General features: G+C 48.1%; 1 long non-coding RNA gene across 1 annotated transcript; it reads right to left on the bottom strand.

Annotated features, from left to right (window-relative positions):
- Window positions 1-23,568: 23,568 nt before the first annotated feature.
- On the bottom strand, window positions 23,569-41,609 carry LOC146783766 (uncharacterized). The gene is made up of 3 exons (XR_014970948.1): window positions 41,542-41,609; window positions 36,770-36,819; window positions 23,569-24,108 (listed from the first exon to the last, which is right to left on the bottom strand). It is a non-coding gene; the product is annotated as an uncharacterized LOC146783766 (long non-coding RNA).
- Window positions 41,610-72,089: the final 30,480 nt, after the last annotated feature.

Below are 72,089 nucleotides of genomic sequence, written 5' to 3'. Positions count from 1 at the left end.
CTGGCCCTCTGGAAAAGAAAAATACTCCCATATGAAAGAGGTCTTTTGTTTCCTCGTTCTCTGCCTCAAGGTAGTGCTGCTAGCCTCACTCTCAGAAGGGCTCTGCTGTTCTGCCATCGTATCACAAAGACAACCCAGCTCCTTCTCCTAAGGGATCACAAGCAGAAATGAGGGGAATGGGTGTGGTGTAGGAGAGTTCTAGAACGGAAAGTTGTAAAAACCAATCAAAAGTCTTGTTTCTTGATCACATGACCTACCGTACGCTTACGGTACGCTTACGGTGCGCTTACGGCAAAAGTACGCATGCGCGTAAAAAAGACACGCGCACGCGCGCATGCGCACAACAGGCACGCCCCTTCACTTCCGCGTAACGTGCGCGTGCAGCGTACGCGTTACGCGCTGTGCGCGCGTAACGTGCATCTACGCAAATTGCGTAAATAAACGCAAACAGCGTAGAAATCTAACGTAATTAAAGCAAGACGTGCGCTTACCATACGCGCACGTTAAAAAAAAAAAAAGGAAAAACAAAAAAAAAAGTTATACTAATAAATCTTACCTGTTTATTTTATAAAAATGGTAAAAAAAACATATTGTAGAATTTTTAAAATTTAACCATAGTCTTTAAAAAAGGATAGAAAATTAAAATAAAAATATGTAAAAAAAAAAGAAAAAAAAAAAAATTTGCATTTAAAAAACCTTGCAAATTCACTGAAAAAACCATGGGTTTCACTCACGTTATAGTTAGGAATTAGCATTTAAAAAACCTTGCAAATTCACTGAAAAAACCATGGGTTTCACACACGTTATAGTTAGGAATTAGCATTTAAAAAACCTTAGAAATTCAATGAAAAAACCAAAGGTTTCACACATGTTATAGTTAGCTGGACATTTCACTCGTAAAAAAACCATTGAAATTCCCCCGTTATAGTTAGTTCAGCTAACTATAACTCGCGCGCCCGCAATGCACTACTGATGACGTCACATATTACATCACTCATGACATGGTCACTGACATCACTCATGACATCACTGATGACATCTCAAATGACATCACTGATGACATCATCCTTGTGATAGAGTGGCAGACCTCCTCTTCCCCTAATATAACCATTGAAACACACATTCAAAAATAGAAACTAAAATGTTCAAAATAATGAACATATCAATATCAGTTACAACAACCTATTCAGTAATTCTAAGAACCACATACACATACAGTCATTCACCAACAGTCCTCTACAGTCACTCATACATGTACTCACTCATCATATGTATTCATACACCTATACATCCTGTTACACAACGCCACTCATCCATAGAGTTACTCACACACATAGTCACTCATGCTAATAAAGAATCAAACATCCATTTACTTGCATATACAGTTATACACACACCACCACACTTACTTCTACAGAAACTTACATATACTTACTCTTTTAAACAATAACTTATAGAAACACATACTTATTCATACAGGAACTCTTCCAATCTCTCACTCTCACATATACTCACTTATATACACCAATAGTCACATATACTAGTTTAAAACATATGTAGTTACTCATAAAGACACTATAGAGACAGTCATTCACTCACTAACACACCCATGCACACACTCATCCACCCATACAGTCCTGCACACATGCTGTATTCAACACATACAAAGAGTGAGTCACTCATTCATGCACCTATGCACTAGGTAATACCCCCCACCGAACCATGCAGACACTCAGACACTCATACTGATAAAAAACCAACTAATAACCTATATAGACACTCATGTAGCTACTCACCAACCCATGCAGCCACTTATACACAAAGTAAGAAACTGATACAGATATTTAAATATTTAAACATTACTCAGTAAGCCATGTATTCACTATGATACACTTAATCAGTCAGTTACACAAAAACATTTTTTAAAAAAAAGCATCCATTTAGACACTTATATACCCATTTATTCTTCCATTGACCTTGAGATATACATAAATATAAAAAATATTTAATTTTCAGAAAAACACACAATCACTGGATGATGTCATCAGTGATGTCATCAGTGATGTCATTTGAGATGTCATCAGTGATGTCATGAGTGATGTCAGTGACCATGTCATGAGTGATGTAATATGTGACGTCATCAGTAGTGCATTGCGGGCGCGCGAGTTATAGTTAGCTGAACTAACTATAACGGGGGAATTTCAATGGTTTTTTACGAGTGAAATGTCCAGCTAACTATAACATGTGTGAAACCTTTGGTTTTTTCATTGAATTTCTAAGGTTTTTTAAATGCTAATTCCTAACTATAACGTGTGTGAAACCCATGGTTTTTTCAGTGAATATATATATATATATATATATTCACTGAAAAAAACATAGGTAGGTGATGTCACTGACCATGTCATGAATGATGTAATATGTGACATCATCAGCAGTGTCCAGCTAACTGTCAAGAATTCCTGTCATACAAGGGAAACACGCCCTTATGTAAACAGGAGAGCTGTTACATAACTCAAGGGAAACACGCCCTTATGTAAACAGGAGAGCTGTTACATAACTCAAGGGAAACACGCCCTTATGTAAACAGGAGAGCTGTTACATAACTCAAGGGAAACACGCCCTTATGTAAACAGGAGAGCTGTTACATAACTCAAGGAAAACACGCCCTATAAAGGGAGGAACCGGGAGGTACAAGGCTGTCGGATATTGTGTTTACACCGACGTACCTGCTTCGTGAAGAGCAGTGTTCCGGAGTGGTGCTCCAGTAAGGCAAGAACGGAGGTAGGTCGAGTCGTTACTCCCTGGGCCGTGTCTTGCCCCATCGTCACCTGTGAAGGACCCGGAAGCTCTACCGGTCAACCATTGAGCTTCGCTTTTTGACTCGGCTGAGTCCAAGCGCAGTGGCGCTTTTGCTGGTTGGAGTCGTAACTCCCAGCCCGACCAGAGACACAGGGACTGCCAGCTGTAACGCACACCAGGAGGTGTTTGCCGTGTTACAGACTCGGAAGTCCACAGGATCGATCGAGCGGCTGCTCTCGGTTCAGTCTTCTTGCTTGTGATTGGGGTATCGGTGACGCATCACCAGGAGGTGACTCCGCGTCCCGGTGCAGTCTGAGGAAGAGGTTGAGCGGCTGCTCCCTTCAGGTAGAGACCCCGGCTGGGTGTTTCCCTGCCTCCTCGATTCTCCCCAACACTCTTCGTGCCCCTCACAGCCTACCGATTGGCATTGTCGGCCATTTCATTTCTGCCCTCTGTTGGCATACGCCGGGATCGGCGTATATGCAGAGGACGGTTAGGACCATCCGTGCTGTGGGCTGGTAACGTACTTAGCCTGGAGGATTCCAGTGACTATAACTTTTGTTTGTTCTTTGTATTTTATTTGCCTTCATTAAAAGAACTAACCCTTCACAAGTGGTTGCGTCCTCATTGTCGTGTCTGTTAAAAGATCCTGAGACGTTCAGGGCGTTACAAAATATCCGACCATAATAACACTAACTGTCTCCCGGTCGATAACAGACATGGCAACACTTGATGATGTGCTGGCTGCTTTAGCGGCCATGCAAGTTGAAGTGGCTGCCTCTAGGCAAGAAACAGCCGATGTAAAAGCCAGACTGGATGCTATCCAATTGGACCCGCTCACGCCCAGCACCTCCCTCACGAACCAGACTCCTGCGGTAGTAGTGGAAATGCCGGTAGCCATCCCCTTGGCAACACCAGAGAGGTACAGTGGTGATCCTAACACAGTGCAGGTATTCCTCACACAAGTGGCGCTACATTTATCGTGCAAACCAAAGGCGTTCCCCACGAGTCAGGCTCGTGTGGCTTTCCTTATATCCTATTTGGCTGGAAACGCGGCACAATGGGCCGTACCTCTGGTGAGCAGGGACGACCCCCTCTTATGTGATTGGGGTGCTTTTCGCGAGGAATTCCTGAAGGTATTCGACAGAAGGGCTGACTCGTACACGGCGGACCGTGAAATGCTTGAGTTGAGACAGGGATCCAACGACCTGGTGCAGTATCTCAACGCGTTCCGAAGGCTGGTTGCGGAAACCAAGTGGCCTGTTGCTAAACAGACGGCGCTCTTCCATCAAGGGCTGTGCGATGAGCTCAAGGACGCCGTGGCTCATATTGACCCTCAACCCAAGACATGTGAGGGCCTTATCAACCTGGTATTACGGCTGGAACATAGGCTAAGTGAAAGAAAGGGGGATCATGGGAGAAAAGGAAAATCCCTTCCATCCTATGTGACGGTGGGAAGTCCTGAAACTTCCACCGCATCCAAGGGAGAACCCATGGACATCAGCGCAATACGAGCGAGCCTCACAGCCACGGAGAAAGAGTCACGCCGTAAACAAGGATTGTGCCTATATTGTGGCAAAAAAGGCCACTACGTACGTGAATGCCCTGCCAAACCGAAGACGTCACGTTATCGGGCCAACCGGTCGGTAACAGCCGTGGTGGACATACCGGCGGAAAACTAGAGGACTCCAAGACCAGAGAAGGGGCATCTCGGAGTCACTCATCCATCCCTTCACTTTCCAACTCGGTCACTAAGGGACAACGACACCTGTTTATCACGGTGCACGTGGGAGTGCATGACCAGTGGATACCCGTTGTGGCCATGGTGGATTCAGGGGCCACTGGCATGTTTATGGACCACAACGAGGCATGCAGGCTAGGGCTAGTGCTTCTTCCCAAAGCAGTACCCGAAGACGTCTATGCGGTAGACGGAAGGCGATTGGTGACGGGGCCCATCGGACAGCACACGGGGGTCCTTCCGATGAGATATGGGAGGAACCATTTGGAACAAATCGATTTTAACATCATCCGAGCGCCCCAATATGGCGTCATATTGGGATTGCCGTGGCTACAGAAACACAACCCCTTTGTGGATTGGCCAACACATCGCATCGAAATGACGTCACCGTATTGCATCCTGCATTGTGGAATAAGAACGGAATCCCTTGACGCAGATGAGAGCGGGAGTCAGACGGTGGCTACAGCGGCAGAAAAAGATGTGGCTCTCCCCCAGGCTTATCACAGTTTTGAGGATGTATTTGATGAGGTGAAGGCGGAAGTGCTACCACCACATAGACAGTTTGACTGCCAGATCGACCTGGTGCCAGGGGCCAGCGTTCCCAGCGGCAGGCTGTATGCCCTGACGGAGCCTGAAAACGTGCATCTCCGGGGGTACCTGGATAAACTCCTCAAGCTAGGATTCATCCGCCCGTCCAAGTCTCCGGCCGCCTCGCCACTCTTCTTCATCCCGAAGGCTAATGGGGAGCTGAGAGCCTGTGTGGACTTTAGGGCATTGAATGCGATAACCATAAAAAATCGGTACCCCTTGCCTCTCATCAGTGTACTTCTGGAACAGGTCAAGAAAGCTCGTATCTACACCAAGTTGGATTTGAAAGGGGCATACCATCTGGTGCGCATGAGGGACGGAGACGAGTGGAAGACCGCCTTTAAGACCAGGTTCGGCCTTTTTGAGTACCTCGTCATGCCGTTCGGTCTGTGCAACGCCCCGGCAGCCTTTCAGTACTTTTTGAATGAGGTATTCAGAGAGGAGTTGGATATCTACGTGGTCGTATATATCGACGACATCCTCATCTATTCGTCCAGTGTGGAGGAGCACGTACACCACGTCAAAGCTGTGCTCCGAAAGCTGAGGGAAAACATGCTGTTTTGTAAACTCAGCAAGTGTGACTTCCACGTCACATCCGTGGAATTCCTCGGAGTGATGCTGAGTCCAGAGGGACAGGAGATGGCAGAACGAAAGATCAAGGCGGTGAAAGAATGGCCGGTGCCCCAAAGCGTGAAGGACGTCCAAAGTTTCATTGGCTTCGCCAACTTTTACAGGCGGTTTATAGATGGATTTTCAGGAGTGGTGGCCCCAATCACACAGCTACTGAGGAAGTCCAAGGAGTTTGTCTGGTCCCCTGAAGCGAACAAAGCCTTTGAGGCACTGAAAAGCGCCTTTGGTAAGGCGCCGGTGTTGGCTCACCCCGATCCGGATCTCCCCTACGTGGTGGAAGCGGACGCGTCGGATGTGGCGCTGGGGGCTATCTTGTCCCAACGCAACCACGACACAGGGGTGCTTCATCCCGTTGCGTACATGTCCCGCAAACTCAACGACGCCGAACGCAACTACCATATTGCGGAGAAGGAGCTTCTCGCAATCAAGGACGCCTTCACCGAATGGAGGCATTGGTTGATGGGGGCAAGACATGTGGTATCGGTGTACACGGACCATCGGAACCTACAGTTCATGACGGCCACTAGACACCTTTCTCCCAGGCAGCTGCGGTGGATGATCTTCTTTGCGGGGTTCAACTTCCGCATCACATATCGGCCGGGGACGGAAAACCGGAAGGCGGACGCCCTGTCCCGTCAATCTGCAGTTAAGGAACCATTGCCTGCAACCGAGCGTTCCATCATTTCCCCGAGGATGGTATTGGGGGTTATCCAACCGGATACTTTCCTGAGGGGAATAAAGAGAGGGATCAGGTCATTCGCATGGCGGAGGTGGCTCCTCAGTCACAGAGAATGGCAGCTGAAGGACGGGATACCCCTGAAGGGCAGGTGCCTATTGATACCCACGCCTAGGCTAAGGAAACAAGCATTCATCTGGTGCCATGACTCTCCATGCGCAGGTCATTTGGGCTTTGAAAAAACGGTGGCTAGCATGGGACGGCATTTCTGGTGGCCAACCATGAGAGTGGATGTCAGGAGGTGGGGACAGGAGTGTCCTACGTGTGCTACCATGAAGGCCGACCATGGCCGAACCCAAGGGCTCTTACATCCACTTCCGACCCCGGATAGACCATGGGATAGCATATCACTGGACTTCGTGGTGGGCCTACCGGTAGACCAGGGGATGACGGCAATACTGGTGGTGGTGGATTACTTGACGAAAATGGGGCACTTCATCCCCTGCAAGAGAGTCCCTACGGCCGGGGAATTGGCGTCACTACTCCTAAAGAATGTGGTACGACTGCATGGATTACCTGGGGTGATCGTGTCGGACCGGGGGTCGCAGTTTACTGCGCAATTCTGGAAGACTTGGTGCACTGCGCTGCATGTTAAGACCGCCCTGTCCACCAGCTACCACCCTCAAACGGACGGCCAAACCGAGCGCCTGAACCAAACGCTCAAACAGTATCTGCGATGTTTTGTGGACCAGGGCAGGGAAGAATGGGTCGACTTGCTATGGGTTGCAGAGATCGCCTATAACAACGCCACTCACAGCTCCACACAGTCATCTCCGTTCTATAGCAACTATGGCCAACATCCCAGGTTCTTGCCATTTCTACATCCGTTCAGAGAGGACAGGATTCCCGCCACAGCGGACAGGGTGGCACACATAAAAGACACGTTGATGCGCTCAAGGGCTGTCCTAATAGAGGCCAAGAGCAGATACAAGGCTGCGGCAGATAGGAAGAGAAGGCCCGGGCCACTGTACCGCACTGGAGACTACGTCTGGATATCCACAAGAAACATGAGGTTTCGAAAGAACAGTGTGTTCCATCCCAAGTACATGGGCCCCTATCGAATTACCAAGTGTATGGGTCCCGTGAACGTGAAGGTGTGCTTGCCCCAGTCATTGCGGATACACCCTGTCTTTCATGTATCATTGCTCAAACCAGCACCCTCCAAGCCGTCTGGGACACCTAGGCCGGTATGCGTGGAGTCGGAGGTGGAGTATGAAGTGTCGGGCATACGGGCGTCCAAATGGCGCAGGGGGAAGCTGTGGTACCTGGTTGCGTGGAAAGGCTATGGCCCGGAGGAGCATTCATGGGAACCGGCTGAAGGGGTTCATGCTCCGCGCTTGGTCTCCTTGTTCCATCGGCGTTTTCCTGCCAGCGCTGGACCCGTGGGGAGCCGCTGAGAGGGAGGATGTACTGTCAAGAATTCCTGTCATACAAGGGAAACACGCCCTTATGTAAACAGGAGAGCTGTTACATAACTCAAGGGAAACACGCCCTTATGTAAACAGGAGAGCTGTTACATAACTCAAGGGAAACACGCACTTATGTAAACAGGAGAGCTGTTACATAACTCAAGGGAAACACGCCCTTATGTAAACAGGAGAGCTGTTACATAACTCAAGGGAAACACGCCCTTATGTAAACAGGAGAGCTGTTACATAACTCAAGGGAAACACGCCCTTATGTAAACAGGAGAGCTGTTACATAACTCAAGGGAAACACGCCCTTATGTAAACAGGAGAGCTGTTACATAACTCAAGGGAAACACGCCCTTATGTAAACAGGAGAGCTGTTACATAACTCAAGGAAAACACGCCCTATAAAGGGAGGAACCGGGAGGTACAAGGCTGTCGGATATTGTGTTTACACCGACGTACCTGCTTCGTGAAGAGCAGTGTTCCGGAGTGGTGCTCCAGTAAGGCAAGAACGGAGGTAGGTCGAGTCGTTACTCCCTGGGCCGTGTCTTGCCCCATCGTCACCTGTGAAGGACCCGGAAGCTCTACCGGTCAACCATTGAGCTTCGCTTTTTGACTCGGCTGAGTCCAAGCGCAGTGGCGCTTTTGCTGGTTGGAGTCGTAACTCCCAGCCCGACCAGAGACACAGGGACTGCCAGCTGTAACGCACACCAGGAGGTGTTTGCCGCGTTACAGACTCGGAAGTCCACAGGATCGATCGAGCGGCTGCTCTCGGTTCAGTCTTCTTGCTTGTGATTGGGGTATCGGTGACGCATCACCAGGAGGTGACTCCGCGTCCCGGTGCAGTCTGAGGAAGAGGTTGAGCGGCTGCTCCCTTCAGGTAGAGACCCCGGCTGGGTGTTTCCCTGACTCCTCGATTCTCCCCAACACTCTTCGTGCCCCTCACAGCCTACCGATTGGCATTGTCGGCCATTTCATTTCTGCCCTCTGTTGGCATACGCCGGGATCGGCGTATATGCAGAGGACGGTTAGGACCATCCGTGCTGTGGGCTGGTAACGTACTTAGCCTGGAGGATTCCAGTGACTATAACTTTTGTTTGTTCTTTGTATTTTATTTGCCTTCATTAAAAGAACTAACCCTTCACAAGTGGTTGCGTCCTCATTGTCGTGTCTGTTAAACGATCCTGAGACGTTCAGGGCGTTACACTAACTATAAGACCCCTGAAATCTATGTTTTTTTCAGTGAATTTCTAAGGTTTTTTAAATTCTAATTCCTAACTATAACATGTCTGAAACCTATGTTTTTTTCAGTGAATTTCAAAGGTTTTGTAAATGCTAATTGCTAACTATAACATGTCTGAAACCTATGGTTTTTTCAGTGAATTTCAAAGATTTCTTCAATGACAATTTTTAAATGTAACAATAGTTATACTGATTTTCTACATTTTTTCAACTATTTATTTTTACATATTTTATTTTTTAAATTACATTATATATTTTTAATATAAATGGATTTTTTTAAAATATTGAAACTAATGGTTTTAAAAAAAATATTTTTTGAATTTTTTTTTTCTCAAATCTTTTCTGGGAGTCGCGCACCCAAAACGTACCTTTCTCGATCGCTCCGCGGAACCTAGCCACCATTTTAGGATTGTTGTGTAGGATCCATGTAGGATGTGCGATGGGTGCATATTTTTGTGCGCGATCGCTATGCGACCGGTACGCGACCCCAGGCGCATACGCGACACATACGTATTACTTTACGCAATGTTTGCGCGTGATGTCATATACGTGTTTGACACGTTTCGAGTCGCGCACACAGCGGGTGCACACCATTGGGCTGCGCTGAACGCCGCGCTGGGTGCTCGACTCCTAATTTGCCCGTAATTTTTTTTTAGCAGCTATCACTAATTTCTATTCTCCCCGGGGACCCCATCCCCCGGGGCCAATATACAACATTGGGGACCGTGGGGGGAGCCCCAATGCCCCCACGGTCCCAGCTGGCTCCCCGCGTCCTTCGGGAGCCGTCATTGCTTTTACATGGGGAGCTGCTAACATGCAGCTCCCTGTGTGGAAAAGCAATATGGTTTGCAATTTTAAAGAGAGAGCAGATTTCCCTGCTCTCTCTTTCAACATCCAAATCAAGTTTGCTATGACAGGGCGGGAGACTCAGCTCCCGCCCTGCAATAGCAAACAGCAGTGTCCCGGGGGTGGGCACCTGAGACACTGCAGGAGTCGGCCCTGAGGGGTGGTGGTCACCAGGGCCATTGACAGCTCCAGGAGGGGGGCCACGCAGCCCCCCTCCCTCAATATAAAAAGCCCCCCCACCCATTTATTTAGTAGCCCCGGGGGGTGGCGGTCCCCGGGGCTGGGGGGCCCCTCCGGGCCCCCCTTCATATTTAATATTTTTGCCCCCGGGATTTGGCCCTTCCGGGGGCTAATTATTAAAGAAGGTCAGGAGCCCTGGCTTCATTTTATTTATTTTTTTACGGCAGGATCCGTGCACCCTGCGCACATTTTGCAGTTTAAAAAAAAACAAAAAACATTTTTTTGGGGCCCTGGGGGTCCTTGTGGGACCACCTAAGCAGGTCTAGAGGGTCAGGGTATTTCTACCCTGCCCCCTTTATACGTTTTGCACACTTGACTGCTAATGGACACCGACATAGTGTACAAGTAAGACGCGAATTTAGTACAAATCCAAGACTTTTAAGTATAAACACGTCAAAATTATTAAAAAAACAGGGTTGACATTCGTGGCACCTAATTTCTTTTTTTTTTTTTTTTTTTAAACCTTTATTTACACATCAAATATTCACAGTCATGGGCGTACAACTGCCTGGGCCGGCCGCTAACATAGAAGGCACCTAATTTCTTCATGTTATTCCTTCGAATGTCCCACATCCAGCTCAAAAACGTACCTATTGCTATTCCAATATCTTCATGCAAATTTGTTTTCAATATGCGAAGTGCAGTTTTGCTTGATCTTGTACCAAGATCGGAACAAATCGGCTTTATCCATTTATCTCTGGGGCACTTGTATGCTGGGCATATGAACAATATGTGCATAATAGACTCATCCATCATTTGGCATGAGGAACGTTTAGTATCTATTGAATTTTGCCATTTTAACGTAAACGTTTTTATAGGGAGTGAGCCTACTCTAAACTGATGATACAGTTTCCTATCACATGGTCTAGAAATACAGTTCCAGTATGCTTCAAACCTTGAAAAATACCAGTAAGGGAAGTGTTTTGTATAAGTGGCATGGACTTGATGTTAACCATATTCCAGTATGCTTCCTTATCACCTTTTATTTGATGGAAACAAACTACCTACTGGATCCTCCCACAAATGGCTAACCCCATATCAACCAACGTACACCTGATCTTTTGCAACCATTTAATTTTACATGACGAATCAATTTCTCTCACATATTTTAGCGCGTTTGCATAGGGTAACAGCTCCGGCGTAGTCCAGAGCATTCTCCAGTACGCTATAGGCCTAAAACGACCTCCTCTAGTGCAGTGCAACCCAAATCTAAAAAAAGGGGTTTAAGAGGAGTGGATTGTGGGAGACCTGTTAGGGATCTCATGAACTTATTCTGGGCTATGGCTAAAGGTGTCACATTTTCAAAGTCCCAGAGCTCTGCACCGTATAATATTGAGGACCTGGTCTTAGCATTATAAAACGTTATTGCAGGGCCTACCGGCTTGATTTGTGAAAGTCGGTGCTCTTTTAATAGGACACCTGCCAGTTGGGCATGCCTAAGGACCAGTAAATCTATCTGGGGTTTCCAGTTTAACCTCTTTCCCAGGGTGACCCCCAGATATGTGAAAGTGTCAGTTTGTTCCAGTAGAGCATTATCCATAACTACCCTCCCTTTCACTATTTTATGTCTATGTAAGACCATGAATTGCAGAAGACCGTACATCTATCCAAGGCTCGTTGCAGTCCTATTTATGTTTCGGATAGAATTAGGGTATCATCTGCAAACATTAATAGAGGTACCTTCAAGCCAGCAAGTGTAGGTGCATCTGTCGAATATGTAGAAAAGTAAGTAACAACCCTACTAATAAACAATGAAAAAAGAGTGGGAGCCAGGACGCACCCTTGTTGAACCCCTTTGCTTACTGTGAGCCGATCTGTTACCTTTCCCTGTGATCCCCAGCGGACCTGAGCATAGTTTGACTCATGCAGTTTGACAATTAAGAATAGAAGTTCGAAATGCATCCCTGATTCCTTTAATGATTCCCAAAATTTGTTGTGGGGGACTAAATCAAACGCAGACTTTCAATCTATAAAAGCTGTGTATATAGTTCCCCCAGCTATAAACACAGTACTCCAGTAAATCAGCATAAACCTGAAAACTTGATCAATAGTACTAACATGGGGGCGGAAACCAGCTTGTAATGTTGATAGAATATCATATTCGCCTATCCACGTGTTAATTCTGCTCAGCACGAGCCTGGCCAAGATCTTTTGCATTGTGTCTATTAAGCTTATTGGGCTCTTCCCATTGGGATCGCATCCAGGGCAGTTTCGATCTCCCCAATCCCAAAGGTCAGTGTGGTGTCAGGAACTATTTCAATATGATTCTTAAGGCTGTCTGGCGTGGCAGCAAATTGTGCCTGGAAATAGGAAACCCACTGTTCTTGTGCTACATTGTTGACCGGGGCTTGCCTAATTCCACCACTGCCCCATTTTACTGTCTGCCAAAATTTCTGCATATTTTTCCCGTTACTTGCTTGCAGAAGTTCATTCCATCTTGTTAATCAAATTCCTTTTTAGCTACATGTTGGACTTTTTTGTACGCGGTCCGTGCAATTTTAACCTCCTCTATTGTTTTTTCCCTAATGGCTTGTGACAGAGGCTTATACGCAACTCTACAGTCCATGTTGTACCATTTATCTTACTTTTGATCTTCTCGACTGCTGGGTTTTTTAGTCTTGACAAAAAAACATTTAAGCTTTGCAAACAGCTCTTCATGTGCCTTTAAAATCACAGTTTCAAAGTCATCCTGGATATCTAGGGTTGAAATAGCTGTTGGTGTGTTTTCCACCACTATCTTCATCTGCTGTGAGGTGTTATAATTTTCCGTTAGTGTTGCCCATTTTACCCTTCCCATATCATTTGTCATAATTACATCTGCAGTCACTATCTTGGTCGTCTCCGACTGTATATCCAGCCCCTTTGTCTGTAGGGTTAATAATAAAGGGTTATGATCACTCTCGGTTCTCTGTTGGATCGACATATCAGTTAGTAGGGACCACAACTCCAAATTAATGAGAAAGTAGTCAATTCGACTGCTTCTTACCCCATTGTTATAGGTATGCTGGCCCTCGCTGTCCGATGGTGTCCTCCCATTTACCGCTCTAATACCCCGCTCCAGACACAAGCTTTTTAGCTGGAGTGCAGCCTCTGTCCATTTTTTTATCAGGGGTAATGTTAGCAATGGGATACCCCAAAAAGAATTCTCATCGCTACTAAGGTCGCTGTCTTCGTAGCCAAGGGGCTCAAAAGTACAATTAAAGTCGCCTGCGATTACATTATAATTCTTCCCCCTATGATTCTCAATGATGGTGTCTAACAGGGAGACAGTATTTGAAAGTTTCCCACCTGCATCCCTCTCGCATTTACATTAATCACTATTATGTCTAGGTGGTGTTTTGAGCGTAATATGATAGCCAAGATGTCAGGGCTATCCATTGGTATCCCTTCTACCCGGTATCCTGAGTGTTGCCTTACCCAGATAGTAAGGCCCCCAGAGGGTCTCCCTTTTTGTCCAGCAATGGCAGGTTTTACAAAATTCAGGTAACCTGGGCGAAAAATTGAATTCTGTGTCCATGTTTCCTGAAAGGCCCAAATATCATGCCCCTCTATAAATGATGACCAGTCTGCAGACGCGATCTTAGATTGTAGACCAGTAATATTCCATGATGCGATAGCTAATAACGAGCTTACTGGCTCACCGTTAGGGGAGTCGATGCCCACCTGATTTCTAATTCCCTGATGAGTAGGTGAGTAGCTTATTTCCATCCCCTTAACTTCAGCCTCCCCTGGCAACATCCGGGGGAAGACTGACACTAGGCCTTCATGCTCTTGCCGTAGGTTTGGCCAATTGTTGTCACAGTGTTTGGGTACAATACACGCTGTATTCCAAGAAGCTAGTTTAAAAGCCGCTTTTTGCGTCCCCTGTTGTATTATTAATAAATGTGGGCTATCGCCGACGGCAGGGGCCGGGGTGGGCTGGCTCTCACTACTCTCTGTTTGCTTTAGTTGCACTAACTGTGGTCTATCACCAATATCAGGGACTAATGTGGGCTGGCTTTCACTACTCTCTATATGATTTGGATGTACTGGCTGTAGTCAGTCGCAAGCTTCTAGGTCAGAGAGGGGGGCAAATCTGTTTTCGAGTCTTTAGTCGGTTGACCTAGTTAAGCCTCTTGGGGCAACCCATGTTTGACTCTCCTTCGTTGGGGGCAGCTCCCTGTTGTTTGCTGAGGTGGTGATCTATAGAAAAGGCCCAATGGTAACATAATAATATTATTGGGATTTCTATCTAAATTGTTTCCCAGATTATCCAAAAGGAATCTGACAATGAAGCCATTATTAAAATTTAAAACCAGACAATCTCCCCTCATTTCTTTCCTTGTGGGCCCTATCCAGGTGACTCTTCTAGCCATAATGATTTGGCTTTGTATGTCCCCGTCCAGAACCCCCGCCCCCTTCAGTTTTTGGTCCACCCATACATAGCTTTAGTCATTAATTGAACTGTGGATTCTGCCTGTCCCTCCCGCAGCAATGGCACGTTTCCCAGTACCACCACCAGGGAAGCAGCCGCAGGAGGCAAATGTAAGGTCTGAATTCCAGCCTTTGATGAACCACGTTCCGATCTTTCGTACTTTCTGTTGACTTCTAGGCCACTCTTCCCTAATGGTATTCTGCTCTGCCCGGTTGTTACACAATTAGAGTTGTCCGTTAATGGATTGATTTCAACAGCCGCTTTATTCGATTCTTTGGCACAGGACGGATTTGTATAGGTTTGGGCAAATTCGCTAGATGTATCAGCTGTTATGATGTTATTCTCATCCGTACTAATCGCCGAGTTAGTGTCTATGGAGAGTGCCAGACTTTGGGGTACAGACTTCATCCTTGTTGGTTTTGTAATTGGGGCTGATTTGCTTACCTCTTGAGTGGTCTGTGGTTTTCCATTTAGCGGTGGCATTGGCCTAGTTCTAACTAATAGTACCTCTGTTGCACGAAAATTAGACTTAGTCTGAGATTCGAAGCCATTTATTTTTTCTTCGATCCGGCTCAATCTCAGTGTGATGAGATTTAACATAGTAGAGACCAAGGTTTCCAGTCTCTGCCACATAGCCTCGTTCATGGCCGGACAAGGGGCGTGAGGGATTCAGCATTTCCACATTACTTAGGACTCTTGGATCTGTGTCAGTTATGTCCCCTCCCTCTTTTGTTCGGCCTTGCTGATTTAGCAGGTTTAGGTCTCTGTGGGGCCCCCCCCCTTTCTCTTTGTAACGCCCTGAACGTCTCAGGATCGTTTAACAGACAAGATAATGAGAACGCAACCACTTGTGAAGGTTTAGTTATTTTAATGAAGGCAAAAATAATACAAGGAATAAACAAAGGTTATAGTCACTGGAATCCTCCAGGCTAAGTACGTTACCAGCCCACAGCACGGATGGTCCTAACCGTCCTCTGCATATACGCCGATCCCGGCGTATGCCAACAGAGGGCAGAAATGAAATGGCCGACAATGCCAATCGGTAGGCTGTGAGGGGCACGAAGAGTGTTGGGGAGAATCGAGGAGTCAGGGAAACACCCAGCCGGGGTCTCTACCTGAAGGGAGCAGCCGTTCAACCTCTTCCTCAGACTGCACCGGGACGCGGAGTCACCTCCTGGTGATGCGTCACCGATACCCCAATCACAAGCAAAGAAGACTGAACCGAGAGCAGCCGCTCGATCGATCCTGTGGACTTCCGAGTCTGTAACGCGGCAAACACCTCCTGGTGTGCGTTACAGCTGGCAGTCCCTGTATCTCTGGTCGGGCTGGGAGTTACGACTCCAACCAGCAAAAGCGCCACTGCGCTTTGACTCAGCCGAGTCAAAAAGCGAAGCTCAATGGTTATCCGGTAGAGCTTCCGGGTCCTTCACAGGTGACGATGGGCCAAGACACGGCCCAGGGAGTAACGACTCGACCTACCTCCGTTCTTGCCTTACTGGAGCACCATTCCGGAACACTGCTCTTCACTAAGCAGGTACGTCGGTGTAAACACAATATCCGACAGCGTTGTACCTCCCGGTTCCTCCCTTTATAGGGCGTGTTTTCCTTGAGTTATGTAACAGCTCTCCTGTTTACATAAGGGCGTGTTTTCCTTGAGTTATGTAACAGCTCTCCTGTTTACATAAGGGCGTGTTTCCTTGAGTTATGTAACAGCTCTCCTGTTTACATAAGGGCGTGATTTCCTTGAGTTATGTAACAGCTCTCCTGTTTACATAAGGGCGTGTTTTCCTTGAGTTATGTAACAGCTCTCCTGTTTACATAACCTCACAACCGCTAAGCATCCTGGGAGATGTAGTCCGTTTTCGCTGGTTACCGTTTTCCTCCCCTCGCATGACAGGAATTCTTGACAGTACATCCTCCCTCTCAGCGGCTCCCCACGGGTCCAGCGCTGGCAGGAAAACGCCGATGGAACAAGGAGACCAAGCGCGGAGCATGAACCCCTTCAGCCGGTTCCCATGACTGCTCCTCCGGGCCATAGCCTTTCCACGCAACCAGGTACCACAGCTTCCCCCTGCGCCATTTGGACGCCCGTATGCCCGACACTTCATACTCCACCTCCGACTCCACGCATACCGGCCTAGGTGTCCCAGACGGCTTGGAGGGTGCTGGTTTGAGCAATGATACATGAAAGACAGGGTGTATCCGCAATGACTGGGGCAAGCACACCTTCACGTTCACGGGACCCATACACTTGGTAATTCGATAGGGGCCCATGTACTTGGGATGGAACACACTGTTCTTTCGAAACCTCATGTTTCTTGTGGATATCCAGACGTAGTCTCCAGTGCGGTACAGTGGCCCGGGCCTTCTCTTCCTGTCTGCCGCAGCCTTGTATCTTCTCTTGGCCTCTATTAGGACAGCCCTTGAGCGCATCAACGTGTCTTTTATGTGTGCCACCCTGTCCGCTGTGGCGGGAATCCTGTCCTCTCTGAACGGATGTAGAAATGGCAAGAACCTGGGATGTTGGCCATAGTTGCTATAGAACGGATATGACTGTGTGGAGCTGTGAGTGGCGTTGTTATAGGCTATCTCTGCAACCCATAGCAAGTCGACCCATTCTTCCCTGCCCTGGTCCACAAAACATCGCAGATACTGTTTGAGCGTTTGGTTCAGGCGCTCGGTTTGGCCGTCCGTTTGAGGGTGGTAGCTGGTGGACAGGGCGGTCTTAACATGCAGCGCAGTGCACCAAGTCTTCCAGAATTGCGCAGTAAACTGCGACCCCCGGTCCGACACGATCACCCCAGGTAATCCATGCAGTCGTACCACATTCTTTAGGAGTAGTGACGCCAATTCCCCGGCCGTAGGGACTCTCTTGCAGGGGATGAAGTGCCCCATTTTCGTCAAGTAATCCACCACCACCAGTATTGCCGTCATCCCCTGGTCTACCGGTAGGCCCACCACGAAGTCCAGTGATATGCTATCCCATGGTCTATCCGGGGTCGGAAGTGGATGTAAGAGCCCTTGGGTTCGGCCATGGTCGGCCTTCATGGTAGCACACGTAGGACACTCCTGTCCCCACCTCCTGACATCCACTCTCATGGTTGGCCACCAGAAATGCCGTCCCATGCTAGCCACCGTTTTTTCAAAGCCCAAATGACCTGCGCATGGAGAGTCATGGCACCAGATGAATGCTTGTTTCCTTAGCCTAGGCGTGGGTATCAATAGGCACCTGCCCTTCAATGGTATCCCGTCCTTCAGCTGCCATTCTCTGTGACTGAGGAGCCACCTCCGCCATGCGAATGACCTGATCCCTCTCTTTATTCCCCTCAGGAAAGTATCCGGTTGGATAACCCCCAATACCATCCTCGGGGAAATGATGGAATGCTCGGTCGAAGGCAATGGTTCCTTAACTGCAGATTGACGGGACAGGGCGTCCGCCTTCCGGTTTTCCGTCCCCGGCCGATATGTGATGCGGAAGTTGAACCCCGCAAAGAAGATCATCCACCGCAGCTGTCTGGGAGAAAGGTGTCTTGTGGCCGTCATGAACTGTAGGTTCCGATGGTCCGTGTACACCGATACCACATGTCTTGCCCCCATCAACCAATGCCTCCATTCGGTGAAGGCGTCCTTGATTGCGAGAAGCTCCTTCTCCGCAATATGGTAGTTGCGTTCGGCGTCGTTGAGTTTGCGGGACATGTACGCAACGGGATGAAGCACCCCTGTGTCGTGGTTGCGTTGGGACAAGATAGCCCCCAGCGCCACATCCGATGCGTCCGCTTCCACCACGTAGGGGAGATCCGGATCGGGGTGAGCCAACACCGGCGCCTTACCAAAGGCGCTTTTCAGGGCCTCAAAGGCTTTGTTCGCTTCAGGGGACCAGACAAACTCCTTGGACTTCCTCAGTAGCTGTGTGATTGGGGCCACCAATCCTGAAAATCCATCTATAAACCGCCTGTAAAAGTTGGCGAAGCCAATGAAACTTTGGACGTCCTTCACGCTTTGGGGCACCGGCCATTCTTTCACCGCCTTGATCTTTCGTTCTGCCATCTCCTGTCCCTCTGGACTCAGCATCACTCCGAGGAATTCCACGGATGTGACGTGGAAGTCACACTTGCTGAGTTTACAAAACAGCATGTTTTCCCTCAGCTTTTGGAGCACAGCTTTGACGGGGTGTACGTGCTCCTCCACACTGGACGAATAGATGAGGATGTTGTCGATATATACGACCACGTAGATATCCAACTCCTCTCTGAATACCTCATTCAAAAAGTACTGAAAGGCTGCCGGGGCGTTGCACAGACCGAACGGCATGACGAGGTACTCAAAAAGGCCGAACCTGGTCTTAAAGGCGGTCTTCCACTCGTCTCCGTCCCTCATGCGCACCAGATGGTATGCCCCTTTCAAATCCAACTTGGTGTAGATACGAGCTTTCTTGACCTGTTCCAGAAGTACACTGATGAGAGGCAAGGGGTACTGATTCTTTACGGTTATCGCATTCAATGCCCTAAAGTCCACACAGGCTCTCAGCTCCCCATTAGCCTTCGGGATGAAGAAGAGTGGCGAGGCGGCCGGAGACTTGGACGGGCGGATGAATCCTAGCTTGAGGAGTTTATCCAGGTACCCCCGGAGATGCACGTTTTCAGGCTCCGTCAGGGCATACAGCCTGCCGCTGGGAACGCTGGCCCCTGGCACCAGGTCGATCTGGCAGTCAAACTGTCTATGTGGTGGTAGCACTTCCGCCTTCACCTCATCAAATACATCCTCAAAACTGTGATAAGCCTGGGAGAGAGCCACATCTTTTTCTGCCGCTGTAGCCACCGTCTGACTCCCGCTCTCATCTGCGTCAAGGGATTCCGTTCTTATTCCACAATGCTGGATGCAATACGGTGACGTCAGTTCGATGCGATGTGTTGGCCAATCCACAGAGGGGTTGTGTTTCTGTAGCCACGGCAATCCCAATATGACGCCATATTGGGGCGCTCGGATGATGTTAAAATCGATTTGTTCCAAATGGTTCCTCCCACATCTCATCGGAAGGACCCCCGTGTGCTGCCCGATGGGCCCCGTCACCAATCGCCTTCCGTCTACCGCATAGACGTCTTCGGGTACAGCTTTGGGAAGAAGCACTAGCCCTAGCCTGCATGCCTCGTTGTGGTCCATAAACATGCCAGTGGCCCCTGAATCCACCATGGCCACAACGGGTATCCACTGGTCATGCACTCCCACGTGCACTGTGAGAAACAGGTGTCGTTGTCCCTTAGTGACCGAGTTGGAAAGTGAAGGGATGGATGAGTGACTCCGAGATGCCCCTTCTTTGGTCTGGGAGTCCTCTAGTTTTCCGCCGGTACGTCCACCACGGCTGTTACCGACCGGTTGGCCCGATAACGTGACGTCTTCAGTTTGGCAGGGCATTCACGTACGTAGTGGCCTTTTTTGCCACAATATAGGCACAATCCTTGTTTACGGCGTGACTCTTTCTCCGTGTCTGTGAGGCTCGCTCGTATTGCGCCGATGTCCATGGGTTCTCCCTTGGATGCGGTGGAAGTTTCAGGACTTCCCACTGTCACATAGGATGGAAGGGATTTTCCTTTTCTCCCATGATCCCCCTTTCTTTCACTTAGCCTATGTTCCAGCCGTAATACCAGGTTGATAAGGCCCTCACATGTCTTGGGTTGTGGGTCAATATGAGCCACGGCGTCCTTGAGCTCATCGCACAGCCCGTGATGGAAGAGCGCCGTCTGTTTAGCAACAGGCCACTTGGTTTCCGCAACCAGCCTTCGGAACGCGTTGAGATACTGCACCAGGTCGTTGGATCCCTGTCTCAACTCAAGCATTTCACGGTCCGCCGTGTACGAGTCAGCCCTTCTGTCGAAGACCTTCAGGAATTCCTCGCGAAAAGCACCCCAATCACATAAGATGGGGTCGTCCCTGCTCACCAGAGGTACGGCCCATTGTGCCGCGTTTCCAGCCAAATAGGAAATAAGGAAAGCCACACGAGCCTGACTCGTGGGGAACGCCCTTGGTTTGCACGATAAATGAAGCGCCACTTGTGTGAGGAATACCTGCACTGTGTTAGGATCCCCACTGTACCTCTCTGGTGTTGCCAAGGGAACGGCTACCGGCATTTCCACTACTACCGCAGGGGTCTGGTTCGTGAGGGAGGTGCTGGGCGTGAGCGGGTCCAATTGGATCGCATCCAGTCTGGCTTTTACATCGGCTGTTTCTTGCCTGGAAGCAGCCAAGTCAATTTGCACGGTCGCTAAAGCAGCCAGCACATCATCAAGTGTTGCCATGTCTGTTATCGACCGGGAGACAGTTAGTGTTATTATGGTCGGATATTTTGTAACGCCCTGAACGTCTCAGGATCGTTTAACAGACACGATAATGAGAACGCAACCACTTGTGAAGGTTTAGTTATTTTAATGAAGGCAAAAATAATACAAGGAATAAACAAAGGTTATAGTCACTGGAATCCTCCAGGCTAAGTACGTTACCAGCCCACAGCACGGATGGTCCTAACCGTCCTCTGCATATACGCCGATCCCGGCGTATGCCAACAGAGGGCAGAAATGAAATGGCCGACAATGCCAATCGGTAGGCTGTGAGGGGCACGAAGAGTGTTGGGGAGAATCGAGGAGTCAGGGAAACACCCAGCCGGGGTCTCTACCTGAAGGGAGCAGCCGCTCAACCTCTTCCTCAGACTGCACCGGGACGCGGAGTCACCTCCTGGTGATGCGTCACCGATACCCCAATCACAAGCAAAGAAGACTGAACCGAGAGCAGCCGCTCGATCGATCCTGTGGACTTCCGAGTCTGTAACGCGGCAAACACCTCCTGGTGTGCGTTACAGCTGGCAGTCCCTGTATCTCTGGTCGGGCTGGGAGTTACGACTCCAACCAGCAAAAGCGCCACTGCGCTTTGACTCAGCCGAGTCAAAAAGCGAAGCTCAATGGTTATCCGGTAGAGCTTCCGGGTCCTTCACAGGTGACGATGGGCCAAGACACGGCCCAGGGAGTAACGACTCGACCTACCTCCGTTCTTGCCTTACTGGAGCACCACTCCGGAACACTGCTCTTCACTAAGCAGGTACGTCGGTGTAAACACAATATCCGACAGCGTTGTACCTCCCGGTTCCTCCCTTTATAGGGCGTGTTTTCCTTGAGTTATGTAACAGCTCTCCTGTTTACATAAGGGCGTGTTTTCCTTGAGTTATGTAACAGCTCTCCTGTTTACATAAGGGCGTGTTTCCTTGAGTTATGTAACAGCTCTCCTGTTTACATAAGGGCGTGTTTTCCTTGAGTTATGTAACAGCTCTCCTGTTTACATAAGGGCGTGTTTTCCTTGAGTTATGTAACAGCTCTCCTGTTTACATAACCTCACAACCGCTAAGCATCCTGGGAGATGTAGTCCGTTTTCGCTGGTTACCGTTTTCCTCCCCTCGCATGACAGGAATTCTTGACACTCTTCACAACAGGGTCAGAGGTCAATCCTGATCACAAAGATTTTATTAGTCCTGTTGCCCTGGTGGATGCTCTTTGTATAGTACAGATTGGCTCAGGCTCACAAGGTATCAATCCTGTTAGTATTTCGGGATCTGTGTCTGGTACTATTTCAATCACTTTGTCTGGGCTTAATCGCCGGTCGGGGTTAGTGTGGGGTGCCATGCCCCCCAGAGAGGATCTTTTAAGGGAAAAAGGCTCCAGGGATAAGCGTTGCTCCGTCCTTTCTATCTCATATTCAAGTACAGAGGTTGCCCTAGTTAAAAATTGATCAAGTGTCCCCACGATACTTCCACCTGGGTGCGCACCCTTTCCCTTTCGCTTGTTCATCTTGTTACTGGGTTACTGAGGCAGGGATCTAACGTGCAAAGTATCAATGCCAATGTCCCATTCGTCTTCAGGCTAATAAGTAAGTAAGAAGAACCATCCACTATACCTTCTGTTGGTGCAGATCTCAGAGGGGGGACCCAGCCCAGTCTCCGATGGGCGCGGACGGGCCCGCCCTTGGCCCGGGCTTTGCCCAGGCTTTGTCAGGGCACGCCCACATGCGTCCCACGCTGCGGAAGCCCGCGGCCACTTTTGGCTTCTTGGTGACGTTTGTGGCCATGCGCCACGCATGGAATGGTGGGTGTTGCGGTCCCCTCGGACCGTTGCAGGAGTTCAAATGAGGGCAGGAGCGGCAAAATCACCTGTTGCAGCCCCCTCGGACTGGAGAAAGCAGCAGGTGAGCGAAGCGGCAACCAGGCAGAAAGCAAAGTCCAAATGCTGCAATAACCCATCACATCCACTCTTGTGCGCTGGAGCCAGCCTACAGGTAGAGCTCCAGTCCAGTGTTAAAGCCAGGTCACCTCCAGGCAAACAGAAAAGCTGGCTATCTAGGATTCATTACTCAATAGTTTATTGAGAGATGTGACGCTTTTCAGCATTAGCCTTGAACAGACATTCTTGTATCCAATGCAAATAGTGACAGAACTGGTGAACATTAAAAAAGACTACAAATTCTCTATATGTCAGAGCTTCAAAGTCTCTGACATCTAAGAACAATATATCATCACTGATTTTAGTTGTAAACTCACTTTTAAGTGATAACCACTTTAAAACAAATGTTCAATAATATTCATTACAATAATGAATAAGAGCAAATAGTGCAACCAAGGGATAGCTCTTAAATTCATGCTTTCATAGTTTGGTTCACACTAAGTCCGCATTCATGTCCACATTACCACAAACTTTCAATTCAATAGAATTGACTTCTACATAAGGTAGCAACAACATGTTGATTTATAAGTACACATGCTGCTGCTAACATTGTCACACCCTTGAAAGTATCTGTTTTTACTTTTACTCCACTCACAAGGTGCATTCCTAATATCAAATTATTATGGGTATGTCCTTAAAGTGTGAGAAGTGCAGACAGTGCCAGAAGTGCTATCAAGTGCAAATATACACCCATATGTCAACATTTACAATTCACTATGGTGTGAAATACAAATATATATCAAATATTTCACTTCTACTAATAGTAATGGTCATATACCATAAATTATAAAGTTTCAACTTCATTTTCAATTAATTAACAGCATTGTTTGTTAATCATGCACATAAGCTAAATACCTGTCTACTTCTTACAAAAGTGCATGTTTCTATGATATTCTCCAGTGGGTAATATTAATTATCGGAATTTGCATATTCAACCCAGTAAAAGTAAATGGAAACCATTTTCCTTGTAAAATCTTCATATTAAAAATTACGGTGGAGTGGGAGGGGAGGGAGGAAATCTCTCTTGGCAGTCTATGATCTTCTGCTTGACTTAAGTGAGCTGTTCGACGTTATTCAAAAAGACTGCTAATTCTTCATCGATATAATGTTCCAGAGGTTGCTTCGTGTTGAGGTCAAGGATGTATCTGCTTTCCAATCATCTCAGGTATTCCTCAGGATCACCTGCTCTCATATTTTGTTCCACCCTGTCAATTGCACATAATAGTATTAGGTCAAGATTTCAATCCTTGCTATAGGATATGTTGTGTCTGACTTTCTGATGGCCTGAAGATGTTCTAGTATTCGTTTCCGAACAGGGAAAATAGTGCTGCCCACATAATATTCATCACATGGTCATTAAAAAAATACGCTCTGTAGTTTGAGTTGCACGTAAGATATTTAGAAATTCTTCTCTGTATGCCATTTTGGTAAGAAATCAGAATCACAGTTTGTACTTCTGGCATTGCTACAACAGTACAGATATGATCAACATTGAGAGATAGCAAGGCAGGAATAAGAGCTGAAAGAGAAAGTCAAAAAAGAAGACCAGAACACCCTAAGCTTCAAGCCACACTGAATGAGGAGAGGGCGAGGTTAATATATGCAGTACAGAGACTGAGGGAGAACAATTACATGGAATATTTGGCAAAACCCACAATGAATGGCGCAAAGCTGGGTGATTACTCACTTGACTAGTGTCTCCCAAAAAGAGAATACCCACCCCATAAGCATTTGAAATGCAAGGGGAGCACAGGTACTCTCTTAAATCGGGATTAATGAAGCGTTTGCTCTGCATTATAATGCCCTGCATGCGGCTCCAAAATACAAGAGTATATAAAGGCAGTGGATTTGTTGACCCTATCCCCTGATGAGCCTGAGACACTGGGTGGAGTCATAACATTGCAGTCGAGGACATGGTGAGAGGAAAAGTACCAGGATCCAATAGCTTCCCCGTTGAGTTCTATGGGACATTCTTAGATTATTTAGAAGTGAAATTGGTAAAGGTTTATAAATGCCCGAGGACAGAACAGTTGTTCTGCCCATTTGCCAGTGAAGCTCTCATAGTATCATTACCAAAGCAAGGAAGGGACAAGGTGGATATGACCTCATTAAGGCCCTTTTTGATGCTCAACACCTACTATAAACTGGGGAGCAATTTTTTAGCCAATATGCTTCTTCTCAGAGTACTGGGTCTGAAGCACCCTGACCAGATCACTTTCATCCCGAAATGAAATACAGTGCCGAACATCAAGCGTTTGGGTCTGGTTATTAGATCACCCCATTAATAGTTGCCACTGACCACAAAAAAGTTGATAGATACCCTACACTGGAAGTACTCATATCAGATCATAGACAGCATGGGACCGGGGTAAATGGGTTCAAGAAATGGACCAAACGCTTGAATGCAAATCCTACTGTACATGTCGTTACAGGGCAGATAATATCTAAAGCTTACTCAAGTGGCAGGGGCACACGACAATGGTCTCCCCCTGAGATAAAAGTAATCACATGAAGAATGCAATTAAGGCTGCTCACCTAACTATGCTGCCTCCCTTGTACCTCTTTACTGAAATCACTGATGAGGTCAAGGCAGAGAGAGGGGAGGACCACTTACACAATTTAACCTTCTCCAATCGAGTAAATGGAGCTGAGTCTTGGGAGGTGCACCAGGGGGTTTACACAGAGGGGCTGCAGTGCCAGCGACTGCAAAAGCAGATGTGGTGCAAACAGATGCAGCACACATAGATGGAATGACACATTTTTATGTTGAACACGAACATCCGAAAGTATGCCATCATGGATCACTGTACAGTATGAGTCAATTTACACTGGAGACCCTTCACCAGTAGATTTTCAAGGGAAGACGAACTCAAAACAAAGGCCTACCAGCCTGCGATCAGACCTTGGGATGCATACATGAAGATGGAACCAGGGCCAGGGACTCTTCGATCCATAATCTATCTGCAACAATTGATCTGCCTAATAGAGGGGAAATCAGAGGTTTTCAAGGCAAAACTGCACCGTATCTAAAACATGTGTTTGCTGCTCTTCAGCTTCCAAGGAAGTCAAATGTGCTGCACACCAAGTTTCACAGGACAAAGTATCCTGTGCCAATGCTCTTGCTGATACTACTGTGAAAATTGCTACTTTGTTTTCAAATTCTGAAGTAACAGTGTATTTGTCTCAGAACACTAATTTGTCAGGGCTTGAGATATGTTGCGGTTTCTCAGGACCAAAGATAAACTGTGTCGTTCCCCAAATCAGGGAACCCTCAGCCTGTTTAGGGATAAGTCTGAGTCTAAAGCTATTGCTATCCTCAGAAAAAGAGGGGTACGTGGAGAGAGAGGCAGGTGAAGTTCTGGTATTGAGACCCTAAACCTTAAGGTATTTTCTGTAAGACCTGCCTGTTAGACCTTTGGGTTTCGGTGTAACTAATATATAACACATTAGGGGTGCATCTGTAATTTACAGAATAACACGTGTGATCCTGTTCCAGAATGATGCTTACCAAAGTCAGGTAGAGGAACAGCTGCAATAAGCCCCTAGATAGCTGGACACAGCCAGAGAACCAAAGGGAGGCAAGTCTTCAGTCTTTCCAGAGTCACTAAGAAGGTGGAGCAGATAGTTGAAGAAACGCTTCTTTGTAAGAAATGATGACCTGTAGGAACACAGAGGGAAAGGATGGAGACACCCAGAATCCTGCCTAATCAGGGCTAAGTACGGAGGGAACTGAGGAAGGGGAAAAACAACATAAGTGCAGGATACAAAACAAGCACAAACTGTAAGAGAAGCAGTGGAAGCCCAACAACTGCTATTGCCAAGAATCAACCACCATGTTTGCTGTCAAACCCCAGAAAGGGAACCTGCTCCTAGGACTCCTGATCCCATTGGCCTTGGGCTTCTCAGTCCCAGCTGCAAAGGGGCTTCCCTTTCTCCAGTTCCCCATCTTCTGTTAAGTGACAGCACAGTGAATAGAAAACTGATTTACACCTGCACAGGCACTTTATGACGAAGCGTGACAACAAAAACATGCCTGGTAGTGTGGATGATTTGAACATGTCACTTCCTGATCAGAATGTTTTTCTCCCTGCACATCCACCTGGCTACCCAACTAAAGGACTAGTTCATGAAAAATAGCATGGCAGTATATTTCTGAGACACAGCCTTTGTTACATATCTTTGGTCCACCACAGACATCCAGTCTCCTTTCCTGTATTTACCAAACTTTACTGTCAGGAACTATTGCTCCTTCTGGAGTATTGTTTACCAGAAGTAGGTAACTGAACAAACTGGGTTTCTTTATATATCTGTGGCAAACCAGCCTACGGGTGGCCACCCAAAGACCGGTTTAGGTAATGCTTTCCTGGCTACAGGTACCAGCCGTCAGGCATTTGACTGCACCCTCTCCTGTTCAATCACGAAGAAAGAAAGGAGCATTAAATGAAGAAGAGATTGAACTAAAAAAAAGACCCGAGGAAGAGTCCAACCGCTCCAGAAGCCCACATATGTAACAATGCCGAGCCTTCAGTAATGGCTGTATCCTCACCCACAATTATGCAACAACTTCCCACCATATGCCAGGTCAATGCAGGATCTACCCCCATCATCAGGGGTCTCAGGCTACTGACCCCAGGCCAACTGCAAAATTCTAATGTTTTGTGGGCATGAGAGCTCCTTGAAGCCTCTTGCTAGAAACGATATGCAAGGTCCCATATTCTGTCAAAGCGGTTTAGCGTGTTAGTGATCCAACTCAGCTGAAAGTTGTCCATTCCCAAGAAATCTCAGAGTCTATAAAGCCAGGATCTGTTATCTGAGACACAATAAGAACCCCTGAGTGCGGTGATGATGTGCCTGGCTGCGCTCAGTGCTAAATAACCTTCCCCTGTGTGAGCAGAGTGGGAAGGTCTGTCTGTTAGGTGGACCAAGAAGAATGTATGAAGGGAATTGTGGAATTCCTTTGTAAAAACTAGTTATTTATATCTTTCAACTTCTTGCCAATACATCTTTAGGTTGGGGCATCCCCACAGCAGGTGTGTTAATGTGCCTATGCCGCCACACTTCCGCCAACACCCATCTGGCCCTGTGGGATTCCATGCATGCAATCGAGCGGCAGTGAGATATTAGTATTGCACGATTCCTGTTACACACTCTGCACTGGTTCGAGCTCTATGATGGATAATGGTCCATTTCTCTTCTGAGAGGTGGGTTCCAATTCTAATGCCAATCTCTCTTGTGTGGATGTCGTCGCGAGGGGAGAGTACCCCGTAGACATCTGCAGATATCAGCTGGTAGATGCTTATCATTCTCCTTGTAAATGATCCATCTTTCAAAGGGAGTGAGGGGTCCACTAGCATGGGTTATAACAGTAGCCTGGTAGACCCTGTGTCTAATGTGCCAGTATCAGTTGGTTCAGGGACCTCAAAATGTATTTGTTTAAAGCATTGTGATTGAATGAATGAAAGTTATTCTTGTGTAGCGCAAACTATCGCTCCAAATGAAGCATCCTGACGCTCGATCATGGGCCTAAGACAGACTGAGATTGGAAGGAGAGGTTTTTAAATATAGAAAGGCAAAGAGAGTCAGGTGCCGTAAAGAGCCAAGTCTTCACACTTTTCTTGAATGTTGCTTCACTGTCTATAGAATTCAGAAGTTGGTTCCAGGCTCTGGTGCCAAGTACTGAAAAAGACTTTTCCTACTGGGTCTTTAGTCTGAAGGGCGGAGGCTTTAGGAGATTGGCAGAAGAAGACCTCAACACCCTCTGTGTTTTCTAATGCGTAAAACGGGCCATGAGATATGGTGGTCCACTATGATTGAATGCCTCAAACACCAGTCAGAGAATTTTAAAAAAGTACCCTCTTATGTATAGGCAACCAGTCAAGTTTTCTCAATTCAGTGGATGCAGAACTTCACTAATCTAATCCCCTTGGCATCTTATATGTCCCCAATTATTTTACAGTTCACTTTCTTCCATTAGGTAAAGGGTAGCCCTGACGCAGAGTGAATAAAATCAGGATTTCCTACAATGGTGTTAGCAGTGATGGTATAGAAATAAGTACCCTGACGCAGGTTTCTTTGTTAATCGGTGTTTCCTGCCCTCCCAAATAAAACTCTCTACCGGTTTCTGTATCATTTCCATAGTTTTGGGCGGTGGTGTAAGTGCAGGGTTTGGGATACACAGAGTAAATTAGGTAGGAAGGTTATCTTAATTGCTGCAACTCTGACCAACTAAGAAAGGCCGGGATGTTCCAAGATTGAAGATCCCTGCAGGTTAGGATGAGCAAATCACCGTAATTAGGAGTGGCTGTTTTGGCCAGAGAGGAACAGAGTTTGATTCCCAGATATTGGACATATTTGTTTGACCAAGCCAGTGGATACGTGCATTGCAAATGTCCTGCGTTTCCCTTGGGATCCAAATGTTCAAAATCAGCGATTTCTGAGGGCTGATTTTCAAGACTGAGCCCCTCCCAGAAGAGTCAAATTTGAATGGTAAGAACTTAAGTGACGATGACCAAGAGGGGTTGGTCAGACTGAGGATTACATCCTCCGCATAGAGCGCCAATTTATATGCATGCTTGTTAATAGGGGCCCCTGTAATTTCTGGGTTGGCCCTGATTTTTCCAGCCAAGGGTTCCATGTATAGCACAAATTAGAGGGAGAATAAGGGACATCCCTGCCTGGTGTCCCTAGACACAGTGAAAAGGTCTGACAGCACACCGTTGACCTTGACCCTGGCTCAGGCTGGGATTAGCTGCTCAGGTCCCAGCCTCTGAATTATGGGACCTAGCTCTAGTCTGCTAGGGGAGCTCAGCTGGAGTTTTCTTTCACATATTACATTCCACCACTGTTGCTACCCTTCTGAGCTGAGCTGCTATGACAGCAGCAATGTTAAAAAGTTAATAATATTTATTGTCATTCATTCATTGCCTCTTGCCTGATTTTGCACGACCATTTAAGGTGTGTTACACAAACACAGGAAACAACCTTTACAGCGCAGTCATTACATCGCACTACCTTTACAACTCCGTCATTACAACGCAACATCCTTTACATCACATGCCATTACAACGCAGCCATTACATCGCATGTCACTACAAGGCATGTCATTACAACGCATGTCTCTACAATGCATGCCATTACAACGCAATATAAGCTAAGTAATGGGGACAATGGGGAATAGTAATTTTTGCCCCTCCCCTATCCAACACTTACCCTACTCTTGCACTCACTGGAGTGGGAATAGTAATTTTTACCCCTACACTATCCAACACTTACCCTACTGTTGCACTCAATGGAGTGGGAATAGTAATTTGTACCCGTACACTATCCAACACTTATCCTACTATGGCACTCACTGGATTGGGAATAGTAATTTTTACCCCTACACTATCCAACACTTACCCTACTGTTGCCCTCGAAGTAATATGCGTTGCAATAGTATGTGTTGTAAGGGTATGCGTTGTAATGGAATGCGTTGTAAATGTAGATTCTAAAAATGCATTGTGATGGCAAGCGATGTAAAACCATGCGTTGTAATGAATGTTGCGATGTAAAAACTGCTTGTAAAGGCATGCGTTGTAAATGTTTGCGTTGTATCATCATACATCCGACAAACACATACACATATTCGTGTGCTACTGCTTTCCAAAATATATTTTTGAGAGCTCTGGAGGGCAACAAACATATTCAGCAGCTCTGAGAGTGCAGGAAAAGATTGCAAGGGAAAAGGAAAGATCACATAGGTAAATTCACAGTTTCGTAAACACTGAAGTGTTGCTATACTGTTCACATAGAACTGTTCTGCTTAGTTTGGCATGCAGCTGCCAGTACTATGCCATTAAATTACAAGAGCTCTGCTGAGACACGCCTTTGAAAACAAGAAATGCCAAGATTGTAATTCCCTCAATTGCTACTCGTCATGCTTCCCTTTCATGTTGTACAGCATTCTGACGCCCTACTTGGCCAGGTTCACTACACTTAAATCAAATCAAAGAAAAGACTGTGCCATCTAAAGTTGAATGGACACTGCCTGAGTACAGTAGCTACTGCTTCGAATAAAATAATGCTTAATGGGGTGGGCTCTCTGATGTATAGTTACGTTTCCTGAATACCCCTTTAGAAATTCATACTAAAACTGAAACTTTAAATGGGGAAAATGCGGTGTAAAATGCACAGATTTTCCCTTACATTTTCAAAATGTTCTTGAGCAAGCCTCAACCGAGTCTGGCACAAACTTATTTTGAAGCAGTTCAGCTTGCCTGCTTCACTTACCTGCACTAAGGCGATAGGTTCTGCCCATCAAATGCACCTGAATTGTTTGCTTTTTGACCATCTGTATGTGATGTTTTTGCTGTGAGTGAGCCCCATCACTGGAGACTCACCCATGATAAACTCACAGTAAATGGAATGCGTGTGTTTACCACCAGTGTCCGCCTTTTAAGATAAGGCCACTGCGATGCAACACGGTAAGGGTCACTCGGCTGGTTACACGTGAACATGTGTGTACACGCATGTGCACATGTGTAAGGGCTGCATTTAACAGTGTTTCACTCAACTCCTGATGAGGAAAGGGGTGGGGCTGAAGGATCTGCATCAATCAATCAGCTGTCACAATGTACCAGGGATGGCCCAGCCCAAGCCCACTGAACTTAGGAGTGAGAACAGACCTCCGGAGCCCACACAGGAGAGGACTGTGAGAACGAGCCCAATGAACCCCCTCACTTACCTGAAGTGAACCCCTGGTTCCACTCTGCCGTATTGACTCGCCACCGTTGTGCCTGTGGACTGAGAGAGACACACAGGGTAGAACCGGGCGGCACCTGTAGAGGGCCAAGAACAATAACGAAGGACCACTCTCTCTTGGAACAGGTAGGCGGGCCCCAACGACAGTGAACCAATCTAGGCCGGACGAAGGAGCGCACAAAAATGCTGAGGACCGCAGAACCTGGTATGAGAGAGATGGCGAAAAACCCAGTGAAGGAGAAGAATCCTGCCGCAGGTCACCAGAAGTTGAGGAGGAAGGAACCCGATCCACTGAAATCACCACCAGCCTCAACAAGTCGCAGAAGACGTGGATGGAAGAGTGGTGGAGTACTCTGGTTGGCCTGTCACAACTCAGGAGAGATGTGGCGTTGTGGGTAATGGCTTGAGGGAGGGAGCTGGCCCATTATGGGGGAGAGGCAGCCACAGGGTGTGTAGAGCTCGCCTAATTCCCTCCTACAATTTCAGGAGTCCAGCCGCATGATCAGTGACCAACAAGGCACTCAATGCGAGGTGTAAAAGCACAGCTGTTTGTCAAATGCATAAAGGGCACCCCTGTTTAATTTACTCATTCAGAATTGTGTGACGTGCACTACTATTTGCTTATTGATTAACACAGGGGTGGATCACTGATCACGGTGTGAAAATCAGAGCATCTCATTATGGGGAGACTATACTTGTTCCAGGTTCCGCGTCCTTATATCCTACATATGGTGTCAGAAGTGGGATCTGGTGATATGGAGGCTGTAGTTAACTGTATGGTGGAGAGCCAACAGAAGATGGAAAAGGCTATTGAACAGTTCTGGAATACCGCTGCGGAAGATAGAGAAAACCTTCATAAGGCCCTGACTAGCCAGGCACTGTCCCAGGACACAGCCATAAGGAAACTGGTGAATGTACTGGGTCAACAAAGACGTCACACCACCTTGCCATCGGTGGTCCAGCAGAAATATATTGGTGGAGAAGACTCAGACTTTTTTTTAAAGAATTTAATGCAGCTGCATAGCCCGCAGACAGATGGGCTCAATATTTGGGTACTCTACTCTCTGGAGAGCTTCAATTCGCCTATCAGGCAGCTAATCCCCAAGGAATCACTCCCTATGGTGAGATCAAGTGGAGTATTCTAGAGAGACTGGGGGTTGATGAGGAAACATATAGGGTGAGGTTGCACCAGATCAAGGAAGGGCCACAGGAGACTCCCAGTGCCTTGTACTATAGAGTTAAGGATATGACTGAACATTGGCTTAAACCCATCAGTTCCATGAAAGAGGTAATCTTTGAGAAGATATACTTAGAACAATACCTTGCCTCCTTACATCCCCTGGTCTAGAAATGGGTACACCAACATACGCAGCAGTCGAAATCACAATCGCCTATACCCGAGCACATGAGCTCCAGGGAGACCGTGAGGAAAGCCGTAGGAGGAGTACTGGCCCCAGTTCCGTAAAATCGCACAGGCCAGGGTTGACCTCGAAGCCCTAGGTAGTGCCATTGGTACCTGGTCCTACTCCCAGACCCCCACTCCCTGGACCGCAGTGTTTTCATTCTGGGGGATTCAAACATATTGCTCGACACTGGCCCCAGAAGGAGGAAGCTATGGAGGTTGGGTTGGTTAGGTGTCTCTACTGTACTACAACCAATACTCGACTCCCCTGTCACTGTCAGATGAAGGTGAATGGGGAACCTGTAACAGCCTTGGTGGACATCGGATGCCATCAGGGCATTATCCGGCCTCAGTTAATCTCAGGGGGAGTAACAAACCCAACAGGAACGGTAAACATCTAATGTGTCCACGGGGAGAAGAAGCTGTATCCCGTGACGGAGGTCCAACTTCAACACCAAGCTGACTCTGTCGTACCTCTACAGGTGGGACTCATTCCTAAATTGTCAGAACCATTAATTGTGGGTAACGACTAGCCATAGTCATATATAGCTTTATTCGGAGTCATGACAGACAACCATAAAAGCATTTACACAGATAAAAAACAGCATACGTCATTTTCATTTCATTACATCTAAAAAGAAAAAATACAGTGATCATGAACTCAAAATATTAAAAATCATCTAACTGGGTACAATCACAAACATTAAATAAACATTATAGACATGAGAACAGATTGCTAAAATACACCTGGCTACCAAGCCTTCCTTTAGACATTTATACTGATATAATCCTAAAATGGTTAAAGTGCATTAGTGCAATATTTTTCATGTTAACTTCCAGGTTCAGTTCTTCCCCAAGACACTTCTGTCCATGCCCCTTAAATATATAATCCCAATGCCATGTCCTAGGTGGTACCTAGTGTCATCCTCTTTCTGCCATAAAACACGGCCCATATGAAGGATGACATTCTGCAGCAAATTTCTAGCGATGGCAATGATTGAAGGTACAAATATGCAGGACGACATTGTGTAAAACGTCACTGTCTTATTATTGGTAAAATGTACCGCTTCCTATATTGGGAGTAAAATTTACACAAGAGAACCACCGTGCATTGTGTTCTGGGGCAACCTGTCATTGCAGGGACAGTTTATCAAATCTGTTTACCAATCATTCATGGTAGGGAAGGTGCATAGCCTGTGGAATATGTCCAGTCTGAAGTGTGTAAGAACAAACCTATGCCATGAGTTTAGCACAGTTATAAGATAAGGCTGCATATTAAAAGTGGTTAATATCAGTTGGTTGTGTAAAACAGAAGGTTTTGGAAGTTCGGTTATCAAGTTAAGGTTTTCCAAACGAGTCACTGCCTCCCTTTTCAATGCTGTTCTACTGATGGTAAGTAACGTGTCAGGATTCTCAAAGTATTCAGGTTGAGAAAAATCACCAAAGAACCGCTGGACATACGCTAGCCATGGAATGCACATACATGCCATTGATTTAAGACAGTCAGCTATTATTGCTTTCGGAGGTTCAAATTTTGGGCCACAACAAAATTGGTTCTAGCTTAATTAAATTTGTAAGAAAAGGGGCACCGACTTCGGATTAAGTACATATACTGACGTGCTTTTGGAGACTGCTAAAAGTTATCTAACAAAATCATTCTCAGTTACTTGCATCTATGCACATTTCTTATGTCCCCATATGCCCGGGTAACGACTATACCCAACCTGGAAACCCTAGTCCAAGACACCTGAAAGGAAAGTGACTAGTAGTGGAGAAACGCACCGTTCTCCCTGGCCGAGGATTATGAATGGCCTATCACGAAAGAATGGAAGAGTAAGAAGCAAAGAAGAGAAGAAAAGAAATCACCATCGGTTGCATTACCTGTAGGTACTGATGACTTTATATGGAACTCTGATGGAATTTTCCGGGCTGCCAAACTTGAGGACCCCTGGTCAGAGAAGCATGTAACACAGTTTCTGAGCAGGAAGATCCTGAGGAAGTAGGTCCACAATTCTTTCTTAAGGAGGGGTTATTGTACAGGAAGGGAGGGAAGAACCAACCCCAACAGCTATTAATATCCGCTCCCTTTAGGGAGAAAATGTTATTCCTGCCCATAGCCATTTACTGGGTGGACGTTTTAGCACAGAATATCCTGGATAGATTTTATTGGCCCGGCATGGTGAAGACGTATTGCAGGGGATGCCCTGCATGGCAAAGAATAGCTGTTACCGTCCCTCAAGGGTTCCCTCTTCTGGTGATCGGGGAAGCATTTTAGAGAGTAGGAATGGATATCGGTCCCCTTCTCCCTTCACATAGTGGATGCCGATATGTCCTTGTCATGGTAAACTACACAACTCGGTATCCCGAAGCAGTGGCTCTAAGACAGCCCAACACAACCCACTTTGCAAAGGCTATGAAAAACCTATGTTCAAGATTAGAATTCCCGAAAGGGCTCTTTTTGAAATCTTTTTGCAATCAGATATAAAGTCCAATAGAGCTCTGGATCTTCTCCCTTCGAGTTACTCTTTGGTCGTCAGCCCTGTTCTTAGCTGGACATGGTCTGAGAGGAATGGGAACAAGAAAAGGAGAAAATAAAGACCCTCTCGGAGTATGTTACTAGTCTTAAAACTCATTTAGGTCAGATTAAAAATATAGTGAGGAACAAATTGGAGCATGCCCAACAAGCCCAAAAATCCCAGTATGACAAAAGGGCAAAGGCTTGCACCCTGACCGTAGGGGATATTGTCCTTTTAATGAAACCCTCCTCGGAACACAAGCTTTTGGGTCAATGGCAAGGCCCTTATTAAGTGTTGGAACAAGTGACTCCTGTCATATATATTGAGTTGAACCTTGATAAAAAAAGTATCCCAGATCTATCACATGAACCGTCTGAAGAAATGGGAGGGACCCTTACTTGTCTTTTCGGAACCCCTCGTGAGGAGACTCTCTTGTATAACCAATGTATCGATACAGACCTCACTGAAAGCCTGAACTAAGCTCATAGAACCCACTTACGACCCCTTCTCCATTATTCCTGACAAGACCACTGTCATCAACCATCTTATAAATACGCCTCCGGGGAAGAAAGTGTGCCTGAGACCGTACCGCATCCTGGAAGCCTGTGGAGAGGTGTAGGAAGCTGGCTCTGTATATACTATACCAAAGTAAGGTATAGTGTGCACAGAGTTCAGTAGATCTCCAGAGGTATTGCAGAGGCTAAATTAGATAATAGCTAAAAGCTCTCTTTATTGTAGTGTGGTCGAGGGGTCAGGCTTATCAGGAGGGTGTGTTAAGCATTTATTGTATTCACTCAGGCAGGAACTGATGGGAGAAAAGAAGGTTATCGGTTTGCAGGTAAGTAAATGACCTGTTTGATTTTAAAAGGCACAGCTGTTTGACAATTGCGTAAAGGGCACTCCAGTTTAATTTACAAATTCAGAATTGTGTGAGGTGCACTACCGTTTGCTTATTGATTAACACACGGGTGGATCACTGATCTGGGTGTGAAATTCAGAGCATCTTATTACGGGGAGACTATACTTGTTCCAGGTGACTGAGAATCCAGGGGAGCAATAGAAAAATACACCAGGACACGCAAGGGGAAAGTGTAGAGTGAAGCTGTTTCAGACCCAGGATGGGTCATGGACTGTTATCTCCTGCACTAATAGCTATCACGGGTGAGGTGGCGGACTAGAAAATGGAAAATATACAATCCTCTTACTTACTGCTGTTTCTTTTCTGAGGATACTGGCGGCGACATCCACTCGGGATACACCTAGAAGGAAGGAAAGAGAGCTCAGCATCAGCAATATCCTTGCGGAAAAAGAGACTGTCAAACCTAAAGAAACCCACTACCAGCGTAACTCTGTGATCATAATAAAACACCAAAATTTAGAAACCTACTCAGCCGCCACGTCTTATATCCACCTAGCCCTCCTACAGGGACTCCCTTTGAAGTTTGATGGGAAAGGCCCTGCCAGTGATTTTGGCGGAGGTAGATGAAGCCCCCAGAGCAGATGTGACTAGTGGCTCCTGGGTGATGCCATTTTGAATTCTGCTAACATGCTGTGCAGGAGGGTTGGGACAGGGGCGGAGAGGAAGATGGCGCACCCCAGGATAGGCTAGAGGTGCCTAGCTCCTGGAACCATCCGCCCCCACTTTAAAGGTCTTGCACAACGGGGAGTGCTCTCTTGTGGTTGTGTTTTTCTGCTGAACATTGGGACTGGAGGCGGCAGCAATGGAGAGATGGAAGGAGGAACCCCCTGATTCCCATCTGGATTAAGGGCTCTGACTGCAGTTGACCCCAGGACCAGTGGGGCTCTTCCCAGGACCAAGGAAACTGGTCCCCTTACACCACCGAAGGACTAGTTGGGAGACAGAACTGGACTTCTACACCCAGGAGGAGAAAAGCCACAGAGGATGGTAAAGGAGAAAGGCTAGAGCAGGGAGCCAGTGGAACCAGTCCCTGCAAACTTCACCACCTTAGTGGTGATGAGGCCTGAGAATAGTTCTTCAGGTGGCAAGGGCTCACCACCAGGAGCTGAATGAGCCTAAAAACATGCAAAATGGTGTCTGCAATATCAACCGAAGAAGGATTTGACTTTTTACCTCCCCAAAACAAAACCAAAGGGGATGATAGATGGAGTGTTGAACAATGCAAGCACTCACCCCCAGTCAACTGATCTGGGTTTAATCCATCATCATTCTTTAGCTCACTCCACCACCCCAGTTCAGACATGACTATATGCAAATCAGTCTGACCCTGTGCCTCATGGGAACAGTCCAGCCCGAACTGCCAAGCCATGTCTTCCCTGGACCGGAAACAAGCATCCTGGGACCGGTTTCTGGCTAATCAGCCGTCATCAGCCAGGCTAGCTTGAATTCAGTGGCAAAGTGAGCAAGCGACCCACGTCTGGGCATACCCTGCCAACTTAGGGCGAACAAAACCAAATGGGCTGAAGAGGGCTGAAACCCCGAAACCGGTCCTAGGATGCTTGTTTCCAGTCCAGGGAAGACCTGGCTTGGCAGTTCGAGCAGGACTGTTCCCATGAGGCACAGGGTCAAGACTGATTTGCATATGGCTGGGTTCAAACTGGAATGGCATGGTGAGCAAAGAAACGATGGATTTAGGCCCAGATCTCTGTACTGGGGTGAATATATGACATTGTTCTACATTCTGTCCATCAACTGTTGTTTTTGCACTTTTTACCTCCCCACCAGCGAAACTCGGAGCATATGGAGCTCTGCTGCAGGCTGCCAAGACGCAAGAAGGGGGTTGCCCAAGGAGTCTAGTATAATTTGTTATCGGGGAGAGGGGTGCATGGAGCTTGTTCCTCAGAGCCAGAAGAGCCCGAGGTTCGGGACCCCAAATCCCAGGCTGGATTTCATCAATGGGGTCTTGGACCACGAACTCCGGTCCCCCTGCCAGTAAAGCTCCTTTGTGCTTCTTTGAAGAAAAGAGGGACCGGGGATCCCAAATCCTGGCCCCGATGGCTATGGGACTCAGCTGCGATGGGCCCGCCCTTTACCCCGTGCCCGGATCTGGGGAAGCACCTGCCTGCATTAGGGAGCAGAGACAGAGAAATGCTGGCTCCAGTCGAGGGGGCCAGATGTGGGCTCCCTGTGCTGCCCCCATCAAAGGAGGCACATGGGGATGCCCAGGTGGGGCTGAGTATCCTCCCAAAAAAACACAACAAGAAAGGGGAAACAGTCAGCCATGCAGTGAATCAAATGCTAGCGTCAGAAGTCGCTAATCATATATTCAGGCTCCCAGGAAAGAACGCCTCATAATGCCCTGCGGGGCTTTGTTTTGCCAACAACATTCCTTGATGTGGTTGCCCCCAGGAAGGCATTAGCGCCACTAATGCTGCCAGGAGAGCGTTGGGTGTAGGGGGCTACAGAAGAATTGATGTGTGTAGATTTAGATTCCGTATATTCTGTATATAGGTTTCCTGAATTCTGCCCTTATATAGGTACAATTCATATTACCCTTATTTAGGCATAGAAAATCCAGCCCTTATTTAGGCATTGTCCATGCTAACCAAATACAGGCATGGTCTCCTACATCCGTCCATCCACGTCACAACAAGTTCTTGGAAAACCGGACTCTTAAGCCTTTAGAAATTTCCCTTGCTTGGATATTGATTTCTCTAAGAACTCATTTAGTATGCATGAACATCTATTCCTTAGGGGTTCATTCATGACGTTCCGATGCGCGACTTTTACGTCAATACAGGCATTCCTAAACACCTTTAAGGTATAAATATACCTCCACTTGCCCTGGTAAACCACCGTTCCGGCACGATCCAGCTCGACTGCCTACTTGCGGTTCGCCACAGCAAGTTCGGAAGGAAATCGAGCTCCAGCCTGACTCACTGACCAGACGCTGTCATCCTCTTTGCAGAGAATCCAGCTCCAGTGTTTCTGACTCTCCTTGCGGGGTGTTAGATATTGAGTCCCGGAAAAGAGATTCCAACCTCGCACATTCTAAGGTATGGAGCAGACTAGAACTTAGAGAAACTTTTGGCAACTCTTTGCAAAGCTAAAACTATAGCTATAGTTAGCTATACTTTAGAAAACAGCACCTACTTCTTACCTCGTACTACACTTAGGTTAGGTACACTGAGGTAGAACTATTTAGAAGCTTCAGATGAGTATCCACATTTTAGCCTGTGTTATTTATGTATGTATTTTATGAATATATGTCATAAGCTACAAACCATGCTATTGCAGTATTATTTTATCTTACTGCTAACTCTGTACATATTGTACTTCGCAGCCTGTCTTATGATTGTAGCAGTTCATATCTCTTGCATGAGAAATAAGACTGTTCAATAAACCCTTTTTATTGAAACGCCCGTCTCTCTATTTCTGTGCAGCTCTGCAGAAACGAAACATGCACAATTGACTGAGTGAAACTGTTATCTATTGTTTCCACAATTGTGAGATTGTTCCGACTCTAAGGGAAACAAAGTTGTCATGTTTATGCGGTTGTCAGAAACTAATCCCTTCTTGTATATTCAAGAAGTTTCTAGTGACCTCTGAGTTAGCTGGCACACACAAGTAATTAAGTTTAATATACTCGATAGAGACATACTGACCTCAGTCCTATGTTAAATCTATAGTGTATATTATTCCAATGCGCAGAGCCTATCAGGGATATAGGAATTACACCACAGCGTGGTAGCACACTCCAGGACGTTTTTCAAATAGTAAAGAGCCTATGTCTGCAGGGTCCAAAAAGGAAGGACCAACCTTGAATTCTCTTCCACTTTCAAGCAATGCCCAGGCTGAAGCATGTGCCGTACAGCTGGAAATACAGTGCGCTCTAGGGGCTATATCTATGGCGTCAGTTATTGAGGGCAGAAGGTGTCTAAAGAAAGGTACATGTTGTATAGCATCTTCTAGTGGCTACGAATATGGTTACATGTTATGTAATCGGAATGTGATGTCCTCTAGGGGCTGTTTTTATGATTGCGCTTTCATTTTTAATGTGTTAGTGATATAATAATGCTGACAGTGATTACTGATCAAAGTTCATATGTTTTATTAACATTAATAAGTGCATTTACACATGGTTATTGTTGATTATTGCATTAATCCTAAAATCATTATACTTTTGATATGCAGTTTGTTGATCTTGAAGACTCACCTGATGGATGTGCTTATATGACCCTTAAAAGGGTCGGAGATGATTACACAATGTCGTCAAAACTATTTCCTCCAGCCTTATGTACTCTTGCAACTTACTGTGTAGTACTGAGTAGAGTGTGTGTAATAAATGCACTTTTACTTTTACAAAGAAAAGGTAATTATTCATTGATTGTTATTACTGAATCCCAGTGAATGGTGATTGCTAGCCCACACCAGCACCCTTGAATAGGCCTTGGACTCCCTGAACGAGTCAAGCCCTACAATGCGGTGTTTGGTTCCCAGTGGAGGGCCAATGTGGACCCATTACTTGTGCAGGCCACACAACTAGTGGCCAGTTTCCCTGCAACTGCTATTTGAAATTTGTGACTGGTGTGTCTATCTCAATTCTTTAAAATTGCACCAACCATAACTAAACAGATTTCTTGACTGGTTTGTGTCCTTTTCCAGCTGAATCTAGCAAACCTTTCTTCTGCCACCTGATTCTGGGACCTTAGCACCGGACCCTGCCCTTAATAATGTGTACGTGCACCTTCTTGCGACAGTCATTGCAGGTTAAGGTCCGGTCTTTTTTTTTTACCTATATTGATCAATGAGCTGCTGTCCTGCCCTTATCTAAAGGAGGCAGTTGTCCTGAGATGAGCAGCGTACAATAGACCCTATCATCTGAAGAAACAAGGATAACTAGGCAATGGAGCTTTGGCTAGATATCCCAGGACCCTGTCCATCCTTCATGCCCTGTGGTGAGGAATCTTCCCAGCCTTATAGAGCTGCCACCTGTGTCCCAGGCGGGGTCAGTTGTTAAAGATGGCCGTTCGAAAGCGGAATGTCTTCCAGCACATCTTACCTCTGCTGCAGGATCTGCAGTGCTGCATTGTGGCTTCTGCTACATTTGCATCCAGCCTAGGTTGCTGCAATGGCTTGTACCTGTAGTTTCCCAGCATATGCTCTTGTGGCTGCAAGGTTTCCAAGACTCAGAGAGTGTGTACTGCTGCCAGCATTGACAAGAGGCAGCGTGCCTCCTCTGGTTGGCTGCACATCAGAGCACTCGATGTAAAGCTCTGCGCTTGACACATACGGCTTACCTGAGGCTCGGATCACTGGTCCTAGTAACATGTCCTGGCATTTTATCACAGCAAGAGGCCTGCGATCCACCCACCAGCCTTGCCAGTATCTCTCCACATCACAGGATCCATATGGGCAGAGGCACCTGTTGGGTGCATGCTGCCCAGTTAAGCTACACACTCTACACAGTCTGAGATTTGGGAATCAGACAACCATCTGGCTTTACAGAAACAACTTATGACCCGGCTGTTTCCTGGATCATAGATCTCAGATTTGAACTTTATCTGTGATGTAAGTCCTCAGACAGTGCCAAGAAGCCTCGGGGTAGAAGAGCACTTTACATACCTAATGCCAGCCCAACAAAGATACTATTTTAAGTTATATTTGTATTGGTTATTAACCTTGATAGTAAGATGAAGAGTATATATTCAGCGCCTTGACCTCGACTGATCTGTGCCCTTTAAAGCGTCCCATAACGTGAAAAACGTGCCAGTCTTCCTCTGCCCTGGCTTCACTTTATCTGAAATAAGCGGCAGGAAGGTATAGCTCACTGGAGCATGTTGAAGCTGGTCCTGGGTGTGGTAGGACGACTAATGAATGCTCACTCAACGTAAGGTGTACAGTACCATAGGAAAATGTAAACAAATACAACGAGACTAGTTCCAAAAACTGAGAACAGCTTTAAAACAGTCCAAAAAGCCTTGATTCTTCTTATACAAATATTCTCAAACTACTAGTAATTTGACAATATTAGTATAAGACGAATCAAGGCGTTTTTGACTGTTTTAAAACTGTTCTCATTTTTTAAACTAGTCTCGTTTTTTTGTTGTTGGCAGTTTACTTTTGTTTCACTTACACCATTCACCAGCTGTGCTGTGCCTTTTTTAGGTCGAGCCTAGCGCAGCACGCATGCGCTGCCCTATGGGAGGCTTCTTGTGAGCACTCCAAACTTCCCCTAGACTTCTTCATGTGGGTCAATTAATTCCTACACATACCATTGGCCTTTGCGTGTGGCTTTCAATAATGAAAGCACGCAAATGGCCAAAGACGGGTGCATGTCCCGCCTTTTCTCTAAACGCTCCCTCCCATGGCGTTTGGGTCTCTGGAGCGAGCAGCGGCACGCAGTGTGCCAGCTGCATTCCTGGATCATGTTACTAATTAACACAGTGTGGTCGCTTTCACTTTCGCGGCGGCGCTTTTTTTTTTTAAGGTGTCCACTGGTTCTGTTCTGGGAGCAGGAGGCATATTTCTTTCTTCTGTCTCCCTTCTTGGTGGAGGGGGTACGGCTTGGCTCGACATGTCAGAGGGGGAAATGCAGATGGGAATTGAAGAGGGGCTGCTTAGGGTAAAATGTGGCAGAGCTCACTAAACCACGGATCTTCACGAGGCCGATAGCTTGTTTTTCGGAAGCTGGCTATGCGCCATTAATGTATGCGTTCTTTTGTGCAATAAACGCTTCGTGTGCTTCATTCATTGGGTACCTCGGTCTTTCGCTATAGACTTGCATTTAAGCTGTGGGTGCTGAGACCGAGGACAGACCCAGCAGCACAATGCCCCATCTAACTCTGCGATAGCAAGAGAGCCCGGTTCAAAGCTCTTTCTCCTCAAGAATAAAGCTTGGCGCTAGCTTTGAATTACATTATTCAGATTATATATTGTCCAACTGCAGCAACTTTGCCACAATTGTCCCGCTTATGAAAAAGATTTTCCCCGCCGTCTCGGTGCCTCTTCATTCCATTCCCTCCTGCGCTTTCTAACATCTGAGGATATTGCTGGCATTGCATCAATGTAAAGAGATTCTGGCCAAGGTATGCAGCTTTGCACCGTCGGGAAAGCCATGTCAGTCAATGCCCCGTTGTGGCAGTAGAGCACTGTTTTCTCTCAGCGATTTGTTAGAACGCCTAGTGCTGAGAAACTTGGGTGGCAATTAACTTTGTAACAGACCTGTGCACATTTATTCATGCCACAAGCACACACATGGCCCTAGACCTACAGTGACCACACTCATGCAGAAACTCTCAGGAGTGGCCCTAAACTATCCAGAGTCTTTCAGTCTGGTGACAAGGTTGTTGGTTTCATGAGTGGGAGAGGGGCATGGATTACTGTGCAGCAATGGACCGTGGGCCCTGGAAGAGTAGTTTCATCGGCACTGATTGAATGCTCCCTGGGTATCCTGGGAGTGCACTACCATCCCCCTGTTCTGCTTGGGTTTTCGGATCAGATAGAACCCGCTCAGCAGAGCCTCTCTAACCCAGCCAGAACGTTACCCTCTCCCTAGGGCCTATTCACAACAAGTAACTATATATGTATACCACCTAAGGACAGGGAATTCCTACTATATATATATATATATATATGTGATCAAGACTGCCGGTGGGCAGTCGAAACGCGTCATGCTGAGCACTTGCTTTATTTATAATTTTGCACAGAAACCTCTTTATCTGCAACAATAAAAGAAGAACTTTTCCCATATTGTGGTCCGTACCTGCTTTTTCGATCGGAAGTGGGATCGCTTCAGGATTGTGCTTGTCATATATATATATATATATATGTATCTAGACCTCTTATAATACAAGTGGCGGCCTCGCGATCCCAGACGGACCCGGGACTTCCTACCCAGACGGCAGCCTTAGCCTCGCGGTCCCAGACGGACCCAGGGCTTCCTACCCAGACGGCAGCCTTAGCCTCGCGGTCCCAAACGGACCCAGGACTTCCTACCCAGACGGCAGCCTTAGCCTCGCGGTCCCAAACGGACCCAGGACTTCCTACCCAGACGGCAGCCTTAGCCTCGCGGTCCCAAACGGACCCAGGACTTCCTACCCAGACGGCAGCCTTAGCCTCGCGGTCCCAAACGGACCCAGGACTTCCTACCCAGACGGCAGCCTTAGCCTCGCGGTCCCAGACGGACCCAGGGCTTCCTACCCAGACGGCAGCCTTAGCCTCGCGGTCCCAAACGGACCCAGGACTTCCTACCCAGACGGCAGCCTTAGCCTCGCGGTCCCAAACGGACCCAGGACTTCCTACCCAGACGGCAGCCTTAGCCTCGCGGTCCCAAAAGGACCCAGGACTTCCTACCCAGACGGCAGCCTTAGCCTCGCGGTCCCAAACGGACCCAGGACTTCCTACCCAGACGGCAGACTCAGTACAAGTTTATCCTATAATTACCATGACATACAACAAGGGAATCAGTTTTACTATTCATCGGATCACACAAGAACTGCTAGTTTGAGCACAACCTGTTCTCTGGTTTGAGGGGCTTCTCCCTCCTTTATTCAGTTACCACTTACCTGATCAGTGTTAACATCTGTTCATGTCAAGTCACAGCTGACTAGAAGAATAGGCTACCCCCTTATACAAGAACACGCAGCACATGTTGATTCACTACAAACTGAGTACTTTATTACCAATTACATACGCAATCACATGACAGTACTATATGACACATATCCTGCAGGGGGCGTGGCTTGGCTGCCGACGGGCATGGACGCGTGAGCAGAGAGCTCCGCATCCAGCCCAGCTAATCATCCTGTTTCACCGACAGCCCCGGTGTTCCAAACGCCTGGAGGGCAGCCTTGAGTGCTCCGGTCCATGACCGCGGCGCGGCGGAGCGGAACGCGGCGCCGAGGGCTGGCACCGCGCTGGGAGAAACGACGGCCGCGAGCGGCCGCCGGCCATCTTGGGCGGCCTGAGGGCAGCGGACCGACCGGGGCCCACAGTTTCGTGGGACCCGCCCGGAAGTGAGGCGCGGACGGCTGAAGACACCGGAAGTGGCGGCCCCGACGGGGCGGAGGCCGAACCGGGTCGGAACCTGCCTGAAGGGGGGGCCCAGCCGCTGCTGGCCCTTGCAGCGCTGGAGCGGACGCGACAGCCACCTGGAAGAGGAGAAGTGCCCCGACGGTCTGAGCGCGGCCTGACGGAGGTGGAGAGCCCCGTGGAGCGGAGTGCGGCCTACAGTGGGGCGGTGACCCTGGTGACGGCGGGGCTGTGGAACCCCCGGACGTGCTGATAGCTGGTCAGGAGCGGAAGGATCGGCGCCACGCAGGTCATTGTGGAGGTGGCCGGCCGGGCCTTGGACTGCTGACCGGACCGACCGGCTGGGCGGACTTTGCCTCGGGGGCGCAGTGGGACGATAAGACCGTGGCCGACGGGGGTGCCTGCGGCGGTCGCGCCGCGCTGCGGGGACGACAGGCTTGGAGGATTGGTGGAGGGGAGCGGCCCCTCAGGGAGCAGGACATTGGCGGCTTGGGGCGGGAGGCTGTAGCGCCTCGTGGTCGAAGAAGAGACCTGCCGTGACCACTGGGCTAAGGCCTTGCGCTACCTGGTGATAGCCTCGCGGCCCCCTGGCGGGCTCCCTGACCTGAGAGCATGGGCAAGCCGAGGTCCAAGCCGGGAGCGACTCCGGCGGACTCCGTGGGTGACCAGGCTGGTGGCCGGGATGGTGGGACTCACGTAGACCCTGCGGTGGGGCTCCAACAGCGTCAAATGGAACAAATCCTGCAGGCCATAACGGATACCCGGACGGCGCTGCAGACGGACATTGCGCAGGTGTCCTCTGATCTGGGACTGCTGCGCGCGGACCATAGGAAGCTGGTGGATAGAGTCAAGCAGACGGAGGACACGTTGGATTTGGCAGCTCCGGCGCAGAAGGCATTGGAGGCCCAGTCGGCGGACCTTCTCAGGAGGGTGGCGGCCCTAGAGAAGAGGGCAGAGGACGCGGAGGGACGCAATCGCCGCAACAACATCCGTGTGGTGGGCCTGCCAGAAAAGATTGAAGGGGGGGACATGCTGGCTTATCTGGAGACCTGGCTGAAGGAGGTGGTGGCGCCGGGAGGGCTGACACAGTTTTACACCTTGGAAAGGGCGCACAGGGTCCCGGCCCGGCCCCCGGATCCGGGCCGACCTCCCAGGCCGGTGGTTGCTCGGCTGCTGCACTACAGGGACCGCGATATCATACTCCAGAAGGCGAGATCCATGGGCCCCTTTCACGTGGAGAATGTCCCGGTATCAATTTATCCGGATTATCCTATGGAGGTCCAGCGCAGGCGCTCCTCCTTTCAGGCGGTGAAAAAGGCACTGCGGGACGAGGGCCTGCAGTACTCCTTACTGTTCCCGGCTCGCCTCAGGGTGGTACTGGACGGCAAGACATTCTTCTTTACAGATCCCGTGGCAGCCTGGGGCTGGTTCGAATCGGCCCGAACGGGAGCAGCGGCGCATGTGGACGAGGAGGGACCATCGGGGACCCGAGCGAGGGCCCGCCGCAGCAGGCGCAACAGGACACGGACAGCAGGGGTTCGATCACCGGGAGCGTCTCAGACGGCGCTGGAGCGGCGGGCCGCGTTGCAGGCGGTCTCTGTGATTTCAGGGGCCGCGACCTCCCAGCCCAGTGAGGACTCGGGCTCCAAGAGGGGCTCGGAGGCCTCCCTGTCGGATGGCCCCGGAGAGGATGCGGAGCTGCTGCCGGACGTGACCCCAAGAACGGCAGATGAACTGCTGGACGCTTGAAGGAACCGGGACTTCCCCGGGCGCAGTAAGAGGCGCAGAGTGGGAGCTGTGTGTCTGCGGGGTGGAGGGCCCTGAACTGGCTTTGCGGGGTTGGGAGTGTGATCGGTACTTGCTGATGCCTTGCGGTCCGGGGATAGCTGCTGGGGGGGCCCCGGGATGGGGAGCTGGAGAGCGAGAGAGTTGAGGGGGCGAGGAACACCGGGGGGGAATTGCAGGGACTGGGCGCGGATGCACAACAAGGGACAGTCGACCGGCCCGTCTGGTGCAGAGCCACCACCTCACCCTCACGGACAGTGTGAGACGCTGGTGGCTACCAGAGTGTTAGATAGTGTTTGGGGTGGTATTTGGATGGGTAACTGCAGTTTAGCACCTGTTCTGGGGAGGGGAGGGCGTGTGGGGAGTTGGGGAGTTGTGGGGTTTCAGGGGAATGTCAGTGTGCCTCGGAGGGTTGGAGAAGAGTGATTGGTACGGCGATGGGATGGGGACCCCACCTGAACTGCGAGTCCTGACCTGGAATGTAAGGGGGCTCACCTCTATGGGGAGGAGATATAAAGTCCACGCCTACCTGGTGCGGAGAGGGATCCAGGTAGCCTTCCTCCAAGAAACCCATTTAGATCGCGAGGAGGGGAAGGCGTTACAGCGGCGCTGACGAGGCCAACTATTCTATACTACCTTCTCCAAGTTTGCCCGATGGGCCCTGATATGGGTTAGAGCGGGAGTCCCTTTCCAGCCGCTGGCGACACTGGTGGACCCGGAGGGCAGGTTTGTAGCAGTGCAGGGGAGACTAGATGGGAGGGACATGGCCTTATGTAGTGTGTATGCCCCTAATGTAGACCAGGCCACCTTCTTTTCCAGACTGTCGGGGCAGCTTGCGGCCTATTTGACGGGGACGGTGGTGTTGGGGGGGGATTTTAACTCAGTGGTAGATGTTGAGCTGGATAGGTCCCACCCGCCCCTGGCACAATCGGTGGTCCGTAGGGTGGCTAATAGCAGGCGCGCTTGGCAGGACACATGGGGGTTGGTAGACACATAGCGGACGCATCATCCGAGGGATAGGGATTACTCCTTCTACTCAGCCCCCCACGAGTTGTATGCCCGCTTGGACAGCATATTGTGTTCCCCGGATGCCCAGACTCTGATGCGACACAGTGAGTACTTGGCTAAAACCATCTCGGACCATAACCCTTGCATGGGGGTGCTGCAGTGGTCTAGACAGCGGCAGGCGATACCCACTTGGCGCTTAAACCCCTTGTTGCTGGAGGACCCGGTTTTCCGGGCTGAGGTTAGCGGCTGCATAGAGCAGTACTTTAGGACTAACGCGGATACGGCGTCGACCCGGGCGGCGGAGTGGGACGCGTTCAAGGCAGTGGTCCGGGGAGTTTGTATATCATCCACCGCTGGCGTGCGGAAGACTTTGTTGAAGGAGGTAGCGGGGGCGGAGGCCCAATTGCGGACGGCTGAGCGCGCACATCAGGCAGGGGAGGGCGAGCTACCTGCGGTCGTGGAGGCACGGGAGGGCGTGGCGGTGTGCGTAGAGAAGCTTCGCTGCTTTGATCATAAGGAATACCTTACCCGGGCGCATGCGGAACGGGACAAGGTGGGGTCTCTTTTGGCATGGTTGGCGTCCCCGACGGCCCGCGGTACACCTATACTATCTCTGGTCGAGGCAGGGGGGGTCCCAGTCTATTCTCAGGAGGGGATTAATAGGCAGTTCGCCAGTTATTACGCAAGGCTGTATGACAGCACCATGCGGGGAGAACCTGAAGGCTTAGCTGAGTTTCTGGTGGCGGCTCGCCTGCCCCGGCTGGACCCGGAGAGCGAGAAGGACCTCGGGGGTGCTATCACCCTGGGCGAGATTCGCGCAGCAATTAAGCAAATGGCCAGGCGAAAGACCCCGGGGGTAGACGGACTGCCCGTCGAGTTCTATGCGGCTTGCCCAGATTTGCTTGCGCCGCAGCTGCAAGTCCTTTACGGAGAGGCTTGGCGTCTTGGGCGCTTACCAGCCTCCGCTCGAGAGGCTATTGTGGTGCCTCTGCTGAAACCAGGAGGGGAGGCCGGCGCGCGCACGGCATACCGCCCGCTCTCCATGTTGACGGTGGACTACAAAATCCTGAGCAAAATCCTGGCGTCGCGCCTGTTGACTCATATGACCGCCTTGATCCATCCAGATCAGGCGGGCTTTATCCCACGACGTAACACGGCCACGTCGGTGCGACGTTTGCTACGGGTGATGGAGCTGGACCGGGACATATATCCGGAAGCCTGCACTCTGTCGGTCGATATTGAAAAGGCCTTCGATAGTGTGGAGTGGCCCTATTTATACCGAGTGCTACGGGCTTTTGGCCTGGGGGACGGCTTTATACGCTGGACCACCTTGCTCTATAATGAGGCCACGGCCCGGGTGAAGACGGGGGTTACTATCTCGGCCTCCTACCCGGTGCGGAGGGGAACGAGGCAGGGTTGCTCGCTCTCCCCCTTATTGTTTGCCCTGGCTATTGAGCCGTTGGCGGCGCATGCCCGGCTGGGGCGTTCTTATGCTGGAGTTCACCTAAGGGGGGATGCTCACTATATCTCCCTGTATGCTGACGATCTGCTGATGTTTCTGGCGGATGCCGAGGGAGCGCTGAGTGGGGCGACTGCCTTGTTGGAGGCCTTTGGACGCCTCTCAGGGCTCAAGGTCAACTGGGGCAAGACATGCTTGTTCCCGCTGGGACCGGGCGGCCGGGCCCCCCAGTCACTGGGACTGGTCCGATGGGAGGGGGACTGCCTGCGGTATCTGGGGGTTAATATCTACCATACCCAGCAGGACTTGCTGGAGGGGAACATTGGCAGAGCCATTCGCGGATTGCGGGGCAGCATGAGTTTCTGGAGTACACTCCCGCTTTCGTGTGCCGGGAGGGTTGCGCTGTTGAAGATGGTGGCGTTGCCACGACTCCTCTATTACTTTCGCACCCTACCTATATGGGTGCCGGCGTCGTACTTCCAACGGCTTAGGGCGATGTCCACGGGCTTCATTTGGGGCTCCGGGAGAAGGCGGGTGGCGTTGACTACCCTGCGGCGGCCGAGGGCGGAAGGGGGCCTGGCAGTCCCGGACTTCGAGTGGTACTATCTGGCGGCCCAACTCCAGTGGCTCACGCAGGCGGTTGCCAGAGAATACCGGGGCCCGGAGGGCCCACAGGGCAGGCTGATTCCGCGACATGTGCTAGCCTTCATAGTCTTACAGCAGAGGCTGGACCTTGACCTGCTCACGTTGGAAGAGCGTACACTCCGGCTGTGTTGGAACCGATGCCAGAGGAAGGCGGCGATAACTCGCCCCTATGCCCCGGAGATTCCTTTGGGGATGTGTACGGCGTTCCCGCATGGAGGCGATTGGTCTGGGCTGGCTGTTTGGGAGGAGTTGGGTGTGCAGATGGTGGGTGACTTATTCCGGGAGGGGGTGCTGCTGCCATTCCAAGAGTTGCAGGACTCCTATGGGCTCCCACGTGGGGACTTCTTGCTTCACGCGGCCCTGGTAGCGAGGCTTCAGCGGCACTGGAATGCGGGGCTCTCGGAGCCGCCGGTCGCTGCGGGTTGCCAATATGTAGTGATGGCAGCGGGGACGTCCAAGGCCATTACTTGCCTATACCGCAGGCTGGCGATGGAAGGCTTGCCGCCTCTTGCCACCTTGAGGGGCAAGTGGGAGTTGGACCTTGAGAAACCGATCCCCGAGACTACCTGGTCCACGCTGGTACGGCGGGCCTGGAAGGGAACGCGCAATGCCCGGTTCCAGTTGGTGCAATTTTTCACGTTGCACCGGGCGTATTTGACACCGGTGAAAATATTGCAATTTTTTGGGGGGGCGCACTCGCAGTGCCCGCGGTGCGGGAGAGAGGGCGCTGATTTTCGCCACATGTTTTGGTCCTGCGTCCAGCTGGGTGATTATTGGGCAGAGGTCATGGATTGCCTTAATCAGGTGATGGACCGAGCTATTGACCCGGATTTGGGGGCCTGTTTGCTGCTTTGGTTCCCGCACACCCGCCGGACGAAGGTCACTAGCAAGTTTTACGACTTAGGATTGATAATGGCCAAGAGGGAACTGACTATGCACTGGAAGTCCAGGACGGGGCCTAGCTTCTTGCGATGGAGGGCGGCCTTTGTGCGTTGGGCTGGGGCTGAGGGTGCGCTCCGGTTGCAATTAGCTCTTCGGCGTGATGACGAAAAGGCGCTGGCGACGGCCCGGGCGTGGGAGGCGCTGGTGGTGGAACTTCAGGGGCTGATGGCTGACAATGGGGTAGAGGGGGACACATCTGGCGGGCAGGAGGAGGTGGCGAATGGGGAGTAGAAGGGGAGTAGTAGTGATCGCTGGCAACGAGGCTGTGGCTAAAGTGTAAGGGAAAGACAGGGATTCCTAGTGGAGGGCGAGTACCCGTGTCTGATTTATGACAGGGAAGGGGCACATCGGGAGCGAGGTGGAAGACAGGAGGCACACTGACATGGGGTGGGGAGGGAGGGGGGAGGGCCGGTAGGGGCCGGAAGCTCATTCTCCCGGTTGTTGGCTGGTAACTTTATGTGTACTAAACATTCTTTGGCCGTGGAGGAAGCGGGTTTGTACTATGTTGTTGCTATGAAAACAATAAAAAATGTTTCAACAAAAAAAAAAAAAAAAAAAATGACACATATCCTGCAAAGAAAAGTGAAAGATTAGATTGTATACTCTAATAAGAAAGGGGTCGACATCACCTTAGTCGTGTGTAGCCTGCACTCAATGGTCATCTAGGTTCCCTCCTCGTCTGTGCCTCGGCTCGCTTGGAAGTAGCACCTCCGCAATCACGGGTCTGTTCCCTTCTCCCTTCTCCGAGTCACTGGGACCTCTTCCTCATCGGCTACTCTCTCCTCTCTGGCTATTCTGCTAGGAGAGTATCTGCTCCTCGGTTTTTCTCCATCCTTAAGTTTATCATCTGTCTTCCCTGGAATAAGTAGTAGCTTTACTGCTAACGGCTAGGTGCCGCCTATGGATTGAAAGAATAAGTGCCCGTATCTGCCTCAGACTTTCACTAATATAGAGGTGCATTTCCTCATGGAAAATTCCAGCCCGTAACCTGCCGCCCACCAAATTCTTGTACCTCCCCGTACCAAGGACACGTTCCCAGCCGGCCGGCCTGATGTAGTGTCTTCGGCATGAAGAAAAATACAATCCTTCGATAAGGGCCGGCCCGAACCGGTTCTCTCCAAGCGAATAACACCTCATAACTAAAACATCACCCTCGACCTAGAAGCTTCCCAAGCTGCCGGAGCAGAAAGAAAGATGGAGTCTCTCCCGTTTGAGGCCTACCAGGCCTGAATTCAGCACGGCTCCCTAAAATACCCTCACTACAGGACAGGGTACCCCTAATACTAACGAATCTATCCCCTAGGCTATGTGTGCAAGCCCTGATCTATAGGGAAGGGCACAGGATCATGGCAAAATGCCTAACAAATAGACTCCATTCACTACTCTAACCCTTAGACTTGGATGGAAAGAGACTGAAGTCACACCAGTTGTCCTTTAACACGAAAAGGCCGGGAAAATCGAGCAGTACATTTCACCCTTGACTTCAGTCTATTATACATTCATTAAACAGAACTAACATCTGTGGAAGAATAATATGAAACAAAGCTAACTGATCTATGTCTAGTACCAAGTGTGCAGAATTGAAGTAGTGAAGGAATACACTGAATAAAGCAACAGATAGAAATCAAAACAGCAATAGTAATCAGAATACCTCCTAATATTTGACGTAGCATATGTAAATCAGGCAACCAATTAAAGAGCCAGTCAAACCAGCCCTGGTCAATGTGTTTTCTAACTTCTTCCGTCAAGTCACGTAACTTGTCAATATGAGCGCGAATGGATTGTGTATGATCGGACAAGTTAAAACAACAAAGACCCTCAAAATCAGAACAATCGTGTCCATGTTTAAGCAAAAGATAATCAATGGCCGCTCGATTTTGCAAAATCGCTCTACGTTCACCCTGGGCGTCTAATAGCATGTTGGACAGGACTGTAGAAGTATGATTAATGGATTTCACCATCCAGCAGGCCATTTTCCCAATAGATTTGGCATTATAAACTGCCAAAGCAGGAACACCAATAATTGAAATAGCTAGGCTAAGGTATTCAGACTTGGAATATAAATGTAAAGATGAGTCACAATCCTCCTGTAACATCACTGTATCTCGAATCACACGAGAGTTGGCATTCGGATGTGACGAGAACATCAGTAAACTGAGTCTCGTAATGGCACAAGGGCCTCCAGAAATGTTTGCGGGGACATATGGCCAGGAAGTATTACCACATGAGAAAAGCCATCCGGCAGGTAGTAACATCGTGCGATAATGACTGGGGGTAACTACCAAACTCTTGCAAGTCATATTGTTCTGAACTGAAACACATGTGGTCGGTGTCCTTTGAAAGCACAAAGTCCGTTCATGAGCGGTGAATGAAGTGGCACCTTTCAATTTTAGGCGCAGACATTCAGAGATCGCACTAGGATTACACGTAAGGAAAAAACACAAATCTCCTTGTGTGATATTATAAGTAACTATTTGGGACTGGATGGGGGGAGTCTCGTTTGGCATTACAGTACATAAGGGGCAATACACATGGGTAGCGAAATCACCCAGAAGAACATTGGGGCGAGCCTTTGAAACGTTGAAAATATGTGTTAGAGTTTCAAGTGAAGCAGGGACAGCAACCAGGCAGGTCGCCAAGATGTCGTGTACAGATCTCATCGGTGTCAAACAGAAGTGAGGGGCATCAGTCACCCTCTTAGCCAGTGAGGTCCAAAAGTTCGATGATGAATCCCACGCAGCGAAGGAACGCAACACTCGGGTTCTCAGTTCATCCCGGGTTGACGGGATCCCTCCTCTCTCGTCGAACCATCCCAAAGACAGTACGACGACGACACATCCTGCAGCAACAGTCCAAAGAATGATCTGAAAGAGAATCAAATACAGGCATTAATCATTCACGTAAGTAACATTTGTCAGCCGGGACCGCTTCCCAGCTATCTTTCCCTGGTCTCATAACTAAAATGGTATTGTCATGACCGGTGGCAATGACCTCTGCTTGTTCAGGGGGATTCTTAGGCGACTGCACCCAAACCCTGGCCCCAGGGTTATCCGTAGAGCCAAAACCTTTCTGGCCTCGTACAGTTAGCAAAGTTGGGGCAGTGCCTTTCATTAATGAACCACTGAAAACAGGCATTATGAGTAATTGAGCCACTCGGTCAGTGCGGTGTATCAATAAGTCAACCTCACTGCTATTCAGCAGGAGCACCTTAATCTCTCCCTGATAATCACTGTCAATGATTCCTCCAAGCACCTGAATGCCTTTTACAGCCAGCCCCGATCTAGGGGCGATCAATCCGAAATTCCCAGGTGGTATATGAACACCAACACCGGTAGCAATGATGACCCGATCCTTACTTTTTATAACGGTGTCATCCATGGCATGCAAGTCTAAACCTGCCGACCCTGGGGTCGCTCTACATGGAGCCAAAGCTCCGGGAGTAATTTCCCAGTACATCACAGTCTCTCTGATTTCATTAGGCTGAGCATTAACATTCGGAGGAAACAAACGCATAAGTGGAGATTCAGCATTTAGAAAAGGACGATTATTCAAAATCAATATCGCTTGGGGCAAAAAGTCTCGCCAATTTTTATACTTGTCATCTGTTAATTTGCGCAGCTGATCCTTTAGCAGGCCATTCAATCTCTCCACAAGACCCGAGGCCTGTGGATAATAGGGTATATGGAATATCCATTCAATATTGTTTTCCACACAGAATTCCTGTACCAATCTTCCACGAAAATGGGATGCATTATCAGATTGAATTTGGAATGGCACACCATAATACATCATAATCAATTCCAATGTTTTAATGGTATTCAATTGGGTAGCTTGCTTACAGGGAAGGGCTACCAGCAGGCCACTGTATGTATCAACAATAGTGCAAACATATTGACAATTCCTACTCATAGGAAGTGGACCAATGTAATCAATCTGCCAAATTTGAGCGGGCAGTTTCCCGCGATGTAAATGACCTTTAACAATTTGGGGCACCTTGCGCTGTCTGATATGCTGACAAACGGGGCAATGTAAAATAACATTTTTGATTAAATCTAGGGGAATATAAATTCCTCGATCAGCAGCCCACCTGCTAGTGGCCTTCTCTCCAAAATGTCCTGCCTTCTGGTGTGCCCATTTCGCCAATCCCGCAATATCAGAATCTTGCCTGTCCACCACTGCCTCAGCAATTTTAGATTTCTCATCTGCAATGTTATGAAAAAATTTGTCAAGAGAATCTATCGGGGTGTGAGCATCCACATGGAAGATTGTAACAGTACTCTGTGGGAGCATCTCCCAAATCTCTTGCCATAACTCTTTTCCCCACAATTCTTTGGAATGCAACTTCCAACTATGGGAATGCCAAGTCGGCAACCAAACTGCCAGTCCATTGGCAGTAGACCAAGAATCGGTGAAAATATGACATGTACCAGGTAACTCTTGTTTCAAAACTTGATAAACAGCATAAAGTTCAGCAAATTGACTGCTTTTACCTTCACCAGTTGTGCTCAGCAGTTTTTGTGTGATCGGATTATAGGACACCGCCTTCCAGTGCCGTTTCGTCCCTATGAACCTCGCTGAACCATCCGTAAACCAGACATGGTTTCTGTCCGCTGCGGACAAATCATCAAAAGGTCTACCCCACTTGACAGGAGACTCCTGTACTAAAGGTACGGAACATTCACTCTCAGTCTCAGTCGATGGCGCTCGTGCCACCTGCTCATGTAAAGATGCAACTCCTTTCGGTCCCACACGTGCCCTGTCTTTTATATACCATTTCCATTTAATCACACTCGCCTCTTGAGCGTGTCCAATTCGGTGAGTTTTCGGCGAACTCAGAACCCACTGCATGATAGGAATTTCAGGTCGCAAAACTATATCATGTCCCAAAGTCAATTGCTCGGTATCCACCAGAGCCCAATAACAAGCAAGTAACTGTTTCTCAAAAGGTGTATAACGCTCACCAGCATCAGGTAACTTTTTGGTCCAAAAACCTAACGGTACTCTACTCCTGCCTTGTTTCTGCCACAAACTCCAATTCGCATAAAGGCCCTGTACAGACACATTCAAATCCACATCACCATCACGTACAGGCCATAAATCCAGAGCATGCTGAATCGCTTCTTTTGCCAGACTGAACGCATCTTGCTGTGGTTTATCCCATTCAAATGCATTCTTTTTACGCGTGACACGGTACAAAGGGGCCAATATTTGACTCAAATGAGGAATATGCTGGCGCCAAAAACCAAACAGACCAATGAAGCTTTGGGCTTCTTTCCTATTCCTCGGAACTGCAAAATCAAGAATCTTCTGTTTAACCTGAGGGATCACTTCACGGTGCCCTTCATGCCAATTAATACCCAAAAATTTTACAGCCTGGGACGGACCTTGTAATTTATCCGGGTTGATTTCCCAACCTTTCTCACGCAGGCACTCAATGACCCTGTCCAATTGGGTCTGAACTTCCTCTTGTGTTTCACCTTGGATCAAAACATCATCAATATAGTGACACATCTGAATTTGGGGATGAACCGGTACCTCAGCCAAATGCTCTGCCACCAGCCGGTGACATATCGTAGGACTATGCACATAGCCCTGGGGAAGACTTCTAAACGTCATCTGATGCCCATTCCACGTAAAACTGAATTGTTCCTGACACTCAGGGGCAATCGGAATCGAAAAGAAAGCATTAGCAATATCAATGGACGCATACCATGTACCTGGATGTTTTTGGATTCTTTCAATTAGAGTAATAACATCCGGTACTGCAACAGTCAAAGAGGGTGTGTGTTTGTTCAATTCTCGATAATCAACAGTCATGCGCCAAGAATTATCACTGTTACGTACAGGCCAAACAGGATTATTCCAAGCAGAAGTAACTGGGGTTATAACTCCTGCATCCACCAACTCCTGAATAGTGGTACTAATCTCTTCATGGCCACCTGGAATACGATATTGCTTCTGACAAACCACTTTTGTCGCCTGGGGAACTTTTATGGGGGGCATTCTTAAACGACCAACCCGTATAGGCCTGGACGATATATAATGCGTAGTTCCAAATTGGTAACATCCGTCATCTAAATGCAAAGTCATTCCTTTCAAAATATCAATTCCAATTATGAATTCTAAGAGTGGCACCACTAGTACAGAATATTCTTTTCTAGGGATTCTACCTATTCTTATTTCAAGCAAAGTTTGAACTGCAGGAGTTTCTTTTCCACCTAATCCGGTAATTGTAAAAGGCTGACCTGTAAACTTCTTTGATTTTCCATGAATAAGAGTGGCCTCCGCTCCTGTATCTACCAATGCTCGGGCCCTTTGGATATTACGATGTCTCCAGTAAATATCAATGTCTACATAGGGTCTATTATCTCTGTGGGCCCATCTGTGTACCGGAGCTTGACCTATTTCCTAGTCATTTTTACTGCATTCTGTATACCAGGATAAATCAGGATAAAGACTCTCACGTTTCTTAGGTATCGGTGCCTCCTGTTCATATCCATTCCCAGTACGGAACGGATTAGTGTCTTCTGCATTGTACTGCGGGTTTCGATCGGCCAAACTGTGACGATCCTCCCTCCTCCTCAACTCAGGGGATTGATCCCTATCATCTCTACGTCTGCTGTGAACATAATCATTTCTCCCCCTTTCTCTGTCCTCCTCCCTCTCTCTGTCTCTGTCACGACGGGGGGACATATCACGAACATATCGTCGATCATCACGACGAACAGAGCGCCCACGGCGGTCGTCATCACCGCTACCGTCAGAACCACCACGATCACACTCAGTCGTCCGAACACGCCGGGCACCCTCCTTCCGATCCAAACCACGTTTGCGAAACAACTCCCACAAACGAGCAGTAGTCTCACCGTCAATGTCCTCCCTCCGCACACCATCGGCCAGAAGAGCAGAAAAGATATCACGTCTAGTAAGTTTATTGTCACCAGGAGTACGAGTGTCAGGCCGGGACTGACGTTCAGGTTTAAACCACTCACCCAACTCACCGAGTTGGCGCACCGACTCCAGAACCGCAGATAACGTGTTACCAGTCTGATTAATCAATAAGGTCATCATGACCTGCTTGTAGGCAACAGGAGAAGAACGAATAATACGATTCCGCACAGAAGATGTCAACGAACCATCAAGCAACCTGTCAGCAGTACCCAGAAAAATCGCCGTTTTCATCACCTCCTCTTTGAGACGTTGCGCAGCATCGCGCAAAGTATACCATGGTTTGTCAGTCACAGGCCAGTCAGACTCAGTAGGATACTTTTGATTACAACCCTCAGTCGCTAACTGAAGCAAAGAAACCTGACCACCATCATTATAGTTACGAAAATGATCCTGTACCGTAGAATCCGAACTCAAGGAACAAAACTTCAAACAATCGCCATTATTCAACATAATGCCAGCAGCGCCCAGTTCATAAAGGCGCACCATCCATGTGAGTAAGGTCTCACCAGCTCGCTGCCGAAAACGCTGCAAAATATCACTAATTTCTTGTTGAGTAAAATCCTCCAAAGAGTCTAAAGAAATACCATTCAGAGCGTTGGGACCATGATGCAACTTCCGTCGAAAAACCGGGTGCGCCGAGACCGCGGGACGAGTAGCACAAGGAGCCCGATCAGTACTCGTAGAGGGACAATCAGTGTAAGAGGCATCGACCCCACTCAAAGAGCGAGCGCAATCACGGGGTGCACCATCAGAGGAGCGAGAAGCAGACTTACAATCATGGCGGGAGCGAGAAGACTCGCGCTTGGCAGACTCCTCACCCGAGGAACAAGAATCACTCGAGTTCCAGATATTACCATCCCATTCATCAGGATTCCAATCCAATCCGGCTTTCGCCACGACCAGACGCACCTTTCGCGTCGAAACCCGACCACGCCGATTCTTGTATTTATAACGAGCGATTCGCACAGCCGCCCTCTCGGCAATAGTTTGGTAAGTCTCAAGTTTGTCAGCAAGCAACTTATTTTGACACCTCAACAAAGTATGAGAATTCTGAATCTCAACAAAGTGCGCTTCCACATCCTTAAGAGATATCTGCAACTTCAACAATCTCTCATGTAGAATCCTGTACGCAGACAGAACAATCCACCCTCTGCGCCCCAAAATGGGAACCTCCTCACCCTTCGATACGGGTGCCTTCTGTAAACAAGTAATTACATTAGCCGGCTCCGCCAGCTCCAAAGAAGAATTCCAATTCTCACTCAAACCAGTAGAATCAGCCCACTCACGGGCTAAGGCTTCATAAGGCGTTGAATCCCATCCGGGAATATCAACGGGCAACTTAAAAGTAGATTTAGATTTTCTAGAAAACATCGTGAAAAAGAAAGAAGAAAAGAAAGAAAAAGAAAAGAAAGAAGAAGAAAAACTATACACACAATTATACCACAAATAATATACAAACAAAACCACGCACACGCCGAAAGCAAACACGAGACAACACGACGCACACAGGTTTCGAAAACGGTTTGTGACGCCAAATGTTCTGCTTGGGTTTTCGGATCAGATAGAACCCGCTCAGCAGAGCCTCTCTAACCCAGCCAGAACGTTACCCTCTCCCTAGGGCCTATTCACAACAAGTAACTATATATGTATACCACCTAAGGACAGGGAATTCCTACTATATATATATATATATATATATATATATATATATATATATATATATATATATATATATATATATATATATATATGTACCTAGACCTCTTATAATACAAGTGGCGGCCTCGCGATCCCAGACGGACCCAGGACTTCCTACCCAGACGGCAGCCTTAGCCTCGCGGTCCCAGACGGACCCAGGGCTTCCTACCCAGACGGCAGCCTTAGCCTCGCGGTCCCAAACGGACCCAGGACTTCCTACCCAGACGGCAGCCTTAGCCTCGCGGTCCCAAACGGACCCAGGACTTCCTACCCAGACGGCAGCCTTAGCCTCGCGGTCCCAAACGGACCCAGGACTTCCTACCCAGACGGCAGCCTTAGCCTCGCGGTCCCAAACGGACCCAGGACTTCCTACCCAGACGGCAGCCTTAGCCTCGCGGTCCCAGACGGACCCAGGGCTTCCTACCCAGACGGCAGCCTTAGCCTCGCGGTCCCAAACGGACCCAGGACTTCCTACCCAGACGGCAGCCTTAGCCTCGCGGTCCCAAACGGACCCAGGACTTCCTACCCAGATGGCAGCCTTAGCCTCGCGGTCCCAAACGGACCCAGGACTTCCTACCCAGACGGCAGCCTTAGCCTCGCGGTCCCAAACGGACCCAGGACTTCCTACCCAGACGGCAGACTCAGTACAAGTTTATCCTATAATTACCATGACATACAACAAGGGAATCAGTTTTACTATTCATCGGATCACACAAGAACTGCTAGTTTGAGCACAACCTGTTCTCTGGTTTGAGGGGCTTCTCCCTCCTTTATTCAGTTACCACTTACCTGATCAGTGTTAACATCTGTTCATGTCAAGTCACAGCTGACTAGAAGAATAGGCTACCCCCTTATACAAGAACACGCAGCACATGTTGATTCACTACAAACTGAGTACTTTATTACCAATTACATACGCAATCACATGACAGTACTATATGACACATATCCTGCAAAGAAAAGTGAAAGATTAGATTGTATACTCTAATAAGAAAGGGGTCGACATCACCTTAGTCGTGTGGAGCCCGCACTCAATGGTCATCTAGGTTCCCTCCTCGTCTGTGCCTCGGCTCGCTTGGAAGTAGCACCTCCGCAATCACGGGTCTGTTCCCTTCTCCCTTCTCCGAGTCACTGGGACCTCTTCCTCATCGGCTACTCTCTCCTCTCTGGCTATTCTGCTAGGAGAGTATCTGCTCCTCGGTTTTTCTCCATCCTTAAGTTTATCATCTGTCTTCCCTGGAATAAGTAGTAGCTTTACTGCTAACGGCTAGGTGCCGCCTATGGATTGAAAGAATAAGTGCCCGTATCTGCCTCAGACTTTCACTAATATAGAGGTGCATTTCCTCATGGAAAATTCCAGCCCGTAACCTGCCGCCCACCAAATTCTTGTACCTCCCCGTACCAAGGACACGTTCCCAGCCGGCCGGCCTGATGTAGTGTCTTCGGCATGAAGAAAAATACAATCCTTCGATAAGGGCCGGCCCGAACCGGTTCTCTCCAAGCGAATAACACCTCATAACTAAAACATCACCCTCGACCTAGAAGCTTCCCAAGCTGCCAGAGCAGAAAGAAAGATGGAGTCTCTCCCGTTTGAGGCCTACCAGGCCTGAATTCAGCACGGCTCCCTAAAATACCCTCACTACAGGACAGGGTACCCCTAATACTAACGAATCTATCCCCTAGGCTATGTGTGCAAGCCCTGATCTATAGGGAAGGGCACAGGATCATGGCAAAATGCCTAACAAATAGACTCCATTCACTACTCTAACCCTTAGACTTGGATGGAAAGAGACTGAAGTCACACCAGTTGTCCTTTAACACGAAAAGGCCGGGAAAATCGAGCAGTACACCCCCCCACACCTTACCCCCCGGGTGGTATGGATCAAAAACTCCCTTCTCTCTACCCGTTTCCTGGTGCCCATCTGTTTAACTTATTCAAATATCAGAAAGCCATTTCTTCCAAATTGAAAGTGCGTAGTAAAATGTATGCACGGTTGCCATGATGCATGCATTTCTCACACATATCATTGCGCTTTTGCACACTAGAGTACTGTCGTGTTTATTTTACATATTTAACGTGCCCTGCATTACTTTGAGTATAAAAAGAGAAAAGACCAGTTTAGATAACTTCAGATCTGTTTGTTTTGAAAACATTATGCAATGGCATCTTTAAATGTGCACAGCCAAATCTCCCGGCACTTACAGTCAAATATTTCAAAACACTTTAGTAACACAGAATGAATTTGCTGTGCTCCTTGAGTGAGTGCACTCATTAACTCCTGATGTCATGAAGTCCCCCCACCCTCCTCCTTCCCCTCCTCCTCTCCCCTCGTCTTCGAGCGTTATCTTGGTGCTCCGCTTTTCTTTCAACAGTTTTATCTCTGTACTGTTTTCAGGCACCAGCCGCCTCCACTTCCCTAACCTCCTTCAGGCCCTCCCTTCAGCAGTACGGGTCTTGCCTTTTCTATTTTTTTGTTAGCTATCCCTTGTTACTTATCACATGCGTCTTTCTTCTCCTTGACCACTAATTGCTCTGCTGCTTCCACTTTTCTGGGCGTATCTCTCGCATCTTCCCTTTGCTCAATCCTAAGCATTTTCTATCCCTTTCAGAACTTCTGTATCATTCATTAGTGCGCGCTTGTTTACCAGCACTCGCATTTCATCTGTTTCAGCACTCTCTTCCTGCACCGTTATCTTTTTAGTATATTATTGTCAAGACATCTGCTGCACTCTGTAGTTGGCCTCTATTGTTGCCTCTTTGTCGGTTCCATCTTGAAAATTAACTGCACCTTTTAACATTTGCATTTTTTCAGCACTGCCTGTATCCTTCAATCTATAATTCTTGCATGGATCTATAACAAATAAGCATTAGAACAGGCAGGGAAAAGTTGCTAGCATTGCATGGACAAATAAACTAGAACACATATTTTGTGTTAATTCTGCTTTTATTAGGGTCGTTCAGTTGCATATAATCTTTTCTTGGTTATATATAGGGTGACAAAACTGGTTAAAACACTCTTTTTATTATAACTTTTCAACATGCTGCACAATATTCACAATGCTCTACACCACAGGTGAAAGATATTAACAAAGCCAATAGCCCTCTCTAAACACTTATTAGGGCCCAAAGGCGAGACCGATTGGCTATGTCAATGCTTGTTTTATTCATAGTAGCCCCTTCTTTTTTGGGCTTTAATTGAAATTGATTTGGATTGTCTACAGCGCCTTGGTTTTATTATACATTGTCGAACTATGACATGTAGTTGTATTGTTTTTTTAAATTGGATTTATAGTGCTGTACACCTCACATTGAGCAGGCATGCACCAATTGCCCCTGCAATATTCAGTAAATGCCCTGCAAATGAACTCCCAAGGAACCATTGTTTTTTGTATTACATGTTGCCCAGGATCCTATGTATAGTGCATTGCCTTATGTCCATTTAAAGCCGTGAGCACAGCATCTAGGACAGCTCAGTCTATTAATGGCTGTGATTCCTATAAATAACTGCAGACTGACTGTTAACTTCTGAAATTCCACGTATTCATTTGTCTGGACCCAGCCACAATCAGGCGCAAGAAATACTTGATGGCAAAGTTTCTCAAGAACAAATACTGTTCTAAAAACTCTTAACATCTAAGATAAAATGTCTCCTCCAGGTTTCTATTTACATCAATGTGAGAAGAAATATAGAAACAACTCCGTACCTGAGTGTGGAAGGCATAGTGGCAGGTGATGCTCTAACACAACTAAGTAAACACAAATCCCTAGCCATTTGCCCAATCTCCTTGTTCTTCTCACATCACCTGAAAATAATTCAGTCAAAACTAGACCTGTAAACATAAGACAATTAATGCGGCAAGAGCGGTACAAACCATTCACTAATGTGCTCGACAAGCTTCCTTCTAATATATGTTCTTGTGCCTGCTGCTTGTTAAAAGATTAGCCACTTTTAATGAATGTTCTTTTAGAGCACACAACTACATTGATTCACTTGTATGCACCGCCATCCGGAAACCAAGCAATTTGCGGAGGATCAACCAGTTTGATAAAGTGGGAAACCGGAATTGCACATCTTCAACTTAGTGACGAAATCATATTTTCTTTTTATTCCACTCTCCTTCAATTTCTTTATCTGGTGAATACATTTTACAGTGTGTATGGTAGAGTGGGTTTGTAGACAGTAGTCTTCCAAGCACAGAATTCCGAGGAACACTTCCTCTCTGACCACAATATTTATGTTTGTAAAGGTTTGTTTTTGCAAAATATAGTCTACTTGTTTTTTATACATTATGGCAGGGGTCTTAAAAGTGTGGGGTGCGACCCCCAGGGGGGCCGTGGAGTGATGGAAAGGGGGTCGCGCATTCCCGGTCACACTTGGGCCCAGGCCCATCGGACTACAAGGGATTCAGCCCTCCTCCTCCCCCGTAGTGTGTCTCAGCTCGAGCTGCTGTGGGCTCCGCTGGGCTGTGTCTGCAGTCTTATCTCCAGCACAGCCCGGCACGCCTGAGTTTTTCACAGGTCGTTAAAGACCATTTGCATATTTACATACCTTTTGTAAACTGGTTACTGAGGCTTAGTTTTTTAGGGCTCGCGCCCTGCGTTGCAGGGCGCAGCTGTGCTCGCGCAGGCGAGAGCCCTTTTGTGGAGGGTTCCAAAACAGACCCTAGAATCGCACACGCTCGTGCGTGTGGGATTCCTTTTGAGCCACGGTATTAGCATTTGCGGACGTATTTTTTAGAAAGACAGCACCAATAGGCCAAAGGCGGTTGCGTTGCTCCGCCCATAGCCTATTGGCGTCTGTTACCCGCAAGCCGACATCTGTTTTCAATTATCGTGCCCAGACACGGGCACGATAATTGAAACCAGATCGCTCGCTGTGGCGCGCCACGTCGCGCGCACCACTCGTTCTTCAATTAAAGCAGGACTTTCCACAACCAATTGTCTAATAGAATCAGCAATTTGGAGATTGCATAATATTTGCCTCATTTATCGTTAACAAAATTAGGACTTTCTTTCATCACTTGCTCGGAGAATCTGCATTTTGGCGGGTATTGAAATTTGAATGCGGATGACACCGGCAAACTGCATGTAACTTGACATGTAGGACTTTAAAAGTCACTGTATTAAACATTATAAGGTAATTAAAGTATACAAAGTTATCTATGCACAAAGCATTGATCCTAGGTTAAAAATTAGACACTGCGTGATTAGGCAAGCTTTACTAAAATATGTTAACTTTCAATACTTCCAGACACTCACCCATAATGCATGGTGTACAGCTTGCAGTCACGCAGCTGGGCAGCCCCAGCCCATGAATAGCGGCGCCTTCGTCTGACCCGAGTGAAATACTTGCTCATCCTGAACTTTGCAGCCTGTGTCAGAGGGCGATTCTGCAATCCGAGTTCACTGTGTCCTTTCTGCGATGCTAGTTTTTTTTAAAGCCAGACCATTGGGCTTGCACATGCATCCTGGTTACACTATTGCCTGCCAGTACCTTCGCCCTACCACCGCCTCACCTCCACTACATCACTGCTACCATTTCTTTCTCCAAGAAAATGTTATGTTTTCTACAAGTACTTCAGCCCTCAAAACCTGGTCCCTTCTCTCTATATCCTGCAAACTGCACACGAACACCTGGTTTGCACTCCCCAGACCGCACCACAACCAGCCCCACCATTCTGCTCCTCCAACCCCTGCGGTCAGTGTCTTTGTCAGGGTGTGTAGAGGAATGCAGCAATGTACATGTAGAGAGAGAGACTATAGGCGCGAAATGTAAACTTTATGAAGCACGGCGTGAAGAAGCCGGAGGTGTGTGTGGTGGTGGTGGGGAAGGGGGTGTCCGTGATGGGAGCATGCGGCTCTTGCTCTGCAGTAAGCCTTAGGTGGGGGCTGCTCAATGGGACTTGTGATGGGCTTTTGACCAGAGGACGGAAAAAAGCGCAGGCATGCTGATGTTTACAACAGCCTTGCACTGACCTCCTCTCCAGCATTTAAGCGCTGCATGCTGTGAACATGATTGACTGTTGTTGTTCACAATTTAAGAGTGTGAGAGGAGAGCCAGCAAAGAGAAGGTCATAGAAAAAGCAGTATTATAAACCCATTAACTTGTAGGAATGCTGATAATGAGGAACGTGAACACCTACTGGCAAGTGGCCTTTAACAAAGGAGGTGGGGGCGAGGGAGGAAAGTGTGCGTAATGTGTGTGAGATGTTTTAGTGGCGTGTACGTCAATTACATCAGGTCTCTGTGGAATAAGATATGTTTACCTCATGTTATGTGGTATTTGCCAACATTATGTGACCAAAAAAGAAGGCAGATCTTGCCAGTTTTAACAACTTTAATTAGCACAACCATGAAATGACATTAAACCACTGAAAAACAAAAGTCCTACTATGATTCTGACCCACTGGTCATCGCACTTCTCTACAGCAGGCATAGTAACCTTATAAGCTATTTTAAAGTGTTTCAAACGTGTGGCCAGCAGATTACCTACACTTTTCTGTAGTAAGTACATATCAGTCTGTTGAGTGTCCTTACCCCCGAGACTTCCTTGATGCAAATAAATCTCAGCCGCAGGTGCCCTATCCCTATAATGCAATATGCTATCAGACTGTACCACGCCACTGATTCACCACTCGGCTCTAATCCGTTTCTGAAACCCCTATTTCCACCCTGCCCCTATTTGTGGATCCCCAGAGTAATTTTATTTTATTTTGCATGCAAAGAGCTATTATTTCTTTGTTAAGTATGGCTCTCATCATAGAGAGCCTCTATTGTTTATTTTAGATTCCTAATTTAATAACCCACTGCTATGACACAGCAACAGTTGATAAGTAAACCAATTACCTACTGTTGTATAGGCTTACACGTCTGACACCGCAAAATGTTATTTGCTAAAACCTCGCATAGACTAGCTAGCCAGAGCGGCGACCTTGGAGCTGGGAAACCAGGCTCGAGTGACCTGGCTTTTCTAATATTTCTCTTAAGGCTGCATCATTTCAGAGCCTCAGGGAGGCTCTACTCGCGGAAGTAACTCCGCATCAGAGACACGGATGCTCTCAGAAGCCACCCTTTAATAATCTAGCTCAGTGGGTGGAGGCCCTGCAGCAGAGGTCTTTAAGTATCTGGCTCTCGAGCGTTTAAATACTACTTTCATTCTTCGGAGAACGATAAATAGACTGACACTGAGACAGTCTAAAAGAGCAGGCATTAAAGTGTGTGACAACGCAAAAGCACTAAAAGTGTCGGACTCCTGGGTGAAATTCCGAGTTGATCCTGCCGGGATCAGAGCTCGTGACTTGAAGATTGCACTTGTTTATGAGATAATAACACTAAGTCCGCTGAGCCATTTTGCTTAATTTATGTGAGAGAAAAGTATGCCACTGCATCCTTCACCCCACCTACAAATTGCGGATTCCTCTGATTAAGCCACCTTTTATCCTGATGAAATGTTCGTTGGTGACAAGCATGGGGTTTGTTTGCCGTCAGAGTAATGCAGTCTGACGATCTTTGGAACTTTCTACAACGCAATGTGACTTTGAGCCTCCATGTCTTCGAATCGTGAGTGGCACCAACTCTGTCACACCAAGATATTTCTTTTTGCTATCCAAGTGTATATATTTAACAGAATTTAGGAACGAGAACATGAAAAGGTGGTTAGTTCCGCCTCAAAAATAAAATGCTTTGACTACAATTACATGGCATGCTCTAGCGTCTAATGTGGAAATGTGAATTCACCAGGCTTAAGTGCTAGCTCAGGCTTTGTCACATGACCACACACCATGTGATCCTGGACAAATTACATCTCAGTGTTCCTCAGTGCCTTATACCAGCACTAGGAGTACTTAACAAGCATTTACAATGCAATGGTCTCGGCATTGGTAAAGTTAGAGCTATTGGCATTGCTCATGACATTATTTTTGTTTATGTTTTTGTTTTTAAAACATGTAAAGAAACGGCATTGTCATGAGCAATGCCAATAGCTCTAACTTTACCAATGCCGAGACCATTGCATTGTAAATGCTTGTTCTTCTGAGTACCGGAACTTCTCCAGGCCTGAGGAGTGTGCCCGTACTCACCCGGGCCTGTCAGGTTTTGGGCACAACGGTCACGTGAGCGTGCACACGCGGCCAGCGAGCAGGGACTGCTTCAAATGTGGTGTGGCGTCACCCTCCACCCTGCAGGGTGGCAGATACAAATGGAATTACCTGTAAAGCATTAGTCATTGTATATTTTCCCTGATAGAGCCAGCTTTGCTTTTGCTCTGAAGACCCTAAATAATTCTTAATCCATTTTTTGAAATAAGTTTTCTTTAATTTATTTTTAGCGTGGGTGATGTATTGGAGTCTGTTGCAGACATGGCACAAAAGTGTTTGTTTTTCAACCCCATGTGACAGCCATAAAACCAGTTTCTTTTAGACCAAAACAGGACCTCACATATCAGCAATCGCAGGAGGTCTCACAGATTATAAACAATCATGTTAGTGAACTGCTGCTGAATTATAATCCTGAAAGCACACGTCACTGTTCATGAATATTAGATGTAAATACATTTTGAATTTCGAGGTGTGCCTGGCCATGTAGTGTTGTGTCTTGGCATGAGGGCCTTCTCTTGGTCCGGCTGGCTTCTACTCCAAGGGTCCCCGATATGAACAGCGCTGCCTTCTTTAACATACATGAACCCTCTGAATGTGAGCCGGGCGGGGGTCCACTTTGGAGAGCCAGTTCACTAGAGTTCACGAGCTGCCAGCAGCCTGCGCATTACCTGTTTGAGACCTGTGATCTAGAATAATATGCCCGCCACAAAACTGAGACCACGCGGAAGGAATGTAGATGTGAGGGAAGTTTCGAACAACCCGAACAGTAATTGGCTTGGGTTTAAAATAATAATTAATAACAATTAAAGCCACATTAGTTAGATTAAAATAGGTTAATAAACAAATAATAATGAAATGGCATCCTAGGGAGGTTTAGGTTCAGAGAAGCAGAGATGACCGCTGACCACCGGAAAGTGGCAGGGCCATTCACAACCGGATCCAAGGGACATAAATAGAGCACTGCCAGGGATAACTTTGTCTGGATATAATCTGGGGGTGGGGATTGCTTGAACAGCTTGCGCCTCAGATGTTACGATGCATCTTTCTGCGCACACCTACATGTTCCGGGCGGTGGGATGCACCACACCCTTCAGGAAGAGGGGTCCGTTAAAGTATGGGTTGTAAAGCCTAAATTATTGAACGATGCCTTTAAACTCTGTATGTGACTTGTCACGCTCGTGGCGCTTCAAAGACATAGCTTGAATACGAGATTACGTCTTCTGATGAATTTCTGCTTGATGTTATTAGGTATTTTAACACTGGGATTGGTGCTTACACACCCCTTTTATTATGCAGTCGGAGAAAGGAAAGAAAATGTAAGGTAACCGCTGTTACCTTGTATTTTTAAATGGAAATGGCCGCTGAGTATCGGAAAATGGCAATGACATTTGCAACCAGTTCCAATGGCCACAAAGAGTGCTGCGTGGGAATAACTTTGTCGGGTTACAGTTTGTGGGAGGGGACTGCTAGCACATCCTGGGTGGCTCCAGGCGTTACGATGCATGTTTCTGTGCACACCCACATGTTATTGGCGGTGGGATGCACCGCACCCTTCGACGTGAGGGCTCTGCGATCCAGCGCAGGAACATGGAAATGCACAATACGCAGGTTCCAGTGGCTCATTTTGAACACTGGTTTGCCTATTCTACGGTCGCTATGGATAAGATATGCTGCAGTATCAGAGCGCCACGCTTACAAGGCCCCGATTAGACAGACCAACCAAGCCAGGCCATAGCCGGAGACACGTGCTCCTCTGGCCACAAAGAGAGTGCTGCGTGGGAATAACTTTGTCGGGTTACAGTTTGTGGGAGGGGACTGCTAGCACAGCCTGGGTGGCTCCAGGCGTTACGATGCATGTTTCTGTGCACACCCACATGTTATTGGCGGTGGGATGCACCGCACCCTTCGACGTGAGGGCTCTGCGATCCAGCGCAGGAACATGGAAATGCACAATACGCAGGTTCCAGTGGCTCATTTTGAACACTGGTTTGCCTATTCTACGGTCGCTATGGATAAGATATGCTGCAGTATCAGAGCGCCACGCTTACAAGGCCCCGATTATACAGACCAACCAAGCGCAGCCTTCGCAGCCGAGACCTAAAAACACAATGTTCAACTCGTTTCAATTGAAGGCCTTTCAAACTTTATTACTTTTGCGAAAACGTCATTGAATTTCTAGCCATTTGTAAATAAAGTCTGTCCAGTGCCAAGCAGTGGTGCAGTACGGTGGTAGGGGTGTATCCGCTGCAGCGAGCTGTGTGCAGGCTGCATACTGCAGGTGCCCGAGTTATCTAATCCAGCGAGATTGAGGGAATGCACCTCAACTTTTTGTTTGTGCGCGACAGACAAAGTAGACCAGACAAGCCTCAAAGGTTCGCCAGGAGAATAATAGCAGGGGTAGCCGCCCGATGCATGTATGTGACTACGTGTGTATCTGGGGTGCGAGGGCCCTCAAAGCCCGGGGCCCGTGATAAACAGCCATGAGGAGGCCATCCCTGTCCGCGACCTTGCCTTGGTCACAGTAATCAGGCGGTTAGAACAGCGAGGTGTGTCCATCATGACGTGTTGTACCTTCAGAGGCGCAACTAGAGCCACATTTCGGGGGGGGGGCTGAGCAAAAATTTCGGGGGGGGCTGAACTTTAAGCAATAGGCAGAGTGGAGCTGCAGGGGCTCTTAGGAGGGGTGAAACAACAGCGAGGCCCTCATTAACATGCAAATGGTCTTTTAAAGACCTGTGAAGTACTCGGGTGCGGCTGCTTTTTTGCCCGGGAAGGTGTCTCGTCCCGGGCTGCCACACACGACGGGGGGGGCTGAAGCCCTTTGAGTCCAATGGGTGTTGCGCGCCTGTGTACCTTGAACCATACTGGGCATTTGGGGGAGAGGGGGGTCTTTGGAGACTGGACTATACCACCAGAATTTCACAGTGGAGGGGGTGGGGGGGAGCGGGCATTTGTTGCCAGCACGCTATATATTTTCTGTATTTCTTTGTAATCTACAGTTAGTTTGATGCACACAAAGATAGTAAATTGTCCCGAATAACATTTCTTTTAGTAGTAGAGGCTGAAAGCCAGTGCCCTACACTTCGCCCAGGGGTTGAAGAGGGGGCAGCGTTATGTTCACCATTGTTGCTGCTTGTGTAATTCAGGATCAGCCTATATATTCTGCTGCAGCAGATTTCGGGACGCACTCGTTGAACCAGGGCAAACCTGAAGGTTAAAAAAATGAAAAGTAACATGGCTGTTCGCTGTTTGCACCTTCATTTAACCGAGGGAAAGAATTAGTGCAGTTCGGGGACAAACTTTGAAGAAAGCGTTGTGCTTGTGAAAGAGAGGGCTCTACTGCTGCCATGCCCTCCGAGAATGGTCCCGACATGCACTGGGGAAAATTCCGCAACCATGGTGCAAATGAATTTATGCTGTTGTTTTTTTTTTTTTTTTTTGCACCAGTGCACATCGTGTTTTGTAATCTGCCCCAGGCTGCCACTTGCCTTCAATAATCTGCCACGTTTGTTCCGTCATCTGCCCGGGCAGCCCCCCCCTGCTCTGTAATCTGCCCCGGTCTGCCCTGTCCGCCCCTAGGCCCCTTTGTGAACAAAGCCTGCCCGAATGAAGAGAGCAGCTAATGTCTGCCCTGGGCTTGCACCATTTCTCTTCATGAAGAGGGGTGTTTGTGGTTGTATCGGTAGTGTAAGGTTAGACATTCAAATTCTTTTTTCGTTGTCTGGTCTCGTAGTGTTTTTTTTCCAACCATGAACTGAGGTCTTTTTAACCCATGTCATGGAAAGTACTCAAGTTCCATTTTCCTGTTTCGAGCGAGCATTTCCCTTCTGGGTTACAGAACCACTTCCTGCCCTGCACCGGTGGAACATTGTACCCTCGCCGGAGACATGTGCTCCTCTGTGAAAGGGATTCCAGCGGAGCTGAAGATCTGAGATGACGATATCGTTGATGACGAAGGAGATCAGGTGAGGGAGCAACGCCGGGACACCACC

This window comes from Triturus cristatus, chromosome 11, assembly GCF_964204655.1.
Source record: "Triturus cristatus chromosome 11, aTriCri1.1, whole genome shotgun sequence".
Taxonomy (NCBI): domain Eukaryota; kingdom Metazoa; phylum Chordata; class Amphibia; order Caudata; family Salamandridae; genus Triturus; species Triturus cristatus.
Note: the sequence above shows the minus strand (reverse complement) of the source record. Positions and strands in the feature narration are given on the sequence as shown.